This window comes from Homarus americanus, unplaced genomic scaffold (genome assembly GCF_018991925.1).
Source record: "Homarus americanus isolate GMGI-L3 unplaced genomic scaffold, GMGI_Hamer_2.0 scaffold45698, whole genome shotgun sequence".
NCBI classification, from domain to species: domain Eukaryota; kingdom Metazoa; phylum Arthropoda; class Malacostraca; order Decapoda; family Nephropidae; genus Homarus; species Homarus americanus.
This window is the reverse complement of record NW_024735554.1, coordinates 5767234-5828181: the sequence shown is the minus strand read 5'-3', so window position 1 is coordinate 5828181 and position 60948 is coordinate 5767234. Positions and strand designations below refer to the sequence as shown.

The window sequence follows — 60948 nt, the reverse complement described above, 5'->3', positions numbered from 1 at the left end:
ATCAGTGTGAACTTATATGATGGTTTTATTGAACATATTTATATCGTCTACCTATCTGAAAATGAATCCCATTGGTATGACTGCCTGTTAGGGACAGTGTGGATACAGCAGCGCACATATTAAGCCTTAGATACAGTCTTGTTCAAGATTCTTCAAACACTGTTGGAAACAGCTTGCAACTCAAGGCCGTTTGTTTACTATAGTACGTAGTAACAATTATGAATGATTGTAAAAGGTTATCAGACTCGTTATTTAGTTCCCCGTTGCTTAATTAATGGTTGGGCTTTGTTGTTTCGTATTATGGGCCAATTGCAAGAACGGTTATAGGGTGTACGGCGCCATTTACGATGACCTTCTTGCCCTGGTCTTTTTTCAGCAATATCGCCTGTAACACATGGAATTCTGCACTTTTCGAAGCTTTGGAGGAGTCTCGAAACAAGTTTCCTGGTGGGAATTATTAGCTAGTGCTGTACTCAAAATATCGAAACTTCGAGATCTGTCCAGAGCTTCAAGAGGGTGGTATTCCTAAAACAATATCAGGGCAAGAAGGTCATCGTAAATGGCATCGTACACCCCACAGACTATTCTTGCAATTGGCCCTATATTATACTACGTACTATAGTAAACAAACGGCCTTGAGTTGCCAATTGTCTCCAACGGTGTTTGAAGAATCTTGAACGAAACTGGTAAATCAAGGCAGCATGGCCGATACTGCGCTCGACCGCATTCACTTCCCGAAGTTGTAAACTTAGGTACCCATTTACAACTGAGTTAACTGGGAGTCCCCGGGAATAGGACCACCAACCCCTGCAACAGTAGGCGAGTGCTGTATCCACTACAAAAACTTTAACGTATAGGTAGAATTACAGTAGTTTCAACGGGTACTGGACGTTGTTTCAACATAGTACCAACACTGAAATAGTCTTAAGGTCATTTTAGAAAGCGCAACCACGTTTTATGCCGGCTGGGAGTGTGTCTATTTATATATCTAAAGTTTACAGATTATATATTTCCTACTTTTTTGTGTATCAACAATAAATTCTGTTTTCTCTTATTTACACTGCAATTACTATTGACTTTAAGTACCAGTAAGGCAATATAATAGACATGGATATTCTGCTGTATCACAGGAAATATGAGTACAGTATTGAAAAAAAATTGAAAAAAAATATAATTGAGTGTGTTTTTAAACCACTTTTAGCGCCGTCAGTCAATGAAACAAAATTAGGAATCATTGGTAAACATTCGCCACGATGTCCGCAGTGCAGCCGTCCCGAGACTCCCAAGTCCATGCGTCGCTTACCCGTGTTCATGGACACTACATTCACTGCTGTTTTCACGATTCCCCTGTCAATTACACATTCCTTTGCTCTTATGACACTATCCTTCTCTCTCCTCACAAATTCTTCTTTTCCTCCCTCACTCACACACATACACTGCTTCTTACAAAAACTTTTCCTCACACCTCCGTATAAATTTCCTTATTTTACCCCTTTCACAAACTATCTTCCCCCTTTCTTTCATGCACCACACAATCACTTGACAACTCTCTCACACCCTTCTTCGCTCTGACAGTCATCCCCTTCCACTCTCATACTCTCACACCCCTGCCACCTCACACACTCCTCACTCTGCAACTGAGGATTTCCATTTTTCTCAAATATTCATCTAGTGGTATTGAATTTTCTCGCAGTTTCCAACTTTCATCATCATTAAATTTTCGCCTTCTCAAATCTGCACTGTTTATAACACACACACACACACACACACACATGTGCAGACATGCCTTCACATCCAAATACACAATAAATATTCTTGTAAACAAATATAAATTCATGAATAGATTACACCCGAACAATTTATAAAAATATAATTTTGTAACGCAAAGCGATGAAATATACAGTCTGGCCTCTAGTCACGTCCATAGTCCAAGAGTAGCAGGTTTCATGACGTCATTACTAGGGAGTACAGCTGCCAAGTCTCGCTATCAGAAAATCGCCCCTTTATTATAATTTCAATATGAAAATAACACAAAAATTTCCCATTGTGTTAACAAAAATAAACTTATATAGCCGAGACTGGTATAATTTAACCTAGCATTTCTAAATCTGGGCTAAATATATATCTTTTTTATGTTTATACGTAAGCTGACAACTTTCCCATTGCATCAGCTAACGTCACACGGAGGAACCAAAACAAAGAGCAAGTTTCACTCTGTTGTGTTGTAGAAAGTTTCTGTTTTGCTTTCCAAACTTTGTACAATAGTATAACATTTACTACGTAATAAAATCTACCATTGCGAAATAAACTTTAACGCCAGGACAAGATTTTTTTTATTTCATTGCCAAATCCTATTATACGATCTTTCATATTTGTAGATTTAAATCAATAATGCATTGCTGTTTATGTTTGTGAAATTTAGACAAAATCGAACACTAAATAAATTATTTAATGCAGATCCACATCCGCATATATATATATATATATATATATATATATATATATATATATATATATATATATATATATATATATATATATATATATATATATATATATATATATATATATATATATATATATATATTAAAGTAAAAGATAAAGGGAGGAAATGAGGGGTTTCCACTGCCTGACTCGTTGAGAAATAGGAACGCGGATACTACCCTGAATATCACAGATAGTAAAGTGATCTATTTGCTTGATAAATATACACAAGACCAAACCCAATGATTCCAGGACTTCAAGGATACCGCTACACATGAACCAGGCGGTGGTTGTCAAAGTTAAGAAAAAATATTAGAAATTGAAGAGATGGGTAACGACAAATGATGACCAGCAAAGGATATGAGAGAGAGAGAGAGAGAGAGAGAGAGAGAGAGAGAGAGAGAGAGAGAGAGAGGTTTTTGTTAAATATTACATGGATGCGTAAAAAAAAGCACGGAACATAAAGCACATGTTTACATAATTGTTGACAAAGAGGTCGGATAAAAACCACCACAGTAACACAAGTCAAGGAAAAACTCTCCACCAAATAATAATTACATAAAGGGTTACATTGCTGGGTACATGAATTACAATATTTCATGATACAGTTGAAGTTACAAATTTAAAAAAAATAATTTGAGATGTAATATATGAGATACACGATTTCCTGAGTCTGGCACAGCAGCGGAAGGTTTGAAAGATACCCGAGTCTCAGGTTACCCTGACACAGGCCTCCCCCCTGCCGCCGCGACAGCAAGTCGCGATGTCGTGGCTCTGCCGGTAGACCTCGGCCGAACTTCAGACTCAGTCCTCACACCTGCCTAATGTAGTCAGCTCGAACGTGTCAGGGACATTTTGATATCTAGTGATCCAACCCACTACTATTTCCATTACCCGGCGTTGAATCCCTTCAATTTGCTTCGCTTTGCTTCGGCGTGAAAGAGTGGGCAGCAGTATTCCAGGATGGGTTGGATGTAGGTGATGTGCGTTTTGATCATTTCTTGCGGCGGGACATTAAATTTTCTGCCAGGTCCAGAAACCAAGTCAAGTCAGAGCATGGGAGGGCTGAAAAAGATTACCAGAGGCGGACGACAAACGAAACAAGTCAAACCCTAAAGCTTTCTACCGTTACGCAGAATCGAAATTAAAGACGCAAGTGGGCGTATCAGGCCTGGGGCTTGAAGATGGTAGTTTTGAAGACTCAGTTCAGTACAAGGAGGCGTTAAATAAATTATTTTCTTCGTTGTTTACGAGAGGACGCGAACAATCTCCCTGCGTTTGAGGAAAGGCGGTTTGACAGAGATATGACACAAATTAAGTTCTCAAAAGAGTGTATTAGACAAATTGTCAAAGCCAAAGGTACTTGGGAGCCCTGGTCCTAATGAGGTACACCTCAGGGTGTTAAGAGAATTGTGCTCGGCCAACGAGCTTGAGCTCCTTAAAATCTTATTCTGCAGGTGCATGTGCGAACAAAAGGTCTCCAATGACTGGAAAATGACATGTGCGAGTCCTATATTCAAATAGATATCGCCACTGCACGAATAATTATAATAAACTGGTGAGTTTGATCAGCATAGTGTGTAAAGTACAAGATAGCATTATACGAGATGCCTTGATGGAACATCTACACATGAACATATAATACATAAATAGTTGTGCAAAATTGTACGTCGTTGAAAACAATGTTACTGACAATGAGAAGGAATGAAAATAAATAGCGCGGGGATCTTTAAGTCTTATTTACTTATTTTTTGCACATTAACTCTTGAGACAGGTGTTTGATTAGTGTCAAATTATCTGGATGAACAGGATGGTTCTCAAAAACATTCCATGTTAGTGGAAAGCGGAAGAGCACGTGATATCCTTATACAACTTAATCTTATTAATATTATATCTTAATGCACAAGTTACCCATACAAAATATTCCATTTTCTCTTTCTAATATGTCCGAATGTATCACGTCAATATATATGAGAAAACATTAATATGTCATCTGTTCGGTGACATATTATTGCTTCTGCAGATTACTTAAAGTTTGTAAATAGATGTAAATAAAATTTCTTTATGAAGTATAGTTGTCAATTTACAACTGGAAGATAAGAAAAAAGGACCGCGAACACTCCTAAAGGACCAGGAATCGGACAAGGGCGGTATCAATGCGTAAACAAGCAGACGACGCACATGCGCGCTGGATTTGTCAGTCTGTAGTGGAGAGAAGATGACGCACACGGGATTTTCCTGACGGAGAACAGGCATCTACAGGCCTCAGTGGAGCACCAGGCAAGTTACACATTTAGAGGGAATGATAACCTCAACCTCAGATTTGATTAAAGGCAGTGATATTCGGTGAATAATACACAAAAGAGATTTGGCTCAAGCTAGATCTCATCCTTGCTCATCCAGCTTGCTAAGACGATGGGATTACACTCGACTTTTTTCATCACGGGACTGTGTACTTTTTGTTATCATTTCGTTGTATTGCTTCATATATCAAGTAACACTTAACCTGTGTAACCACATGCGAAAGGTGTTGGTAATCAATAATTGAATAAGTGTTTTGGGTCGGCCCGTTCAGACAAGAGTGAACACCAAGCACTGTACTGGCTCGTCATATTTATTGTGAGATTCTCCTTATAATTATATTATGAATATACTGCCACAATTCTCTTATTGTAATTTTAACTGAATAGTTCTTACAAGCTTGATTTATTCACTCCAGGTGCCTGAAAGTATCGGGTAAATAGCAATAGTTTGTTGTTGGTTATCATGGGGATACTGTGCATCATGTAAAGTGTACAAAGACATTTATTACAATAACAGTAGCAGTAGCCTGGTGCTCTCTGGATATTATTTATTGCTGCCTCACACTTTATTAGAGCCTTCCTATTATACTCTGGATTGCTTACAGACGAAACCCAAGAAATGTAATAAAACCTAGACGAGCATTACTTTACTAGGTACCCAAATGCCCTGCTTTTTATGTTCATCATTAAGGCTAATTAGCTAAAATGAACTAAACACAAAGGCTAACTAAGGCAATAAAGGATAAGGTAAATGTGGGGTTACTTTTTTTGTGTGTGTTTATTTTAACTCAGAACACCCAATGTTAGTCTGGTGGAGGATTGAGGAAAATGGAGTGTTTAATTTATGAAACTCATATTTTGAATGTTCATATAAGTACTGTATCATCTTGTAAACAAAGCTTCTATTAGAAATTGCAAGGCTAATTTTTAAAAGTGACATATAGCAGAAACTAAACAGCCCAGATTTTAACCAAACATTAATTTAATTTTTGGGGTGTTGGGTTAGATTCAGTTGGGTTGGTTTGTGTTGTCTGTTGTTATCATCGGTTTGGCTCTGTAGCCCTTCAGAGGGAGCTTTGTTGACAAGACCATGATGCTTCCTATCAAAATTTAAAAATTATTTAAGATTGTAAGTATGATTTTCCATGAATTTCCATTGGATGTGCCTTGTATTCAATAAAACAAGCATTTATTATGTGGAATAAAGTGGAGACCTTCTCTTTAACCTTTACTTTAAAGGTGCCAAAATACAGGTTATATATAGTGACCTATTGAACTGCTGTACTGGTACAGTAATGCTGCAGTACTTAATGAGATTTTTATATGAAGGTTCTTGTGTGTAAAGCCAAGAGTTTTGAGAAAAGTAAATTAAATGCTAAATGAGCTACAGTACCTGGTAAACACAAAGGTCAACCAAACTTAGGTGTATAGTGTACCTGACCATGGTTAATTTATTTGTGCAATGTAACACGACAAAACTCATCATAAAACATGTACTGTACTTCTAAATTTCATGATATGACCAATAATGTTCTAAAAAGAGTCAACATCTATATTTGTATGGGTGAACAGACAAATTTCTCTTACACTTTTGTGTTAGGTTCCAAATTTGAGTTATAAAGGGTATGTAATATCTAGTTACACGTGATATCATAACCTCCATTTACAATATACCTGTACTATACATCCTTGTCACCAACACTTCTTGCAAGATCTTCACAACTCTCTAGAAGTGTTTTTGCTTTTTATATGTAACTTGAAAATAGATATACTGTACTGTACAGTACAGTACTGTACTGGTATACTGTATAGTGTTGTCACCTGGATAGATTAGGTGTCTATGCACCTCCGTATATGGAGCTTAACTACTAAAATGGTAGCTACTTATATTTTAATGATTCCTTACTTGAAATGCATAATTGCATGTATCATCTCTAGAAAAAATATGTAACACCAAATTCAAGTCTTGTCATAGGTCAAGGTCACACCTGAAGGTCAAAGGTGGCATATGATATACTGGTAGTTCATTAACTGCTCTTGTTTAATTTTTTCCCAATTTTGTGTCGTAGATTGTGTTTACTGTATTTAGATTCATAAGTTATGTAAATTTTTAAATTTTTACTTTTATTTTGGGAAGAAAACTCACTTTGGGTAACTGCAGAGAGTCAAAACTCTCCTTAAAGGGTTAATGTTAAAAAAATAATAATGATAATTTCTTTGCACTAATTAAAAGAAATAGTTGTAACTTTAAAAATGTTAATACAGTATCCTTGAGTTGAATGTAAATGCTTTGAACTTTACAGGCATAAGCACAGAGTGCTCAAGCAAGGCCTGTGACCTCTGAGGCATCTGTGTTCGTCATTGTGCTTTGGGAGTTTGTGTTTGATGCCATGTGTGCTGCTTGGAAGATTCATGTCAAAGTGTGAGGCAAACTTTACTAACCTGAAGCTGCCTAGTTTTGTCCAGGGTTCGTGGTCAACAGCAGCGATGTTCCCATTATGACCAGACAAATTGTGGCAGCAAGTTCTTTGGTGAGTGACATGATGGTATTGATAAATTAACATGTACTGTACAATACCAGTAAATTGATGCTTTAGAATATTGTATTGAGAATACAAAGAATATTAGCCTAAGTAATATTAATTGTTCATCTAAGGGGTTTTATTTCCTCAGAAATCCAACATAAAGTTAAAAAAGAAGGATATTTTCAGGTTTTTGCTGTGTTGCCATACCGTCCAGTTCCCAGCCTTAGTCTTGGAGCCCAGTATGCCATGGCGCAGAGGAGTCGTCGTCAAATATATGAAACTGCCTTTGACAGCAAGGTAAGTTGTAGTAATTGTAATGTGTGTGGAGGAAAGTTTTATTATTCAGTACCCCACTAAATTAAGAGGGACATAGGAGTTTGCATTTTAGTGTCTCTCCAAAGTTTATTGGACACATTACCTGCCTTCTGTCCTAATGATTGCAGGTTTGTAGTAGGGCATCCTTGGCCCACCCAGCTGTGCATGGGTGCCTAATTTTACAGTTGGGAAAGAAGCTGAAAATGTACGAGATACTTAGGAAGTTGTCACATGCTGTCTATGTTGTTTTAGAGAGTGTGAAAACATGTAGGCAATTGAAGTGATTCCAAGTAAAAGAAGGTACTGTATACTGTACTTCAAAGATGTGTAAGGTCGCCAAGGTTGTTCAATAATGTTATGGATGTAGTAGTAAGGGTGGTAAAAACCTTGTGTATACCTTGCTGGTCTCACCCCCCCCCCCCTGCAGCTTGTTTATATACCTTAGTTAATTTGTCTACTCTTTGCTTTCCTTAGCTTTTGCCACTTTATTTGTTTGTATCCTATATCCTCACCTCTGCTATCTCGAAAACCCATCTTATTTTCACTTGTAAATTTTGCAAATACCATTTAGTGGTCTGAGCTTGTCATTACTCCTGTTATTAATTTTGTACCATTCACATTTCTGCTAATACTCTTATCAACAATTATATAGTTTGTTAAGGACTTTTGCTCACTATATATTTTTTGATACTTGGCACATTATATTATTTCATGCTCTTTGGTACTATTAAGAGTTATAAGTTTTTGCTTTTCAATCTCCATTAAGGGGGAACCACAGTAGGTGTGTAGAGGAGCACAGCCAATGAAACAAGAGTTCAGGACCAGACTGAGTGTTCTTTGCAGTGCAAGATGTTTTGTGCTGTGTGCTCAGTCATATTAAACTTCCATGGTAAGCAAAAGAAAATATTAGGTCTTAATTAAGTTTGTTATCTAAGGTTATGATCAGGTGATAATCCAGATACAAACATAACTAACACTGCTTCAGCCTTCGCTGTGCTTCCGGCAGGTGGAAAAGAAGAACGAGGACGGAGGGGACCTGATAGACCGCATTGCCAACCATCCTATCCTCCAACTCTTGAACTTACGCCGTCGTTCTCGACAAAATGGGCAAAACAACAATAGTGGAAACGGTTGCCATAGAGCCAGAACTTTTCCTGGCAATACTGTTGTTGCTTCTACCTCTTCTGATCCTAAGTTCCAGGTGATGTTACTCATGAGTTGGCTTTAAAATTAAAAGAACTGTATGCATGTAGTCATACAATTGTGAAGTAATATTTTTGAGCAAAGACAAGTGTGTCCACATTCGTAGTTAACCAACTTTTATTTTTTTTTAAGTTAAAGGACATTGGTGTACTGTACTGAATATAGGACATATCATTGGTCAATACTCTGTTCATCAAGTTTATCTTGATATCATATCAAAGCAGTATTGTTTTTCCTGTGACCTAAAACAGTTCAGGTAATACGTTTACAGTATATTCATGGTGCTGTCTGTCTGTAGCCAAATGATTTCCATAGAGTAACTAAAGTTGTTAGGGGAGGGGTGTACTGCAACCAAACTTTCATTAGTAAACTCTTTAGGCATCCATTTATGACTATACTAGACATTGATAAGCTAAACATTTTCATTTACAGTATAGTCTGCATTTACTCGGCCAATTGAACCTGTGGAGGTCCGCGTAAAACGAGAAACGCGTAAACGAAATAACAGACCATAAGGGATTAATTGAAGTAGAGACTGGGCCGACTCCCAAACTCCATTTTTTCCAACACAATACGTATGTTGTAGTAAAAATAACATCTTAATTTTATGATGGTATGCACATACAATTAATATTTAAGAGAAATATCAATAATATTAGGTTTTTTAACACTTACGTGAGTAGAAAAGATGGCTGGGCACACGGGGATGGGGGGTTGGTTCCGAGGCAGAGGGCAGATTATTGGCCCTCACTTGTATCAATTGTATCACTATCCACCACAGAGGCTTGCAGGGCCTCATTGTCAAACCCCTCAAAGTCCATATCCTCACTATCACTGACTTGGGCCGGCTGTGGTGGGTGGCGGGTGAAGAACTCGGTAATGTTTTGATGACTGGGCGACCTTGTGTGCACCCTGCCCGCGCCGCTTCCCGCGTAATTAAAACATTTCATTCTGGCAAGGCACTGGGTAAATGACCAAACGCGTAAACAAAAACCGTGTAAATCCAGACAATACTGTATATACAGTACAGGTATTCCTTGCTTAACGAACGTTCAAAATACAAAAATTAACTTGTACAAATTTCATAAATTAACACTTATTTTTAATTTAACGAAAGCTTCCTCCACTTTTACGAATTTGAGTCCTACCAGTATACTGTAATGTGTGTGTGTGTGTGTAAATAATAATAATAATAATTAACGGTTTATTGAAAGAGCATGGCAGCCGGAAGGCTGAAAATATACAATTACAAAGTGTGTGTGTGTGTAACACAATAATGTCAGGATAAGTTTCTTCAGATCCCAGGGTTCTTAAAATATAACTAATACAGTACTGTTTTCATTGCATCAAATGCCTTTTCATAAGCAAAGATTTCTAAAGGTATCAGTAAGAACAATTCATACTACAGTAAGTCATCGCTTAACGTTGTGGTTCTGTTCCTGAAAAGCGTGACATTGACGGAAACAACGTTTACTGAATCAATTTTTCCCATAAGAAATAGATAAAGTACGGGAGTTACGTTCCCCAGCCTCCCTTTGCCCCATAAAATACATTACATATACAGAAATTCAATGGCATTTTTATAGAAAATAGTGCAGGTATGCATATATATAAATAAACTAAATCATTTTGTATTGTACTCACTGATGGACGGAGTTGGTGTTACGAGTGTGTGGTAGGTGGTGGAGTGGAGGAGGAGGGTGGCGAGTCACCGAGACCCGGCGGGTGGCTCCTCCTCCCGGTTTAAAACCTCCATTTTCGTAGCAAGGCTAATGGTCTTACATCGATTCTTCACAACACTAGCATCAGTAGCACTCGATGGGCACTTGTAAGCCATTTCGAATGGTTAGAGTACTGTACAGTATTAAGCGCAAAAACACTTAAACACTCACGAACGCTATGGTAGCTCAACAAAGACTGGCGACGCCGTGACGTTCTGCGGGTGAGAGCATTGAGAGGGGGTGATGAGCCGTACAAAGTAGTCCGTGACGACATTATACTGAATCAGCGGGACGTTATTCGAATCATGGGTATCTAAAGAATAGCGACATTATAACGAAACAACGTTATTGGGGGCAACGTTAAACGAGGACTTACTGTATATTATTTGGTGTTTGGAATACTTCCTGGTTAGCTGGCCAATAATCTATGGTACTGGAATTATGGTTTTAATAATGAGGTGAATGGGGGAGGAAACTTTGTATTTGCTTGTGCATAATGACAGTTCTTGATTACAGTACAGTATATTATTACCTTGTATTAAGGATATATTACTGAAAAACAAACAAAACAATATTAACTGTACAAGGAAATCTTGCTTCCTCATCTTTTGTGGGCTCATTAGATGATTTGATAATCTTACCAGTCAAAAACTATAATATGTTTAATTTGCAGGTTGGTGTTTATACTCCAAAGGGGGGTCGTCGTCGTGATCGAGGCCGTGGCGTAGCACCTCGCCCGGCACGCAGTGTATCCACTCACCACATAACTGAGCATCGTGTCCGGCCCATAGGATTGTCTAAGAGTGATGATGAAATTCTCAATCGTGGGTCAGATTCCTTGGATGAAGATGACTACATTGAGGATTACATAGAAGGCCAGAATGCCAAAGAGCTGTCTGCAGACTTGGACACTCTTCATATGCAAAGTGATGATTATTTCAAAGAAACTGAGAAGGGAAAGAAGAGTTCGAGGAAGAAGAAAAACAAGGTTAAAGAGCGAGCAGAGCTCAGTAAATCTCAGGCCATCCCTGCTAGACTGCCTTTACGACCCCTAGAATTGCGAAGTCCTCCTGGTACAGCCCCTTTGCCCATTAAATTCTGCAAAAAAACTCCCATTGCAGATAAAAGTCCCTCCAGTTGGTTTAGTCCTCCAAGACAAAAGGATCTGAACCTCCCTATAAAGAAAAGTTTGAGTAAAGAATCACTGGGGTTGAGTAGAAATACACCGCCCTGTGAGAGTCACACTAGCCTCAATGCCTCCATGGAGGTGCTTCTTGACAGTTCCTCTCGGAGGGATATAAAGTCTTGTTTTATTCCCCCTGGGGTGAATGTGAAATACTCTAGCATTGAGAGTGTTGTGACAGGAAGTACTATGTCGAGCCTTGAGAGTTTACGAAGTTCCATGAGTGATGGTAGCAAAAGCACAGCGAGCAATGAGTCGGCAATGAGTAGCTATAAGAGTTCGTCCTTGGGGAGTGACTCATCCCTCCTATCCCGTCCTGCCCTAAACCTCAGTGCTCCCCACCGATCACTTATCCAGTCAGCAAAGTTTCAAATCCTCTCGCCTATTTCGGATAAGTCCCAGGAGCCATCATCAGAAAATGGTTGCCTCTCTCAGAAAAGTTCCCCACAAGATCTGGCAGAATTTTATTCTGCTATGTCACGTCAGAAGACTCCTCTACAACCCAGAAACATCCAAGAGGACTTTCGTAACTTTCACCACATTCTTCCTGGTCCTCCAAGAGAAGGTGATGTCCAAGGATCAGACAGTGGCATAAGCATTGAGTATGGCCTCCATTTAAGTAGGAAACATGAAGCTCCCTACAGTGACTTACCCTTTGATATGCCTAAACTACGTCGTCGATTGGCTGCAGCAAAGATTGGAAAGACAAGTTTGTCAAGCAGCAACTCCTCAATCTCTTCCAGTGGTGCCACAAGTGAAGGAAACGCACGACTAAGTCTTCCTCCAAACTTCCAACCCACAGTCAACCCCGCTGTCTCCAGATTACAAGTATGTCTGCATGACTCAAATCATTGACTTACTATTTTTACTCCAAGGAATGTGGGGAAATTGCAATTCCGTTTACCTCACTACAATTTTTCTTTGCATGACTCTATCACACAGATTCTAATATTATTGAAATATTTTCTTGTCACTTGTGTTTGAGAAGTTAAGCTTTTGGAAGTTTAATTCTTATATCTGGAATAACACAGGAGCAAAAAAATGTGATAACTCTGGCAATGCGCAACTTTATAATTACCAGCTCACAAATATTGGACAAATTGATTTGTACCCTTATTTTGAACTGATGTTCTATGAGGGTTTTTTTAGGTGGGTAGAATCATCCACCAACCATCTTGGATGTGCAGGCCTACCGCCCAGGAAGCAGGAACACGATCTCTTGCCACACCAGAACTGTCACCAGGCTCTGTGCACCACTTGTCATAGCTCCCATGCTATCTGATCTATTTCTATGTTTATTATATTGGCTCCCAAGCACTCTATGCTACCGTCTGATGATCACACCTAGCAAGAAAATGAGAAAAAGTTTAAATTTGAAACAGAGATAGAAATCCACCTGGCTGCCACATCACAACGGTCAGCTACCATGAACCATGCCCTCTCACTGCCTTGACCTCCAGCACTATCCAGTAGCATCCCCTGAGCATTTTAAGCTTAATCTCTTCATTTCTAGAGTAGGTTATGTTATGTAGTATTGAACATGAATGTTTTATAACTTTCATAGTACTGCACAGTACAGTAGCTATGGTATGTATATTTAAAAACTTGTTTGTGGGTAGGATCATACTGGTATGTGCTTTTGACATACCTGAACCTTACTTTCTATCACCCTTAAGAAGTTAGCAATGATTATACATTACATATGAGTATGCTCTTTTATAATTATAATTCATACTGTAGCTAAACCATTCATGGGGCCACTGACTACACATAATTTGTATGCATATTTTTGTCTTTTACATCTACCAGGTGATATTTAAAAAAAATTCCAAAGCCTCTGTATCTGCTGTGAGAAGTTCACCAGTTACCACTTTGTTCACTATGCCATGGTGCATATGAAACCCTTGTAGCCACCCAACATTGGCTTCAAAGTTTTGATGACCTAAATGCCATGTAAGTCATTGTACAGCACTGAAGTTCTACACCACAAACTTGAACAGCTTCAGCTGGGTGTACCACTAGAATGTTGCCTCGTCCACACCTTCAAATGAAAGCTTATGTTTACAAAAAAATTTCTCAAATTGTACTTGTTTTCATTTCCTTTGAAAAAATTAAAAAAATTTCTTTAGTATGCATTGTGTTTTAAAATGTTGACTTGCTTAAATTACACTACTCTATTAACAAATTAGTGGTGACACCTTTTTAATGCTCTATCAAAAGTTTCAGCTGCAATTTCACTGTTAAATTCTGCCTCTTCTACATAAGGGTTGACTTCCTGCTTTCAACTGAAACCATATTTACAAACACTTTAAACATTACTGTAACCTTAAATGAATAATAACATGAATGTATAGCATAGAGCACAAAGTGGTCTCTTACATGTGGTATGTATGTGAGTGTGAATGTGTACTGAGCTGGTCACTAACCTATTAATATCATGGACTTGGCTCAACTGTTTACTGTGGAAGGATGCCACCATGCAACACTCAACAGATAGCATCATTAACTTAGAAATTTTACTTTTTCAGATTCTAGAGGTTCGCAGTGGCACTTCCTCATCCAACTCAAGTGACTGGGATACTCGGTCGTCGGCAGAGAGCAGTGATGATCAGGGCACACCTAAGTTCAGAAATAATGGTAGGATGGAGGATGTGTTGGGCCTTACTCAAAGTACAGGTTATTGATTATTAGATTTTTTATATATACAGTACCGATATTTTACACGTTTAATAAATCAATTTGCATACCCGGTAGCTAAATGATTTATAAATTTAGTTAAAGTTTCCTGTTTTAAGGTTGAGGAAAAGTGTTCTGTAAATAGTTACCGGGTAGACAGATAAATACATATGCAAGTTAAAACAAATACAGTAACTGTATTTGAGAAAGGAAGGGGGTCTGTGGAATTATTTTGAATGGAAAGAAGACAAAAAGGCTTGAGTGGTATATTCTGTACAGCAGTTACTGGATTGGGTAAAAGAATGAATATGGATAATGTACACAAGCAATACAGGTATTTGGGTATGGAGTGTGAGAATTGCTAGTTTATCATCTGAGAAAATTATGAATACTAGAGTACAAAGATGGTTCAGTGTTTTGGAAGATCCTCTGTCAGTGTGTCATTACTAATTCTAACCATATTTCTTTTAGTAAGTGTTAGTTAATATTACAGATGCTAGTAACAGAGGAAAAAGTGGACTGGCTTTGGACCTGGGGTGTGCAGCAATGGCCATAAAAGGGGAAAAGGTTGATGTCAAACTTCCTCTTATGAAACAAGGGTAAGATCTTTGTTGGGTTTTTGTCAGAAGTATTCCTTGTGATAAAGCAAATTTTTGTGTAAGGTTTAGTGCACCTGTTGGTAGAGTAGTTATTTGTTGTAATGTTTTTATGTTTTATATGTACAGAGGAACCTATTTAGTTATTTTTTCTGAATTTGTGTTTTAAGTCTCAAGGGTTTGTTACCATTCAGTACAACCTTACATGGGTGAACTGCAGTATACTGTATAGGGCAGACATCTGTTTGTTTGAAAAGTTTGCCTTACTGTAAACATGCACCGAGGGCCTCAGGTAATATTACAGTGGTCATCATGTGTTTATATACATTTAATGTTTATGTTTGGACTATACACTAATGTAATGTACTGTACAGTGAAACTTCATTAATTTTATGAGTGAATAGATTTTTGCATGACAGAAGGATCAGTACTCGAGAAATGGCAGAATGTGTGTATAGGTCCCCAGTATAAACGGAAAGTTGATAAGAATTAATGCAAAAATTTTAGAGAGTAAGTTTGTTAATTATACTTTGGAAGTTGAATGGTAGGTTCAAAATGGAGATATAGTAATTAAGGTGTGTATAGAGTGTGTTGGGAGGAAAAACACTATGGTTCAAGAAAGAAAAAAAAAGGTAGATTAAGTGTTTGCATTGAGGAGGATGAGTGAAAAGTGTCCTGGAGAAAGGGAATAATTTGTTGGTGATATTTATGAATCTAGATAAAGTACTTGAGAGAGAAGATAACAAAAGTGGTGTGTGAATTATTGCACACAGCAACTACTGTACAGGGTAGTATGTTTTATACAAAAATTATTAAATTACTGTATTACAATTTTAGTTTATTCACAAAGTTATTTCTTACAGATGGTATCATGGTGCACTGAGCAGAACTGAGGCAGAGGCTACACTGAGGTCTTGTTCTGAGGGCAGCTACCTCGTGCGCTCTTTGGACATCTCACGACATGAGTACTCTTTAGGACTGAAGTAAGTACTGTACTGTATTGTATAGATAACAAGTAGTAATTATTATAGAAAAATTTTAATGTTTGGTCAAACTTCTGCCTGGATCCCCCAACAGTATCATGGAAGATTAAGGCATCATCTTTATGATACTGTCACCACATAGGAATTATTGTCTTATATTTCAGACTTTAATGTGTACAGGTATGGGATCATTTATACAGCATGCTTGGGACCTGGTGGTTGTCAGATAGTGTTTTTCTGGAATTTGGAGCCTCGGGCCTCAAATATACAGTAAACCCTCTGTAACTGGCTGTGAAGCCTTTGTTCAGATTACTAGATTTATTTACCCCTAAAAGTAGCTTAAACTGTACACTGTAACATTGAAACTTAAAATTGTAGACACATAAACGGCAACAACGAAATCATATAAATACCTGTAGTACAGCAATAATGAAAATATAAAAAGAGCAAAAATGATACAAGTTACCGTACACACTGTGTCGCAGTCGCTCCTGATACTCTCGCCTTAGCAACGCAACAACGCCCTTAACAACAGTGTTCAGCCGCAGATCCTCTGACCTCCACACACTAGCCACATGGCTTCATGTAAAACTTTATACCTTATAATAATTATTTCTTTTTGCACTTTCTGAATTAAGGACTGTACTATATGCACATAACTAACTAAAGAAAATGAGGAAAATTACATGTGTCTACCCGAAAATCAGAGTTGAAAAGATCAACATAACATGACATAAGATATAGCTCATAGGTGGAGAATGGTTAGAATCACCTGTACTGTATCCCCGGTCAGCCCAGAAATTACTTATGGCGCTCATTTAAATAATTTGTTCTAGGTCATAGCCAGTTTTGGAAGCGTTCCAGGATGCCAGATAAATAGTCCCCTATTAAGAAAAATTCAGGTCCAAATCCTTAGAAAGATGCATACCTCAATATATGTTACGATTGTATGGACTAAGAAATTCATGATGAATAGTAGTGATAGAAGTCTCACTAAAAATACAACATACCAGGTACTTTGCAAATAGTTAAGCCTTCAAGGAATATGGATAGATTTGCCTTTCAGAATAAATGGATTTGTTTTGATATCTTTTTAGCCTTGGTGTTCCTATATTGGCAATGGAGAAGATATGATAGTTAAGAAATGTTTAGCTTGTACCATGTACTATGCCTGACAGATTTACTTCTTTTTCTTTTTTGACCAACAGAAAGAGATGCTTGATTATTTTTTATTATATTGAACATCTCTTCATGGATAAACAGTATGCACTTTTCTGTGGTTATTCGAACAGTGGAAAAAAGATATTGATTACTTCTCTGCACTTGGCAGGTCTGCTCGTGGATTCATGCACCTTCGGATACAATTTGACTGTAAGACTGGTCAGTACATGCTAGGAAGGGGAACCAAGCAGTTTTCCTCAGTCCCTCTCATGATCCAGCATTACACCATCTTCAGACTACCCATCAAGGGTGCTGAACACATGGTACTGCTTCAACCTGTGATTCATGAGACCCTCTAGTGAAGCTTGTCTAAAAACTGGAATTGTTGTCAGGTTTACCTAAGGTCATGTATAGATTCTTGTTTGGAATCTACAACATAATCAGTGATCGGCCTTGGAATATCTTCCCTGTTATGATCAATGTCTCATTTATGGATGAGAAAGTAATGGATTATGAGCTTACAACTAAGTCTGACTGTTACTGATTGTGTTGTAGTTTCTTAGTGAAACCCAGTTGCCAATCTTTTGCCAAACCTTGTGCATCTTCCATAACTCTTAGTAATCTTTCTAGTGCATATTTTAGTGAATTAATCATGACAATTTCAACCTTTTTCAGTCAATTTTCAGAATCCTTCTAGTAAATCTTCACTCTTCATAGCAAGTTCCTTAGAGGATCCTTAGTAGATGCCATAATTTATCAGTGTACAGGAATGTAGTAGAAGGCTGTGCAGCTGCTGCACCACACTTTGTTTTGCTCCAAGTTCGACCATCTTCTCTTTTTAATAGAACCCAAATTTCTGTAGAAAAAATTCTTTCATCTCTCCAATAGATGAGAACATTCCAATGCCAGTACGTAGGGTGTAATCTAGTACAAATTGCGAGGATAATTATGTCTACCGAACAGTACCTCTGATAAGAACACGTGCTGATGTGCCCGTGAACCGAAGGGCACGGGGAGATGTAGCCGGTGGATTTTATGAGTATTAGGGGTCAAGTAAATTAAAGTTTTGTAGCTCAAAGTTTTGCAGAATGATGTACATATTTTGTTCATAAACATTCCAGGTATTTTAAGCTGCAAAAATGCTGTTGCCTACTGCATTGTTCTTGATAATTTTTGCAGGAGATTTTGAAATGATGTTTTAATTTTTTATTAAGGTGGAAGCATTGAAAGGCTCCCCTTTTATATGATTTTATAGTATGTGATATATGTTCAAAAAGTTTTCTCAGGTTGTCAACAGTATCATGGACTGATGTGCTTCAGTGCCAATGGAGGCAAAAATTCTACTCCACTACCCCTGTAAAATATGAAGTACACTATGAATATTGTGTCAAAGATGCACTTAATTTTAAATTTAGAGATTATCAGAGTAGTGACAGACAGAATTCATAGGCCTAGCCATTAGGTGCACTCTATGCCTCAATTACACTGTACTGTATGTGCCAACCAAAATTGCACAAGTATTATTGAAAAAGTACTAACTGAAATGTGTCAAGTGAAAGTAAATGAGATCATATTGTAAAGTTTTGGATTATGTACAGAATGTTACTGTTTGTTCATGGTCTTGCCTGAAATGAATAATACAGTACAGTACTTGGATACAAAATGTTCAAGATCCTCAAGAGCAGTGATTGTAGATAGTGCCTGGGTGATTGAGGTGTAGATGTTTTACATGAATTGGTATTGTATTTTTGTAAAGATACATTGGCATGCCATTTAAAACTAATTGACTAGCCAGACTGTAATGATAATGTGGGAGGAAATGGATGATGACATTTTTAGGTTTCCAGACAGAGCTCATGGAAAAGGGAACACTTGCTGCTGTGGTTAAGGGTTTACAAGACTCATGATATCAGGTATGTGCTCCAATTAACTGTGGATGATTACTGAATTAGATTGTGTTCCATGAGAAATTTTTGAGATTTAATGAATTTGTATTGTCAAGAATGGGTGTGTACTGTATATGTTTGATGAGAAATTACAGTCTTGATGAATTTGTATTGTGAAATGTGGACATAAATGTTGCTTTGTACTTTTAAGTCTCTTCCACACTCGGTGCCAAAGATATGAGTCCAGGGAGTCATACAGTATTATGTGCATGTTATTCTATAATTAGTATAAATTAAGAGTCAAAATTTCAAGTATACAGTATGTTAAAAGAGATTACTGATGTAATGTAATTTCTTCACACTTCTGATGTGCTGCACTGGGCAAGAATGATTAAAAAAAGAGATATGATCTCGGGAAATGGTTCATGAAATGAAATGATTCCATTGTACCTTAACAGTACAGTACTGTATATTTTTTTGGATGAAGTAATGTCTTGGATCACTGGTGCAGCCTAATATTGTTTTAAAGGGTTAGCCAGAAATTACATTGCACCATTAGGATGATTTATATCATAAAACTCCAGTTTCAGAGATTTGTAGTTCTAGCTTTGCTAGTCGGGTCTTAGGACATCTTTTCTGACTGACAAAGATAAATATTTCACACTGCAGGTTCCTCATTGCATCCCTGTCATGTAAATCAAATACGTACAGTATTGACCTTCATTGAATAATTTGTTCAATGTATCAAGTACAGGGAGATATTTGGGGTATTGACTAAGCATTGCCTACTTCTGGTGTCCTTAGCAATGGTCATAATTCAAAGAAATTGATTGGCTGCTAGTTGTTAAGTGGATCATGCTGTGATATAGGCTGAGTCACTGCCAATTTTTCTTCATCAACATTTAATGTGATTGACTTTAAATCTTGAAAATAAAAGTTGATGGTGAATTCACCGCTCTGGCAATCCAGTTTACTTAGTCATCAGCAACAAATTGACTTTGAATTGTAACTGTTACTTATGATTCCATAAATGGGTGAAGCTTAGTTGATTGGAAAATTTATTAAATACTTCAGGACATGAATAACTTTTTAGATCTTATGCTGATGAAATACTATACACCTGATTTTAAATATAATTTAATAAAATAAGTAGAAGTCGTCTGACTCCCAGCTTAAGATCCCTTAGCTTGGGAGAATTTGCTGAGGGATGTTACTCACAATGATAACTAAAGAGAGTTAGGAGCAAAAAGAACTGGATGAGACTGGAAAATGGGAAGCATTGGTGCTGTAATACTATGTTGATCTTTGGAACTGTCCCAGAATATTGGGATTGCATTTTGGATTTAATGAGAAAATGATAATAAGCAGCAATAGTAGTAGAAGGAGGCGGCCAATTTAAATGTCTATTTATTTATCTGTTATCTTTGCTCTACTCCCAGTTATTGCATGGGATGGATCAAGGAAATAAGGAAACGGTAGAATATTGCAAGAAATGTGTAGAAAGCCACAGAAAAGGATTGGAACTGCAAATAGAAACACCACACACACAAACAGTTCCTCATACCCTCAACCATTTTTGACATGAGTTCAACTGATGTATGAAATCACAAAGCATTCATATAGTCAATTTTCAGTTGATCACCCACTTCACAATGTAATCATTAGTTTTGCTGTAAAGTCTACCTTGTGCAGTGAGCATCAGAAGAGTGAAGTTATGTGGGTTTAGATACAAAGCAAAGTGATTCCTTACCATGTCATTGTGTCTTAAGGGTTTATTATTACAATAATAATATTTCTCATTTGTCAACCTCTTGAACATTATATGTGCCAATAATTGTTTGTCTAATAAGCGTGTTCCTATTCCTCCTGATTATCCCATTTAAACCAATATACAGTATTTGATGTGCATTTGCTTTGGTAATTGCTCTAAGGATGTGTACTGTATGTGTTTTCCTTTCCCAATAATACCTCAGGCCATGCAAATTTCTTTATTTATTTATTGACAAACATGTATGGAAAGGTACAGTAGTAGGGAGGTATTGCTGATATTATATTGAAGGGCAAATGGTATGGTAAGATGAATATATGTACTGTATGTATTTAAGTTAGAATGACAATAAATAATATTGTCATAAGGTACTGATTTGGGCAGTTTATTATTTAAAAGATACAGAGAAAAGTACATGACAGAGCAAATGGATAAGGATTTTAGAAAATATTATGATATCACTGAATGATGATCGCTAACTTAGGAAAAGATGACTGATATAATGGTAGACTTAACTTTGGTCATGTTTTCATGAAAACTTTCATACTCTTTCACCACCATGCACAATGCTTATTGTTAGACTATGCCAACAAACCTGCATAGTTAACTTAAAGTGCCAACTTCTAGAGTCACTTCCTTCCAGAATGCTGTAATGCCACTCCTCTCCTAACAGCTATAACCTCTGACTATTGTAGTTGTAACCTTCACGACTGTAAATGTTACCTCTGACTATTGTAGCCATAACCTCACTTTTAGCAGTAAGGTCTCATTGCTTGAGCTTTAGCCCCTCAGTGTTCTAACTGTAACCTCTCACTATCCCAGTTTTTAAAATGTATGAACAATGTCACTGACTTCACTCAGCCCAATCTGACTCCAATAATTTCCTTAACCTGGTTATTGAGTTTGCTTGTCTGTTTATAAAAGGAGTACTGTATAAGTTCTATGTGCTACAGAATCCCTCCACAGCTGTTTGCAGCTTCTTTTTGCAACACAATAAACGAAAATGTCAAAGGGGTTAAAAGATCTCCATAAGTGTACACTGTCCTATGAGCAATTACTATTCAATTTCATTCACTGTGTAATTAATCCCTAGCTCTTGTTTTCTGCAGGAGAACATACACGGCATTTTGAAATATAGTACATAAGAACCAGGTAAAATAGCATTCATGAGGTATATTTAAATTCTAATGCAATCTCAGTTACAAAGGTTTGCTCCAAGACAGCTTGCCTCATGTACAGGTTGTTCCAGTAAGAACTAAACAACTTTAATTGTTGTTTTAAGTGATCGATCAACTCAAAGTTTTGTTGACATTTGTTTTTGTTTTTACAAGTGTGTTGCATATACTGTACAGTGTGATCACAACAGCAGACCATGACATCACCAGAAGAGATGCAGTGTGTGGTATATGTGATTGTAATGCCCTTCACCAACACTGATATGAGATGGGTGAACTTTTGGTACATTGTGTGGTAGTTGAGTCTGGTTGGTTGTTGGATGTGGTCTTGATAAAAGAGGCCACACACTGCAGCTTTTCTTGTAGATATTTCATATTCCATTGCTGGTGATACAGTGAATAGGTAACACTCCTGAGAATAAACAAATAATTGTCAATAAAACTTTTTGAGCTGGTGTATTACTTAAAACAAAGTGATTTAATGCATGTCTATTTCATGTTTAATTAGCTATTAAAGTTTTAAAGTTCTCCAGATCTTTCTGGAAAACTCTATATTAAGTGCAGACCACATTGCCATAACTATGATGATAAGAAAATAAAGACATGGCCACATGTATGGCTGGTATGAGATTTCAGAGCGCGACCCAATAGATTTTCATCGCTTTGCTAGATGGAACCTATATAATCATCTTACTAAACAGGGGGTATGATGACCTAAGTTAACTGTAGTAATACAGGTTGAATGGGCCAATGTTTTGAACCAATTACATTAACTGTTAACACACACAATTGAGTCGCTGGAAAACTTTGTGAATCCTCCCACATTTTTCAAACCCCGTCATAATTTACGTTACAAATTCAGCAGCCTATTTACATTCAACTAGCTCTCTTTGCTTTGTACATATTTCCAAAGTGGCCTCTCGAGTCAATTGGCAATTTTTTTAATTTCTTCGCTTTAACCTCAAATACTATACATTTCACTTAATGATTTGAATAAAAATGCCAAAATATTACTCTTAAACAAGTCAAGCTAACTGAACTGAAGGTAGGTTCTGGTTTGGTCTTAGAGCTTCTGAGATTGCCAGTTCCCATATCAATTCTGATGACTACAAAATAAAAAAGAATTTATCAGAGACTTTGGGATAATTATTTGAATTAGGGTTGCATTTCTTCCATTAAGAACTACGGTACTTCTGGTTAAGATTTTTGTACCAGGAAATCATTGTCTTTTATATCACAAGCTTTCTGGATTTTTGAGATTGTACTGTGTTAGATTGACCCAACCTAATGTATCTCACATGAAAATGCACTCTTCACTAGCCCTCCAAAATGCATAAGGACTCCGGATATATTGTTTCTCTGACAATCTTTCAGAAGAATCTATTTTGTTAATAAATTACATATGTTTATGTTTAGAGTTTATAAAGTACGATACAGGGCATCTCCTGCTGCCCTTGGAATGGATTTAATTTAATTTTAGTTTTGCAAATTATGTTTGAAATCTTGCACCAGTCATAAAGAAGGATTAACCTTTTTGAAATTTAATTTTATGGCTGGGAACGAACGAGTTTATGACTATCCCCCTTATACCCTTCACTGAGAATGGCGAATGTGAATAATTTATTAAGTTTGTAACATGTTAACTATGGATGAATGGGTTTTGAAGGATGTTCTGGGATTCACAAAATGTTTTTTACCAATAGTCAGATTGTATATTAATATGCTATGTAAATGTTTGAATTAGTATTTTGTTCAGTTTGTTAGAATTTTTACCACAAATATTGAAATAACCATTGTCATACTACAGTAGTGTCAAGCTAACTACTGTCATACTAGTGACAAGGTAACCATTGTCCTATTAGTGTCAAGGTAACCACTGTCATACTCTGTAGTTTGATGGCTGTTAGGTGCCAACTACCTAAGTGGTGACAATTCTTTGGTCAAGTTTTCATCCTTTTCTAATCATAAAATGTGATTTTGTGAGCATCAGTCCACTTTATTCTGCTGGAAACAACTACAGTAGATATTTTTAAGTTAAACATTTTCAGGAGATCATAGATGCAGATTATCCTGTAAAGTTTGGACAAAATAAAAACTGTGTATCAAATCAGGGCATTAAAACTAAATAATTTATTGTATACTAGACTGTTTTAAGCAGTTCCATGCTTCAAAATCTATTAGAATTTGTAGATTTAATATTTTGTTAATTTTATCAGATGAAGCAGTAAAATCCTGCTACAGTCTTACAAGACAAGAGTGTAAGCTTGCACATGGAAATTAATGCGTTGTATACTTATTAGAAAACTTGGTATTTGTAGGACAATCATATACAGTATGAAATTAATGAAAAGACCTAGAAGATTGTTAGAGCTAGTGATCAAGTAGAAGTACTTTTAGTTTTTTAATTAAAAGCAAATAGTTCTGTATTAATGCTTCCAATTACTAAAATCTAGTTGATGAGAATTATTGTACTATAGTTGATGCGATGCAATAATGCGTGTCCATCCATGTCTTCGCCGCTGCTATTATACAGTCGTAAACATTCCCTCCAGACCCACATCCCTCCCGTGTTAGTAGTCTATGGCAGAGAACTTTGCTGACTGCGCTTCCATTTTCTATAAGTATGCTCCTTTTTTTTTCTTTAATAATTAGTTTAAGAGCTAATTTTTGTAAACTTGAGTTCAAGATCATCATACCCATGCACTAAATTTCTACTGAGGCTTAATATTATTAATAAGTGTATTATTATTATAATTATTATTATTGTTATTATTATTATTTTCTTTTACTAATGACCTCTTGTGTGCCAAAACTGAATAATGGTTGAATCGAATGAGGCTACAGTATTTAAATATTATTTTCATAAATATTATGAAATAGATTGAACTGTGATATTCAGTTAACACAGTTTTTGGTAAAAATAATTAATTAATATTGTCCTTTAATACGATGTTGTTATGTACCAGTACTAAAAGAAAAAGAAAATCTTGTATAAATACACCCAGTGCTAAGAATTAATTAGACTGGTTTATTGAGAGCAGCAAAGTTCATTCTGCTGGTAGTTGTAGTTCACCAACCTCTTTGGGTTGTGTTAACCAGAGTATTTAACCTTTACATCATAGTGTGATATTTTTGGTCTTGTTAAAGAATTGATTGGCTGTAGACGGATCAAGAAAATCAAATGGTGATGTGCAAGTCAAAGTTCTGATTACCTCTCCTCGGAGATTTTTGGTACTGTGGTAGTTGAAGTCAGTACTGTACGATGAAACTCAAGGTAGATATTGCCCTCTAGAGTCATACACAATATTACATAGTTCCAATACACGACATTTTCCCTTTCTAGTAAGGTTTAAGAAATATGAATTTATTAGTCAGTTACTAAAGTACTGTACCTATACCAAACAATACTCACTGTGGTGGTGTTGATGAAGCTTGAATTTTTTTTATTGTGTACTGTCCTGATGCTTAACTTATTAAGTTTTGTGTCTCAAAGTTAACCTCTATAATTTTCTATCATTTCTCTGCCTGTTGAAGGAAAAAATGTATCAATTAGGAAATCAAAATCAAAGTTATAGTTTATGAATTTTGTGATCCATGTAATAATTTGTGGATGACTGCTTACCTCCCCTTGGAATCTCTTCACATTAACAGATGCCTTGTGTGTATAGACCCCCAAATTGTTCAGTAACTGTGTTGATGTTGAGATATGTAAATGATAAGTTCTGTTACCCGGGTTTTAGTTATTGGTGGAATAACAACAGGTGTAGATATATAACAACACCAAACAGCATTGGGATTTTTTTTTTGTATCAATGTCAAATCATGATGCACAAAGTTAAACCTGTAATTATTTATTGTCCCAAAGATTAACTTCTTTGTGAAAAGTTGTTTGGTTATGACATCAATATACAGTATGTAGAAGGAAGAGTAAAATGATGTTGGTGACCAGGAATTACTGAACAGAGGAATTAGTAAACAGCACTATTGACTTCCAGCCAGACTTTGAACATCCGGCCAAAATAAAAATGGGTAACTTTTTCATGTGTTTCTCTGTTCAGTGGTGCACTTAATGGAGAAGTGTGTCGGGAACACCCAACATTTTAAGGCTATGCTAGTTTACCTACATTTTCAAATTTGGATTACCTGTACTATTATCCTGTCATAGAAAGTGAAATGGCAAGTTGTGAATTTTATAATACTTCACCACACTGTTGAAATTGTAGGAAATTATGAAATTAAGTATCATCATGACAATTTGAAAATGATGAGAATTGTTTGTGCTTTTTGCATAAAAGGTAAATGTAGCCTCAGAATGTTAACTTTTCCCAAATCTCATGAAACCACTGTATTGGATGTATGGCTGTGCCTGTACAATATGCAAGTGATATTGTTTGATCCATTACAGTGTGGTTATAGTCAGGCTTGCCACCTCAATAAAAATGGGAAAAAAGACACACATGGCTGACCTAAACTGCCATCATGGCTAGTTTAGTGCTATATAGAAATGACGGCTAGTGCAGGTTTTGCTGTATAGATATTTACTATACCGCATTAACCTTAGTGAACGTCCAGTAATAACTCGTAAGCTATAGTAAATCCATAGTGCTAAAGTACTCTTTAAAAGGCTGCCAAACTTGTATTTAAGGTAAGATTTTGAAAACTTTTAAATCTAAGGAATAGTAGAAAAATTAGGAAATAACTGATCCCTAGGGGATTAATGTACAGTGCCCAGCTCAGTTTTTGGTAGGTTGCTTGGCAGAATTCTGACAGTCAGAAGACAGCCATACATGGATCTAGAGAAGATACAGTAGTTGATGAAAATTTCAACACTACGGTAATTTCAATCACACACAAAAAGAGTACTGTACAGTAATTTCAAGTCAAAAGTGTTGCCTTTGGATTTTGAGTGATGGAATTCTACTGTTAACCTATCTGGTTAAATTTTACTGCTATTACAGTACAGTATTAGTAATTTTTTGATACAATATGTAAATTGATTTTTTTTTTCCAAATACATCACTTACTGTATACTACTTACATTTCCAGGGCATAAATGTCTAACTTCGTTTTGAAAAAGTTTTATTTATGTTGAGTCTATTACCGGTAGTATACTTTACAAAGGATCCTATTTTTGAATGGTTTTGTAATGAAGTTTGAGAAGAATGCCAAACTTCAAGTGTTGGGTAATGAGAAGAATACTACTGGCTTATGACAAGAACTCTGCTTAGATACACAACTTAAACTTTTGTGCATATTTTGTAGGAGGTGTATTTTACAGTTTAAAAGGATTTTATCTAACTCATGGCTGTTTATATGTGCAGAGTATTTTCTGGAAATGAGTTATCTTTAATTGCTCATATGTTATACTGACACATTAATGCATGTAGCATATAAAATTTGATGTGTATGATGCAAATGCTTTTATACTAAATGCTGTACTAAACTTAAATTACAGTACTTTCAAAAGTTTAAAAGCCTGTACATATAGTAATTACAGTACTGTACTGTATATCAACTTCCCACAATCAGATCTGGTTGTCACATGTAAAGTCTTCCCCAAACACTGTGACTTCACACATTTTGGCACTTTGAAATGTCACAGACTTAACAAATTCAGTCAAAATACTGTTTGCTAAAGTGGAGATGTGCAAGGCACAAGGAGAGGTAAAAAGTCTGATCAAAGCTTTGCATTTAATTGGGCAGGTCACTGCATGTAGCTCATATCCTTGTATGTGAGAAAAAAGTTCTTTGTGGGAAAATAATCCACATTAAAACCAGACTTAAAAGATTCCATTTGCAGGATTTTTTAGACTAACATTGGACTTGAATGTGAATTTACAAGTATGAGAAAACTTAAGCCCAGTTACTGTACTGCATGTCATCAAGTAGTGGCAATCCATAAATATGTACAGTATTCACATTGGGGACTAAGGATTTAAGACTCGTAAATTTGCATATAAGTAGTTGTTGTTACACTGATTGAGCTTGGGGGGAAAAAAAGGTCAGAAGAGCCCAAGGTATAGCATGGTTTAAGGTGGTCTGATTACTTGCCTTTTTCTGGGTCTAAACATTTTCACTGGTGCACCAGGTCATTGTGGCTTATCCTAAAGTTTGTGGAAGTTTTTGACATGTGTAAGTTCAAGTCACAAAAGGTACGAGTTAACTTTTATCTGTAATAGCCTTGTATTGAATATCTTCTTGATGATATTACATATACAAGTGATATCTCCATTAGCCGGAACAATTGGTGTAGAGCAATTTCAGGAATCAGAGATTTCTGAGTCACAAGACGACTCTCTCAAAGCCGGAAAAAAATCATCCCCGGAATTTTCCTGGTAATGGAAAAAATTTCTCATTAGTTCCAGAAATTGTGCATTACAACTTCTCTCAAAGCCTGAAAAAATCTCACACTGCCGGAATTTTCCAGGTACAAGTACTGGGAAATTTTTCTTGGAATTTCTGGAAAATGTGCCTGATTTTTCTCTCTCAAACCCCCCCAAAAAACCTCCTCCATCCCCAGAATTTCCCGGTTACTGGAAAAATGTGCCCCTCAGAAAATCGTTCCCAAAGCCAGAATTTTCTGGAAAACTCGAGCTTTGGGAATGATTTTCTGAGAAATTTTTTATTCCAACTATTGGAGAGTTCCAGTTAAGAGGGATTTTGGCTAACAGAGGTATTACTGTACTTGGTTTAATGAATAATGACTTCATCTAATACTTAGATTTTTAATATTAAAAGGAAAAAGACATTTTTCATTATGTGTCACTAGAATATGATTTTGATATTAATATGATTACAGTGTACAGTATCTAGAAATGGAGACCCAATACCAACTAAACTAGTAGTGGGGACTACTATTTTAGGATGCTGTGAGAAGCATTATTGTATCAAAAATACTGAAAAACAGAAGAGTGACAACCAGAGGTGTGTGTATTGGAATACAGGGTCTCATAAGGGGTTTAAAGTTAGCAAGACACTGATTGTGGAGCATGTATACTGTATGAAAGAAGATATTCATAGTGTGCCATGCCAACTTGGAACCCCTGTACTTATTGCACAAAAATTTACGTATGTTAGGTAAATGTATATTTTTCCAACATAAAGTACTGTACTGTACAGCACTTAAATTTTTGTAAGTTTAGGGGTTCCAAGTTACCAATAAACCGATTTTTGGGGCGAGACACACTGTAAATTTTTCATTTACACACATGGGTTCCAAAAACAGTATTGTGTCAAATTTGAAACCGATATGACCCTTTAAGAGAATTTTGCAATGTTTGGATATATTACTTGGTTAAGAAGGTTGTAAATATTGGTATTAATAGCTTTATTTAATTATTAAGTTCGTGTTTAATACAACTGTTTATTATTTGTGGATAAAGTTTTAATTTATTTATACGTATATAATTTATAGTACTAAGTGCATTTTCAGTTAAGACACACATTACTGTACATGTATATACAGTATAAAGAAACTCTATCATGTAAATATAGGATAGTACACCATACCTCGATTATCGAAAGCCCTGTTAATCTAAATCTAGATTATCCAGAAACTCAGGTTAAAGCTCTGTGTTGCCTGTAAGACCATGACAATTGTAAAATGTTTCTACAAATAGTCTGATAACCTGGAAAATCAGATGCTTGGTTGACCAGGTTCTGGATATCCTTGGTATATCAATTTTCATAACATATCAGTAGCTTTCTTTAACTTGGGCTGCAGAAAATATTTTGGTGTGAAGTTTTCCTCTAAGCAAGGGATCTCTTTTAATTATTCTGTATTCAGGCACACTGGCAAAAGTGAAGCCATTTAATACAGTTACACAAGGTTGTATATTATTTGATTTTATCTTGTTCATTTAAGTAGCACTGGCTTAGTCATACTGTACTGATTTTTTGTAACATGTATGCTTGTATTCTGATTTAAACTACGTAATGCATTATTGTACAGTATTATTTTCATCTGAATTTATTGGTATTAAATGTATTTTATTAATTCACTTGATAGATCCCAGTCCTTGTTAAGGCTGAAGGGCGGAAGCATCCTGGAGGCCCAGATTCACCAATGCTCACCCTCAGTTTCAGAATGGTGTTAAAAAGGGAAGCAGTTGGTTAATGTGTGATCCACGGCAGCTTGTATGGAGGATTACCAGACCTTGCCTGTAGGAAGGCAGCTGTATAACTTATTTCTGCAGTGCTGTGGCTACTAGAAATAAGGAGTGAAATATTGCCTGTAAATTGTACTCGTGAATGTTACAGAATTAGTAATTAAGTATGAAAAAGATGTTTTGAGACCATATTGATATGATGGTGTTGAAAGATGCTAGTCAGTGGGAGGGATCTTGTGTAGACACAGTACTAAGTGACTGTCAAAGTTACTAAACCAAGGGAGAAATGTTGTACAGGAGCAGTAATGATTGTGTCAGAATTGAAAGTGGGAGGAAAAAGATGATGTTTTCAAGATACCACATTCTGATTGTGCCAATGTTGCTATTAGTGAGTCTTATCAGTTTGAGTGGTAGCATTGCCTTGATGGCTGCCCTGGGAAGTAGCAACGTTTCTACCTTGTTTCTCCTTGTACTTGTTAACTCTTACAATAAATAGTTAAAGATGTATATGAGTTTATTTATGATCCTACCTCTTATATACAATCAGTATTGTCATCTTTATTGATGCTGCTACTGTGACTTATTTATGCTGTTACTGTATTGTTAAACTGCTGTTATGTCTTGGTTACTACTGTGTTACTATTGTTGTATTTGTATGTATTGTCACTACTGTTTTGTTGTGTTTCTACTTTAGTTGTTTCCTCCTGTTGTTGTTGCTCCTTTAGTTGGATTGCTATTGGTGGCATATTGCTGTTGCCCTTTGTAAAGGATTGCCAAACACGGTTTTATGCTGGGGCACTACTGTTTTACACAATACTCAAGGTACTGGATGTTTGGATCCAAATTCTGGAATAGGGTGGCAATATCGACAATATATACCTAGATTTTGCCAAGGCTTTAGAACGTACCCCATTAAAGGCTGAAAATTAAACTGGAAGGGTACAGGATTCAGGGAAGTGTTGTAGCATGGATCAGAGATTTTCTGTATGATCGCAAGCAGTGTGTGGTGATTAGTGGTACGAAATCGTCATGTGTACCTGTGACAAGCGGGGTACCACAGAACAGTATATTGGGCCCGTTGTTGTTTGTTTGTTTCATAAATGACATGCCAGAAGCTATACTGTACACTCCTCCATACAAATGTTTGCGGACGATGCCAAGTTACCTAGGGAAATTAATAACCAACACTGAAGAGCTGCAGAAATCTCTCTGAGCTTCAAGAATGGTCGAAGAAATGGCTGCTAAGATCAATGTCATGAAGTGTAAGAGGATGCACCAATGGGACAAAGAAACTACATTAATAGAGACTGAATGCGAAAATGACCTGGTTGTGTATGTTGACAATGAACTGAAGTTCTCGAGCCATTGTGAGAGGAGGGTGAATCAAGCAACTAAATTATTAGGTCTTATCAGAAGGTCATTCAGATATCTAGACGGTCCATCCCTTGTAATGATCTTCAAGAGTGAGGTGCTTCCCCGCCCGGAGTACTGTCACCCCGTCTGGTCTCCGATATATGCTAGGAACTGTCAGGTGCTTCCTTGCCTGGAGTACTGTCACCCAGTCTGATCTCCGAGATATGCACTTCGGTACCTCAGCTACTCAGAGATTAGAGCACCTGCAATTGCCTAGCTTATACTACAGAGGGGCAAGGGGGCGACCTAACTGAGGTGTATAAACATGTCAAAGGGCACTACTCAGTCAAGTGTCCATACCTGGAGCTGGCAGACGCCCACCCCACAAGGAGTGGCAGCTCAAGGTTGTAGAAGCCGCAAGTCCAGAAAACTGTGAGGGTGTATTTTTTTCAGAGTGAGAGATGTGAACGCTTGGAAAAACCTGCCAGGGAGTGTTGTGATGGCAACAAGTGTGAGCTGTTTCAAGACCAGACTTGACAAGCACTGGAGCAGCCCTGTAAATGTATTCAATGCATATTATATCATTATGTCTAAATCTAATGTAAGTCTGTATATTTTCAGCCACCGACTGCAATTCTATTAATAAACCGTTTATTATTATTATTATTAGATACTGTACATTCAGGAGGCAGTGCATGCCTAATGCCTGCCAACAGTGCATAAGAAAGACATGACCAAGCGGCTAATGAACTGATTAGTGGCGAAGACGATAAAAGTAAAAATTAGAGGTTTACTTCTGTTTTGGGAAAATAGTGTCGTTTATGGAGTAACAGAATGATAGGCCATTCAACTGATTGTACTTGTGGGGTAGTGTAGCGAGTTGCTGGGCCACACTTACTGTTAGGTGTGACATATAGTCTGTAGTTTGATTAAGGGCGCAACCAGATTTACAGTAACATGATAAAGTTGAAAGAGTGATAAAGGAGAAAAGAAGATTATAAAGGTAAATAGTGGGTAGAAACAAGGATGTAGTTGGTGAGCAGTGTGTGTGTGTGTGTGAGAGAGAGAGAAAAATGGCTTAGGAAATATGGTTGTTGATATTAAGACAATTAATGATATTTGTAGAAAATACTATGATCAATTGCTGAATGAGGAGCTTGAATGGGAGAGGGACAGCCTAGAGGCGAGCAAGCACAAGAGCCAGAGCTTCAGCACACTCCCTCAGAACACGAGCGGGTATTCCGGTAATGAAAGAGGAGTGTTTAATAGGAGAAGGAAATAGTTTCATAGTGCGCCTTACTGGATAACACCAGCAACCCTGCGAGTGGAGATTATAGGAAAGTGCATAGGTTCAGTAGGAGGAGCAGGGGTAGAAGGCGTAGAGTTGGAATCGTCTAAGGTGGAACTAGAGGAGAAAAAGGTGCCAAAGAGATTGACTTTGTCAGGGGGAGAGTTGGCTATAGAGTTATCAGGTCGGAAGAGAGGAGGAAAAGATGGAGTGTAAAGTTATTACAGATGTTTCAGGTTAAGGACCAGAAGAATTAGTCAGGACAGCGGTCTTTCTTTTTATAAAATTCCGTTTGGCCCTACGAAGAATAGCCTTACAACGATTCCTAGAAGTAATGAAAGAAGAGTGGGTAATAGGAGGAGATAGTTTCATAGTTTGATATGCCCTATCTCTCTTCCTACACACAAGAGAGCAGGAGCGATCAAACCATGATTTTAAGGTGAAGGTTTTGGTAGAAGATGGGATAAATGCACTCATACCACCCTGTATACCCCCAGCAATGGTACTACAGTATATTCTGGGGGACTACAAAAACAATATTTTATGGCCAGGCAACTACAAGAGAAATATCTAAGGAAAGAGAGCTGTACTTTGTAATTGTAGACTTTTAGAAGGCATTTCACAGGGTACCACATGAGGTAGTGCAGTGGCCAGTGGGTAAAACAAAACAAAATCTAAACTGTTGGAGAAAATCAGTCGCAAAAATCGTTTCCATTACTGTCTTAACCAGGACAATCTTATCAATATTTCCTTCATCAGTGTATTAATTCTTCCACCACTGAACTGATTTAAGCAGTAGAATCATATCAAATATCAGTGAAAATTTGGTTGATATTCAGTGAACCAAGAGTTATAAGTTTTTCGACCTCATCCTGCATGTAAACACATAATATGTTACTATGAGCGGTTGAGTTATATAAGAAACGTAAACACTCAATCCCTCTGTGTGTGAGCACTAGAGAGAGAAGCTCCCATCAACATCAACCGCCCTCGGCAAACTAAACTACGTTCCAGCACCTGGATAATTAACGTGAAGTTCCCATCACTGATAAAAGTACAGTACTGTATATAAAAACTTGTACACACACACAGTTTTATCTCATTTTTATTGTTGTTGGACTAGTGTAATTACTGACCTTGCGTTGTTGAAGCGCAATAATAACATGATCATAAAAACAACAAACAAACAAACAAACAAACACACACACACACACAAACACACACACACATACATGCATTCAGATACCCATTATAATGAGTACATAAAATACATGCAAGGGTCATTCAAAATATGCAAACAACACACATTAACAGGCAAGGCCAACACAGGCACACATATTCCACCTGTCTTAACTCAAGATTTTCCTAAGCTGCGCCTTAGTAGCTTCCTTTAGCTGAACATACCAAAGTTAACTACACCAAATTTTACCTAAATTAGTATCATCAGAAAATATTTATTTTCTTGAATAAGTTAGGTTAAGTTACGTATAGTTAGGTTAAGTTACGTTAAAGCAGGTTAAGTTAGGTTAAGTTACGTTAAAGCAGGTTAAGTTACGTTAAGTTACGTTAAAGCAGGTTAAGTTAGGTTAAGTTACGTTAAAGCAGGTTAAGTTAGGTTAAGTTACGTTAAAGCAGGTTAAGTTAGGTTAAGTTACGTTAAAGCAGGTTAGGTAAGGTTAACTTAGGTCAGTTTTGGTTTAGTTGGTTTGTGAGGGAATGAGATAAAAAAATGACCTAAGGCAGGGTCAGGTTAGGTTAAGTTAGTTTACGTTAGTTTAGGTTAAGGCAGGTTAGGTTAGGTTAGGTTTAGTTGGTTTGTGAAAGAGAAAAACAAATTGGGATCAGGATTCAAGAATGAAAACTGCTCGGATAATCGGATTTTATACATGAGCAACACACAGTAAGGAGTGCCTCAGTCTCAGCTTGGTGTGTGAACGTGTGTGTGTGTGTGTGTGTGTGAACGTGTGTGTGTGTGTGTATTGGCTTAAACCACACCTTAGCAGCCTCATCCTATGATCACGTGGCCCGCTGTGCACCTGGTGATGGTACGTCATTACACGGTCATTACACGGTCACCACAGTTTTCACATGGTCAACACAGTCATCACAAGGTTAAGATCACAGTTGAAGGTCAAAGGTGAAGATCACAGGTGAATGTCAAAGGTGAAGATCACAAAAGTCAAAGGTAAAGATCACAGATGAAGGTCAAAGGTTAAGATCACAGATGAAGGTCAAAGGTTAAGATCACATGAAGGTCAAAGGTTAAGATCACATATAAAGGTCAAAGGTTTAGATCACAGATGGTCAAAGGTTAAGATTACAGATGAAGGTCAAAGGTTAAGATCACAGATGAAGGTCAAAGGTTAATATCACAGATGAAGGTCAAAGGTTAAGATCACAGATGAAGGTCAAAGGTTAATATCACAGATGAAGGTCAAAGAATAAATTTTTGGAAGGTCAGTGTTGCTCCATAATACTAAACTTAAACTATACTGCGTCATTTGTACTGTCGTTAGGCTGGTGTTGGCTCCCTTTTTCTATACTGCTGGTCTTACCTTTCCCACTTGCGTTGTAATTACTGTATTGAGGTTGCTGAAGACAATGTCGATTGATTCTCTAACTACTATCGCTATTACCACCAACAGTGCTGACAGAACACTATTACAGCTGCCACTGCCTTAATGATTATTGCTAACACCACCGTTGGTAATAGCGCCGAGGAAAAAAAAACACTTAAAAGATACGATTTCAATCAGAGAATAAATAAAAGTAAGCATTCTGTACTAGGCAACTGAGGTTCACGGGACTGTATAAAACCCGGCATCACGTTTCATCGTCCTGCACCACCACTCCAGCTGCCAAGAGACTAACACAGCCAGCCCTACAAGACTCTACCGGCAACATGAAGTCCTGCATCATCCTACTCGTGTTCAGTCTGGCTGCGTGTGTTCTCAGGTGAGCATAAATTAAAACATATTAAACATAAATATTGTCTCAAATAATACTTACTCGTCTCACTGATCGAGAAGATGGCGATTTAACATGATATTTTACGTGTGAGCTTAATATTCTTGTGTACAGTGTGTGTGTGTGTGTGTGTGTGTGGTTGCTTAACAAACATACTGAAGTTTAATTAGATATCCAGAACAGGTAAATTTATCATTATGGTTTGGTGTAACATACTTATATTATATTTCTACCTTATATACTCTATAATGTCTGGGTATAGCACACATTATATATGTATTGAGTATGCTTTAGGTATAATATTATAGTATATCGGTGTATAACTATCACCTATAGAGAAAAAAACATATTAATTCCTCTTTTAACATCTGTCTGTATCTATCTATCTATCTGTCTAAATGTTTATTAATATATCTTTATCTATTTGTGTGTGTGTGTGTGTGTGTGTGTGTGTGTGTGTGTGTGTGTGTGTATGCAACGGCAATATTACTTTTTATAATTCTTATATTTAGTAATAAATCTCACTATATTAGCCCAAGTTACTAAGTGGCTGACGGGATACACTAAGGAATATATTTCGCATTAACTTGATATATATAGAATGACTGACTGACTGGATAATATTTTCACTATATTCTTCTCCTCTATGAAATGGTAATCTTGAGAGTAATATTACGCAATATTTATGATAATCCTTACTTAAAAACTGGTCAGGAAAAATACCGCTAGTTTTATATTCCTGTTTTACCGACAGCTTCACTCGGTAATAATTCTTTGTGTTCAGCAACTGGGAGAGACGGAGACAAAGAGCTAAGTAAAGTGAACAGGGCTGAGGGAAGGTCACCTTGATCTGATGAAACAATGGAATATGTGTATCAGATGAACACGTACGATGTATGTGTGTGTGTGAGAGAGGTCTGTTTATGCAAGCGAATGTTCATGAGTGGCTATTTCAATATGTATTTTGATTGTATGTCTGTGGGACTTTAAATACGTGTGTGTGTGTGTGTGTGTGTGGAAGCAGCCAATGTAAGTGTACCTTTAGGCGTGCGTGGTCGTATTTACAGCCTGCAGGAAGACGTTCGGCGGGTCAGTAAAAACAACACAATCACTCCCACAACCATAATCGTCCTCGCTGTGTTCCGGGTTCAGAAGTGACAGGCGCACCAACATCGTTTTTTTTTTTTTTCAAATCTTAAGCGAACAAGCAAAACCCAAAACATTGTACTCAAGTTCAGAATGTTTCGTTAAATTGCATTATTCCTCATAAACTCCCCCCTCACGTTTCTGCCAGGGCTTATGTGAGAATTTCTGGGGCGACACACATATCCAGGGAGAAGAAATACACACACACACAAACCAATGAATTTATGTCTGTCGTAACTTACAGTGAGCCAGTTCGACGTTTTCACATAATCGTCATTGAGTAGAGAGTAAAGGAACGCACAAATTCGTAAGTTTATCTCCCGGTTGTAACTTTTGTGAGCCATTGAGAATCGTTCATTCGTCGTCAGGAGGAGAAAACGAACGAATCTATGTGAGGTCGAGGCAAAAATGTTTGTGGTCTGGCAGGTGGACATAATACTGGGAAAAACTCGGAACCTGTTTGTTATTATCCTTCATTACCTAGCTTCCTGAAGGTCACATTGCCGCGTACATGACATCCAGAAGAGGAAGGGGGGAAGGGAGGGAGGAAGAGACTGCAGTGTTTCAGGCTTATTATGACAACAAACCCTCCCTGGTCACTACAACCTCGCTTCGAGTCAAAAGAACAATGGAGGACACACGAAGAATGAAACCCAAATAATGAAATAAATGAAGTATGTTTATGCGCACGCTACATGTTGATAATTTAACATAATTACATACTGGGCTTTACTGGAGAGAGAGAGAGAGAGAGATTTTATATAAATTAGATTCGGTAACCTCAACAACTAGGTAAGCAGTAATCCAACACTAAGAATGTTTCAGTATAAACAACTTAGTCCTCAAACCAATATGGTTTCACTATCCTTAGTTTTTATGACTTCATTTAAAAATTTATTTGTATATACACAGGCGTATTCAAAACACGTAGTTACATTTTTTACATGGCTCGCTGTGGACAGGTTCTAGTGTAAAAGTGTCTATATTTGGCGCCTGAGTGTAAGTGTGGGATGAAGTCATAATTATATTCACCACATTAAGCTGTCAGTCAGAAAGGCACAGCTAAAAAGACCTCCCCGGTATCAAGGTCACGCACCACTTTTTAAGCTTTATAAGAAAAATGGTATCGTGGCCAGGACTCCCCAGCGTCCCAAAGCATAGTTACTTAATTGACCAAGTAGAGAGATCTTCTCCACCTCCATAAGACACGAGTTATACACGTCGAGCACAAGCTTGAGTCTGGCAGTGCTTAGTGTAGTGAAAACATTGGACCAGCACACGATGGTAACATGACCCTATCTCCACACCCAAACAAGTGTGTGTTAACATGACAAAACTCCCGCAGTTTACCTTAAAAATTTTTAACATTTTGCCTGCTAAAAATGTTAGTTCACTTCAAATGAAAAACCGTACAGGTGGGCACTGACTTCACGTGTAACTAGAATTTTCATTTCTACTTTATTATCTGAGCTACTGCAGATGGCATGTGAAGACCAGATCATGACTTATGGTAACGTTTGGTTGTGTTTAGTCCAAGCAGTTCCAGGTGTCCTTGACCAAACTAATAAATGATCCTTGTTATTGTGTTTTATTAACTATCCTCATCGTCACTAGTTAATGTTACCTCTTACTTGTTATATTTCAGCGAGCCGAGTCCTCACCATATACCAGGCCATAAGTGTAATCCCTGTGTACCAGCAGACTGCAAACCTGTCACACCTTGTGCCTTTGGCATCACTAAGGACACCTGTGATTGCTGTGACATCTGCAGAACGGTAAACACCTCACACCTACAAACTATACTTACAATTCTCAAAGTCTGATACGTTATTGTGACTTATTTTTGTAAATATTGTGATTGTTATTTTTTATGTAAGTCTTTTGTTACGGTTTACAGTTGTACTATAGTGTAAGTTTTCCTATTTTTTTCAATTGTTGTTTACACTATTTTTCTTTATTATTTATTGTTTATACCGTATTTCAGAAATTCAGGGACTCCCATGCTCACTGCCATGACCCACACGCTGAGGACCACGCCGAATTTGATCATCATCACACCGAGCATGAAGAGTATTGCCGTGAACAAGGACACAGACCGTGATCACAGACACCTATACTGATCATGGACACGTACACTGATCACACACATGTACATTAATCACGAAAGCGTACACTCGTCACTCACATGTACACTAATCACGAATACGTACACTGACCACGCACATTTACACTAATCACGAACAAGTACACTAATCACGATGACATCCCCTGCGGCCTTATTTACTAAGCTTCTGTTATTGTTATGTTTTACCAATATAATCGCTTAAAGTGAATATAAATACCAATAATTATGCTTTCACAAGTACAGACATACGATTAATGACTGCAGGGATGGTATGTTAGTTAAGAATTAGATATCGGTATTACTTTAGTTTCCAATTAATTGATACTCGTTTTCTTTCATGCTTCGAGTTGTATTTCATGATCGTGTTCAATATGTACACTATTAAAATTTAAATGCAAAAGTTATGGTGTTTTTTCTCTTTTTTTTTTAAGCCTTTGTTACGATTGAGTGTGGTTGGGAATAAGATTATAAGAAAGGCAAAGGCAATGGTTATCAGATGGCGAGGTTGATTCTTGACACCACTAGAGGGAGTGAACTTTTGTTTACTCGGGCAAAAGAAGCTACAGCATGAGTTTCTATGTTATTAATCACAGAATGGTGTATGAAGTGTTCTGCCCGTCTCAGGTAATCCAAGCACAATGTTATGCTTCTTGAATTTATAAAAAAGACTTTCACTATGACTTATTTAGAACTGGTATTAGAGACCAACCCTAAGTCTAAGCAAAGAACTCTCCTGGAAATAAGCCTCTGGCAGGTTTGTTGGCCTAACATTTTACCATTGTTGTATACCTGCACTGCCTCGGGCTCTCGGCTCATAGGAAGCTGTATATGCGCTGTATTTCCACGGCCTTAGAACACCGTAACCTACAGTGTATATATGCCTGCTGACCTATATACCTGCCTAGTTTATATACAGTATGTGCCTATCCAATTGTAAACCTGTATGATAATTTTACTGAATATATTATCATTATTACTTTTATTATTATTATTATTAATACTAGGAGGTTAACCCGCTTATCCCATTTGAAAATGTGCGTAATATATTAACTTAGTTCTTAGGAAAAATGATGTCTGTTATATTTTGCATAACTGAACTGCAAGGAAAAGCACGTACTGTATATATAGTGCATTACAAGATTTTGATACCGCTAGACTAACGCACAGTAAGGTTTAGGATACAAGTACATCTGGCAGTATGAGCCTTAAGCAGATGTGAACAAAATTAAATGTAAAGTGTGCGGCCAGACACACGGTCACACTCCAGCACTACGTCTTAGACTGAAAAAGATGAACTGTATAACTGTTTCCACATTTCGCACCTGGTAGCTAAGTAAACTCCTATGTATACATCCAACGTCACAACCTGACCACCGGGGTCTGATAAACCCCCTTTTTTACCTCTGTTCTGTAATCCTTTTTTGGGTTACCGCTCACAGGATGAGTATTGGGTGCACAAAAAACTGGTTGCTGTCCGCAGCAAAATTAAAATATATATATATTGCAGTAAGAATATATTTATGAAAATTTACTAAATTATTGGACATCAGCAAAGTGAATTGAGAAACAATAACAAGTCTGAAGCATCACTCTACGACCCACGACTAAGGAATAGTGCTCCAACCTTATCAATTTTATGTGACGAAGAGAAGTAGTGAAAAAGAACAAAAATCAGCAGTTGACACAAACATATACTTGTCACCGCTTGTGAGGAGGACCATCCCTTGATTTGGCTACTTTGTTGAAACATGATCTGATGCCTTTACCAATCTCTCTTGCTGAAATTAGTGGGTCTTTCAACACCGAAAACAGATCTGTACTTTCAGATATACTGATTGAATGTACAGACTGCCAAACATTTATGTCTAAGCGTTGGTGGTAAAGCGGTAACGCGCCTATCCCAAACAATTGTGTCCTAGGTTCAATCCCCGGCCCAGGACCAGATGTGAGAAGGGTTTTATCCAGTCTGAACCTCCCAAACATAACTGGTTTTCACCGGGTTCCTCCTGTACTAACACAGTCAGTACAAAGTAACACAGAACTGATCAATCCCCCTCCGGCTGATGAGTGGTGAGGCGATAGATAACTGAGTTTTTGTGACATTTGATGAATTATTCAATCAAATCGGGTATATGGTCAAGGAGAAGCAAGAATATTGAACCTGTTAGACGTGTTGTGGAAAGCCGCCATGTTCCCTCGCCAGAAAATAAAGCTTCCTTGTGTAGGTTTATGTCTGAGTAAATTCTGTCCAATGCTCTACCACACACTTGCTGCTGGGGCTACACGGAGCAGTTACATGTTCAGTTATCAAATGAAGAGCTGCACACGAGGAAGATGACACAAGAATGATTCTGCAAACAATACATAGTGAGCTTGACACTGTTGTTAAGGTCACTAAATATGTTGTTAAGCTACTGGTGGCTCACTTCTCTCGTTTAAAGTGTAACAGGTTACTAGTGAGGACTGGTCGTCAAAGAAAAGATTAAACAATCCTATTGCTGAAGTGTTTATCAGTCTACCAACAAAGTCAGCCCCTGAACTGTGGTCTTCACATTAATGGATGTGACAAGGACATAATTTTTTAAGCAAATTACTCCAGGCACACAAGGAAAGGTTTTAGAGGTCAGTCATGACTTACTGAAGATAAGAGGGACAGGCATGGTCACAAGGCCTTAGTAGAGAGTTTGTTTGTTGCATATGTAGTGTGCTGCAAACAGACTCCATTGACACAACAAGGTATATTCCCTCTCGCAAAACTAGCAAGCCAGAAGATTAATGCCAGCAACTGTGCGGACATGCGCTCAGCTTCCTTCACTAAACCCTCCCTCATTTACAATAACGGGCCGAAACAAGTGTGAAGCTGTACTGTAGCCAATTATCACGTCTCTGATTCCAACCGTTCGTAATGTTGAGAAATATTATTATGTTGACACCAACAACAATATCAGACCCTAAGTTGTAAGTGTCGCAAATCTGGTCTGTTATGTCTAGCTGTGTGTAAAGGTAATGCTGATGATGAACATGCAGCTATGAACTTGGAATAATAGCAAATCAAATTAATTAACTCATGTGTTTAATTTTTTTCTTCCTGAGGTTAATTATAGTAATTTACATAACTGATTTCTGTTGATATATGTTGATCGTACAATGTTCAATAGGAAACTCACTTAATATTTGAAAATTTTGTCTTATTTATATTTCTCGAACCAGATAAACTATAAATCAGTGTCATTCATTTTTATTCTTGGGCTGCACGAACTTAAACCACAATAAACAAACGCGTAGCACCTGTGTGGAAGATCGTGGTGGCTTTAGTTGTTTATACAGTAGCTAAAACAACTATCTGTGCAGGTGGGGGTCAATATGTTCCAAAATTTTACGTGTGACGAGTGACAGCCCTCATATACAAAAACAAAATTATCGTCCATGGCCTCATATTGTTTCCCACAAAGTATGCACAGACAGTTGTAGATGGTAAGTGCGTTTCATACTATTATTTGTTGAGAAGCTGTTTGGGATTGTTCATACACATTTAAAGTAAAGCTTCACCATTTATCTCATGCCGTCCCACAGTCTTAATGGGTCCTAGTTTTAATGGGGGTCCTAGTTTTAATGGGGGTCCTAGTTTTAATGGTGGTCTTAGTTTTAATGAGGTTCCTAGTTTTAATTGGGGTCTTAGTTTTAATGGGGGTCTTAGTTTTAATGGAGGTCCTAGTTTTAATGGGGTCCTAGTTTTAATAAGGGTCCTAGTTTTAATGGGGGTCCTAGTTTTAATGGAGGTCCTAGTTTTAATGGGGGTCTTAGTTTTAATGGAGGTCCTAGTTTTAATGGGGGTCTTAGTTTTAATGGGGGTATTTAGTTTTAATTGGGGTCCTAATTTTACTGGGGGTCCTAGTTTTAATTGGGGTCTTAGTTTTAATGGGGGTCCTAGTTTTAATTGGGGTCTTAGTTTTAATGGGGGTCCTAGTTTTAATAGGGGTCCTAGTTTTAATGGGGGTCCTAGTTTTAATTGGGGTCTTAGTTTTAATGAGGTTCCTAGTTTTAATTGGGGTCTTAGTTTTAATGGGGGTCTTAGTTTTAATGGGGGTCCTAGTTTTAATGGGGGGTCCTAGTTTTAATGGGGGTCCTAGTTTTAATAGGGGTTCCTAGTTTCAATGAGGGTCCCAGTTTTAATGGGGGTACTAGTTTTAATGGGGTCCTAGTTTTAATGGGGGTCCTAGTTTTAAAGGGCCACAGCCTGAACACATCCCACTTGTGTCTAATATAATATAGGACTAGGAGTGTGTCTGTCTGTCTGTCTGTCTGTCTGTCTGTCTGTCTGTTTGTGTGTGTGTCTGTTCTGGGCAGCCAAAACGGCACAATCGTTTTTCATCAAACTTGGTGGAAAAATCGCAAAAAAAATTCGTAGAGTGGAACAAACCATGTCCCATATCGATGGTTTCTTTAGGAAGCCATTACATAACCATTTTATTTACGCTGCAAAACGATGCAAGTCTACGGACTTGGCGCACCCTCATTCGCTGTACGCTGTCAGCCCACGATTGCAGTTATCGTACGGCTGCCTCCTCCTCCCCCCACTTTTTTTCTTAGCCTACTTTTTTTTAATGTTGTTTGGATTAGTAAAGGAAGGAAGATGAGTAAATAGAAGAATAAAGAAAGGGAAACAGAATATAGTTAGAGATAACAGGTGGGGGGAGCTGAGTTTCATCATGCGTCTCGATGTGCAGTTTCAACGTTACCAGACGACCTTACAGCTACAGTGTATACTTATTCCTGTGGTTGACTGTACATGGAAAAGGAGAAGAGATAAAAAGATAATAACAGGATTGCATGGAGAAGATAACTACAATAGACACAGGGTGAATATAGACAGTGAAACAGACAGGAGGTTGACAAAAATAGACAGATTCATACATGCACAAATAGACAATATGGCAACTAACATGACAGACAGACAGAGCGACTGACTGGTTCACATTAGACAAACAGGCAGACACACGCCAACAACGGATAAGACAGACAGATTTGACGACACAAAGAGTACAGACGGGCTTACATTCTAACACCTCGCAGACGAACACAGTTGGGATGGCAATAGACAGAACGGATAGACTTGAGACAGATTAGAAGGCATTTATAAACAAGAATAACACCAAATTGACCATAGCTGCGTCAGTGAGGGTAGGTCTTACATCCACCAGCGTAAATAATAAGACGCATTGAAAACTAACACCCTCGCGCGGAAAGAACATCGATGGTCGGTCAGTCATGTGAGATGGGCCTAAAACTGACTAACGTAGATGATGACTATGATGACTTAACACAGGTGATGACTTATGCAGATGGTGACTAATAAACCAGAATCAAGGTCACTTCTCTTCATAATATAATTTATCTCGGAATGATAATCGGTGATTCATATTTTTTTTATGATTTTAACATCTCCTTATGGCGAATATTTCTTTAACTAATTATTCTAACCTTTATTCTATTCCTTCCTATAGTGTATTAGATACTGTAAAAATCACGACCACGACCATGATTATAACAACCACAACCATGAATATAATAACCAGGACCATGATTATAACAACCAGTACCATGATTATAATAACCACGACCATGATTATAACAACCAGGACCATGATTATAACAACCAGGACCATGATTATAACAACCACGACCATGATTATAACAACCACGACCATGATTATAACAACCAGGACCATGATTATAACAACCACGACCATGATTATAACAACCACGACTATACTTATAACAACCACGACCATGATTATAACAACCACGACCATGATTATAACAGCCACGACTATGATTATAACAACCACGACCATGATTATGACAACCGCGACCATGATTATAACAACCACGACCATGAAATATAACAACCACGACCATGATTATAACAACCACGGTAAACTGTACCACCGGACTCGCCACCGGGCACGAAGGGCCCACGATCACTTGTTTTAAAAACTAAACTAGGACTGAACCCCATTAGTATTAGGTCCCATTAGTAACAGGGCCCCCATTGGACACGTCACCATACCCCTTGTAAGTTCCCATTGTAAACAACCTTCTACTTAACATCTATTAGGAAGAACCTGAGTAGAACCTTAAAGCAGTAAAATGGAATAAAAGAAAGAAAATTGGAAGATGAAGAAAATTTGAAAAAAAAAAGGAAATTAGAAGAACCAATTGAAAGTAGGAAAAGTGCGACAGCGAAAAAAACAAATGAAGAGCTTGGGTGACGTTATCTTAGTTTTCGGTAAGGGAGGGGTTTCACAGAAGGAATATTTTAACACAAGAAAAACTAGAATAAAATAAATGCACTGAAACAGGTTATGTGAGACGTGATAATCTTTTACGGTTTCTTAGAGCGTTTTCTTAAGAGTTTTATTATACTTGGCCGTCTCCCACACCGGTGTTTTGGTACTGTAACCGAGCGAAGTGTTGTGTAATGATCCACAGCAAAGGAAGAGGGTTAAAATTAAGGTGAGTCGTGGGATACAATAAGCAGGTAACCGGTCGCCTGAGCATGATTTCCTCCATTTAACACACGCACGCACGCACACACACACACACACGCACACACACACACACACACACACACACACACACACACACACACACACACACACACACACACACACAGTTCTATTCCTGAAAATTACGTCAACTCCTGTTTGGGAATTCCCACTCTTGGCGTGATGTGGTGTGGTGAATTTCCAGGTACAGTTCAGAAATAAAACAATCCCAGATAAACCGCACAAAGAAATCGCGATATGATGGCAGCCAAGTCAACCATAACCACCCCCCCACCCAAAAAAAAAAAAAAAAAATCAATATAATTAAGATGCAGTTGTGGTTAATGAAGGCAAGGGATAATATCTGAGTTTTATTGAATTACGATGGTTCTCAATTTCTCTTGTACAGAAACGTAATGGTACGATGTGTGTGTGTGTTGAAGGGTCACATTATACGTACATGTAATATGTACAAATGACCCCCACTGTTATGAATTATGTAATGTTGACGTTAATATAGTTCTGCAGTTGTGTTATTTATGGGCATTTAATCATTTTAAATCACCTTTAATATTAAATTACCGATGTGACCTCTGTGTTGGCTGGTGGAGAGCATCACACATTCTCTTACCATAACTGTACAACACAGCCTTGTTCACACCTTATCTCTGACTATACACCAACCTATGAGTGAAATATACCATCCATGCGGGACATTTATAGGGGAATGTACATGTTAATATGTGTTCCGCCATGTGTGATGATGTATACAACTTGTTTACTGATTTTTATTGAAGCTGCGCGGCGCGTTAGGGACAGTGTGAATACAACATACAGTATACTGTAGTGGTGTAGTGTATGTTAATCCTTCAGTACACGAGGGTGGACGGTACCGCCTTCACTTCCCCAACTAATTTTATAGATTTCGTTTTTGTTTTTTACGGGGTTTAGCCCACCCGGGGACAGGTCTCTGACCCACATCGGGAATGCAATAATAATAATAATAATAATAATAATAATAATAATAATAATAATAATAATAATAATAATAATAATAAATAAAAATAAATAAAAAGTGAGAAACAATATATGTATGTTGTGTTGTCAATGGTAAGAGAACCAATTGAAACCCTGCAATTGTGTGTAAATGAGGCAGAAAGTCAGATCAGCAACCTGGGACTTGGTCAATTTTTGTGATGCCATATGGCAGCAGGGTCTACCATAGACAAAACATTCTGCTTCCAATATCTTCCCAGGCAGTAGTACCTCCCTGTTTGGTAGCTGCCTACTACTGTATACAGATGGGTTGATTGGGAGTATCCAGGATCAAAAAAAATTAAACCTTAAGACAGGATTTCCTAGAGTGGTGTCGACACAGGCCAAGGACGGGTATGCGTTGACGTAGGTTAAGTGACGTAAGTGGGGGAAAACAAGTTATCGATTTGTAAGCTAGCTATAAAAAATAAACCTTTAGGAAACAAATGGTGGTCCTAAAATAAGCCATTTAAAGTGATGCATGGAGAATAATATTAAAGTAGAGACAAAATTAAATTGGTATCGCGTTTGTGAGGAGGTGGCTATCCAGTGTGACTCTTATAAAGCACTACAGGTTTCCTCCAGGTTTTCCCCCCTGTCCCAACACTGGACAACGAAGGTCGTAATACAGAACAGATCGACCGCCCGACCCGTTAGTAAGCTGACAAGTGGTGACAATGATAAATAGGAAAAATAAGTGTAAATTATAAGTCTCCTCCTAAAGAACTTTATTGTTTTCTACAAATCCAATATTTACCGTTTTCTATTATCACCGTACACTGCTGGTTGCTAGGGGCGTTGTTAGGGACGCTCACCCAACAAAACATGGATGACGCCCCGGAAACAAGACGACGGGTGAGTTAATTTTTTGAGGTTATTTCAATGATAAAATTATAACTGCAACTTGTCCTTATACACTTCCATACATATAAACTTTCTCCACAACTCAAAGTGGTCACAACGTACTCCAACGCGTTTAAAATCCCCTGAAGCCTTACCAAGTCACTGGGATATGTTAGTGGTGTACAATAAGAATTTCACCTGAAGATTAGCCTTCCTATCTTATTTCGCCTATCGATTAAAACCACCCTATCGCTACCTGAGGGGGGGCTTAGGTTAGGTTAAGTTAGATTAGGTGAAATTAGATTAGGGTAGTTTAGGTTTGCTTAAGTTAGGTTAGGATAGGTTAGGGTAAGTTAAGTTAGTTTATGATTAGGTTAGGTTAGGTCATATTAGGTTATGATTAAGTTAGGTTACGTTAGGTTATGACTAAGTTAGGTTAGGTTATGATTAAGTTAGGTTAGGTTAGGTTAACATTAGGGTATTTTCATTATCAGGTAAAATAAGCTCAGGGCTAATCTTCAGGTAACTCAAGCTATTTTTCACGTAGATATTGTATCTGTCCATCTTCTAGTTAACATCACAAGTTTCTGTCGGATTACTAGTAGATATACAATATTTATTGCTACAACACACATGAGAAACAACACGAAATACATTGAGTGTTACTATTACTTTGTGTTGCAGTTCTTTGTCGGTCTAACACAATAACATAACTTCAAACTATATACGTCACTATATAAACACAACAAAAGGATATTGTCACACTTTTTGCACGACACCTCACTGATATTTTTTCTTCACAACGACACAATAAACACTTCTCGACGACCCATATACAAAAACAACTATTCACCATATTTTGTGAGAAGATTAACCGGATCGTAAAACTCGGCGACATACAACTTTCCAATTTCCGACGGTAAATATTTTGACGAATAAAAAATAAAAGTAATAACCGCCATGATAAAACTTCCCGCTCGTCTGACGACTAACTGACTTGTATCAATATGTGCCTTAGTATATTCCCAGACAACACTGTTATTTGATACACTTTGTCACACTTTAATGCTAACCTCACATTCACACAAGCATTATATTTAGGTATATTTTTAACTTTAGTCACAGTTGTCATGTATCGCCAGTGATTATAACTATACCTATTATTTCTAACCCCAACCACTAGCAACAAATTCTCCCCTCCCTCTTTCCTTGATAAAATAGTGAACTTATTACGCTATTTATCAGTTTTATATATCTAACCAACACGGGAATAAAAGATTCATTCCCGGCACGACTGACAGGATAGCGCACTATTCACTCAGGTAGTATAAACTTACTGTATAGTGCTCCGAAATAATGTTATTCTCGTTATAAATATTCCCTACGTGTTTGAAATAAAAAAAGGCTTCTTATAGAACTTATCAGAGTAAACTTAAGTATCATCGTAACTCAGGCACACCATAAACGTCACGGGAGGTTTATATTTATTTACCCAGACAAAAAGTGCAATGAAAATCTCGCACACTTTACATGCTAGTACACTTATACACCACTGCACATGTCTATAATCATCCAGGTTTTCACATGTCTTAATTTACTGGCCACAGATTGGGATTATCGTAGCCCAGGCATACCGTGAGCGTCGCAAGAGTGTCCAGTTCTCGTGTGTGACGCCAGAGGACAGCCTTGTCACCTTCCCCGCCTACACTGACCACAGCTTCCAACACCTCAGAAAACTTCACGAGAAGGCCGTACAGGTGAGTCATACCCGTTCATCATCATCAATTCAACATTATTATTATTATTATTATTATTGATCAAGTTAAGATATAGCCTCCAGGTTATTTCACCCAATGAATAAACACCCTATCACTACCTAGGGGTAAATTAGGTTAGGTTAAGTTATAAGACATTGTGGAATAGGTTAGGTTAGTTAAGACACTGTAGGATAAGTTAGCGTTAGGGTGGTTAATTATGATCCATTTGTATCCTCTTCCCCCAACACCCTCTCACCCTCCCTCCCCCTCACGAACACACAGGCAGTGGTGCAGGTGGTGGAGGGGACGTGCCAGACGGAGGTGAGGGTACCATGGAGCCGGTGGGTGGAGACGACCCCTTCAGACCCCCCTGGACCAGACGCCCCCACCTTCCAGATCTCACCTGAGGTATTAAACAGGTGAGAGATAACTAGGGGGGGGGAGATTCTAACAAGGTACTCAACAGAGAAAGGATGATTTTATACAGACCTGATTTTTTGTTCTCTAATATTAACACACACACACACACACACACACACACACACACACACACACACACACACACACACACATACACACACATTCCAAAACAGTCCTTAACCCTCTTTAAAAAAAGCTCTACTAAGCCTCCCGTTCAACACTCTTTAGGAGAGTTTCGCCAGCTAATGTTCGCTCGATGTCAGAGTAGGATTATGATTGTTTTCACCCCTTCGGTAGGTTGGAGGCAGTTGCAGGAGACGGCGACGGTGGACGTGCTGAGTGACGACTGGGGACAACTGGGGCTGGTGGACCGCTCAGCTGCCTTACTGCTCAAGCCGCTTCACCATGCCGGGCAGGTCCACTCTCCCAGGCCTGAGGGTACGTTGGCCTTAACCTGGGTCCACTCTCCCCAGGCTAAGGGTACGTTGGCCCCTTAACACAGGTCCTCTCCCAGGCTAAGTACGTTGGCCCCTTAACACAGGTCCTCTCCCCAGGCTAAAGTACGTTGGCCCTTAGCTTACAGGTCCTCTCCCAGGCTAGGGTACGTTGGCCCCTTAACACAGGTCCTCTCCCCAGGCTAAGGTACGTTGGCCCTTAACACAGGTCCTCTCCCCAGGCTAAAGTGCGTTGGCCCCTTAACACAGGTCCTCTCCCAGGCTAAGGGTGCGTTGGCCCCTTATACAGGTCCTCTCCCAGGCTAAGGGTACGTTGGCCTGCCTGGAGTCCTCTCCCAGGCAAAGGTGTACGTTGGCCCCTTAACACAGGTCCTCTCCCAGGCTAAAGGGGTACGTTGGCCCCTTAACACAAGTCCTCTCCCCAGGCTAAGGGTACGTTGGCCCCTTAACACAGGTCCTCTCCCCAGGCTAAGGGTACGTTGGCCCCCTTAACACAGGTCCTATCCCCAGGCTAAGGGTACGTTGGCCCCCTTAATACACCCTTAACACAGGTCATTTCCCCAAACTAAGGGTACGTTGGCCCCTTAACACTGGTCCTCTCCCCAGGCTAAGGGTAAAGAGAGAGAGAGAGAGAGAGAGAGAGAGAGAGAGAGAGAGAGAGAGAAACACAGGTCCTCTCCCTTATGCAGGCCAAGGGTACATATGAGAGAGAGAGAGAGCCAGTAATTGGGAAGAGATATAACCCCGTTTTCTGTGTACTGCCGTTGATGTAAATTTAAGCATGGTCTCCCGTCACCTTTGTCAACACAACATCAGTCGACGCTTCTCTCTTTGTATACCCTTAATCACTTCACATTCCCTCACACTTTTTGTTCCTACTACCAGGGGGGGCCTCTCACAGACTCTTGTTAGCAGTAATTATAACCTACCTCTGTCTCTTTGCCTGTCTATCTGTCTTTTTTTTTTGGAGGTGGGGAGGTGAAGATTTTTGTGTCAATTTGTCTTTTTTTTAAGTGTGTCTGCCTGTCTGTTCATTCGATCCCATTCTGTCAATTTGTCTGTATGTCTTTTTTTTCAATTATCTGTCTTTGTCTTTTTAACTTTGTGTCTGTCTGTCTGTCTGTCTTTAAAAACTGCGTCTGTCTCATTTTTTTGACCTTTTGTGTTTATTTATCTGTCTTTTAAACTGTATCTGTCTGACTGTCGTATATTGTCTGTCTGTCTCTTTGTTTTATTAACTGTAACACAACACAGTATAATTTGATTGTGATAGTGACGGTGGTAGTGAATGTGATAGTGATAGTGACGGTGGTAGTGATGATAATATTGACAGTGATGGTGTGAGTAATATCATAGTGATGGTGAGTGATGGTGACTGGTGTGGTTAGTGATGGTGGTGGTGATAGTGATGATGATGATGCTGGTGGTGATAGTAGTGATGGTGGTAGTGATAGTGGTGATGATGATGATGATGATGATGGTGGTGGTGATAGTGGTGATGTTGGTGTTGATAGTGGTGATGATGGTGGTGAGAATGACATTAATGATAGTGATAGTAATGGTGATTATTTTGTTTGAATTAAACTTTAAACATACAAGAGAGAGAGAGAGAGAGAGAGAGAGAGAGAGATATTAAACCGTTTATCTTTCATTCTTCTTCATCAGACGAGATGGAAGACGAGGAAGAAGAGGATGAAGAACAGTCGTCCCCAGACATACTAAAGCTGCAGATGTTACAGGTAATGTACACACACACACACACACACACACACACACACACACACACACACACACACACACACACACATCATCAACCCCCCCAAATGTGTGTGTATAAATAATTTCCTCCCGTCTTGAAACATCTCAGACGATGACGCAAACACTTCTTCGTTCTTGCAGCGTAAGATGATGAGACGAATCCACGAACGCCGCGCTGCTGCCGCCGCCGCCGAGTCTCCCCTCCAGCGGTTTCTGCGTCACTACCACGCCCGCCTGCAGGACCTCTATCCCGAGGAGGCCCAGGCCCTTGAGGAGTCCTTAGGGAATACCCGAAGAGTCTTTAAAGCTCCAGAAGAAGAACCTCCTCCTCCTTCTTCCCCCCCTCCTTCACATCCACCCACCGACGTGTCAATTTCCGACGATGAACTAACCACTAGCGAGGAGACCTGAGGTTGTTTGTTTTGCTGGAGGAAGCCGCTGGTTGGTGGAGAGCTGTATATGCGTCCTGATTGGTGAAGAGCAATTTCTTCTAATCATACGAGTGTTCTGATTGGCGGTTAAAATGTGTTATTTAATAAGGGGGATTCTAATTGGTAGAAAACTATGCGAATCTGATTGGTCCTGTATGAGATGAGATGAGATGTGTGTGTGTGTGTGTGTGTGTGTGTGTGTGTGTGTGTGTGTGTGTGTGTGTGTGTGTGTGTGTGTGTGTGTGTGTGTGCATGTGAAGAGGAGAGTTCTTATTGGTGCAAAAGTCGTTAAAAAGTATGGCTTATGGCTTCTATATTGGTCAAAATAATTATGAAGGATTAACAGGGAGATTAATGACACGTAATTTGATCATTTTTGGTGACCTTTGACCTCTGTATATCATCAAAGTTAGAAATAAGATCAAAACATTCCAAATCTGTCTCGATCTGTCTGTAGGGATTATCAAGAGGAGTGTTTACGCAGTGTTCTGTCTAAATTGGGTAGGATAAGTTGGATTAGGTTTAGCTGGATTAGGTTAAGTTGGATTGGGTTGAGTTGGTTTGGTTTGAGTTGGATTGGGTTGGGTTAGATTACGTTAGGTTAGGTTAGGTTGGGTTGCGTTAGATTACGTTAGGTTACGTTAGGTTAGGTTGGGTTAGATTACGTTAGGTTAGGTTAGGTTGGGTTGGGTTAGATTACGTTAGGTTACGTTAGGTTAGGTTGGGTTAGATTACGTTAGGTTAGGTTGGGTTAGGTTGGGTTAGGTTGATTTAGGTTGGGTTGGGTTAGGTTAGGTTGGGTTAGGTTAGATTTTGACCTCCGACCACTGTGAAGAATTACCAGACCAACAAAAGTGTTCATCAAATTACAAGATAATCCGACCTGGTAGTGAGGGATGACATTTACTGGTTTCTGTTGACATGGTGGAAGACAGAGAACCAGACAGACAGACAGACAAAGTGACTGACAGGGGGAAAGAGACAGAGACAGACAAACTGACAGGGGGGAAGAGACAGAAAGACAGACAAACTGACAGGGGAAAGAAACAAACAGACAGACAGGGGAAAAGAGACAGAGACAGACAAACTGACAGGGAAAAAGAGACAGACAGACAGGGTGAGAGACAGAGACAGACAAACTGACAGGGGGGAAGAGACAGAAAGACAGACAAACTGACAGGGGAAAAGAGACAGACAGACAGACAGAGTGACAGACATATAGGAAGGCATACAACAAAAATAATGGCTCTATCTCTATGCTTGAGAGAGAGAGAGAGAGAGAGAGAGAGAGAGAGAGAGAGAGAGAGAGAGACACACACACACACACACACAAACAGATAGACAGACAGACAGACAGGTTCTTACTCCCTGCCTGATCGTCTCGTTTAACTCTGAGTAGAGAAAACTTTTTCTTATTTAACTTGAACAAACTCCTCATGAGGTCATTTCTCAAGTACAGAGAGAGAGAGAGAGAGAGAGAGAGGGTAATTTCTCAAATAAAACACAAAGGATATATTGCCCCATCTCGTTGCTGCTGAGTGAAAGTTGTGAAAAGTTTGGTCCAGTGATTCTGGCGCGTACAGTGTGTGTGTGTGTGTGTGTGTGTGTGTGTGTGTGTGTGTGTGTGTGTGTGTGTGTGTGTGTGTGTTGTGTGTGTGTGTGTGTGTGTGTGTGTGTGTGTGAGTGTGTGTGTGTGTGTGCGTGTGTTTTCTTTGTCTATATTAAGGTAAATAATTTTCATTCTCTCTCACTCACTCTCTCTCTCCCTATACATACACACAAGGTACTGTATATAATAATGTATCTATACTTTACACAACTGGTTACACTATATACATCATACAGTACCTGGTTTTCAGTTGTATTTACGAAGTGATTCTGAACAGCATTTATATAACTAATTCTCCATTAAAATTAACACCCGCTCAGTTATTGTTACTATCTGTTTGTGGCACGACCACGTAACGACCTCAAGTCCCCAGGTTAAAATAAATCGGGTCGTACCTATTATCAACCACATTCGACCTCTTGAGTGGACCAATGTTACTGTGAGTCTCCACCTTCTTCAGCCATTCAAGCGTTCTCCCGTTCCCTGGTGGGTGTCGGACCTAAACGGCGCCATAACATAATATTCCGTGGCGTCGCTCTGAGTTAATGTAATGATTTATATATATATATGTATAATGTCTTCGAAACATAACGATAACAACAGCAACAAAAATCGCTCGGTGAGGCAACAACTGAGAGCTCGTTCGTCCGTAAAGTCTTTTATTTTCTTTATCGCCAACTCTCGTTTTCCCGCGCAAAGAGAAGTTGGCCAGCTGATAAGACGTATTTTCGCGTCCCTCCCATAAATCGCCAGCGCCAGCAAGCCATGGAAAAGCTCTGGCCAGTTGATTTCATTCCATCAATTCACCGTGAAGTTCTCTTTGTTGAATGTAGGCCGGGGATAAATACAACGAAATTAATCGCTGCGGTTATACGTGAGCTGGCAACTGCCTTCATGATGCTGATGTACGATGATGCTACTTTATTGTGTTGCCGGAGGTGACTATTTTTAGTTCTTCTCTTTTTTTTTATTTGCTGGCCTGACTGAGGGATGAGAAAGGGTATCTATCGAACTGTGACGGATCTAGCGAGGGGCGGGGGTAGATTGGCCATCCCCCGAACACAAAAATGGGGAGTTTTGTTACAAAGTACATAAGTAACGTAAACACACACACACACACACACACACACACACACACACACACACACACACACATCAAAAAAACAAAAACAACACATAAACAGTCAGTGTTGAGAAAAGGAACATACAACACCTACATGTGGAAAACACAATTTCCCAAAACAGCGAATGTGAGGGAGATATAATCCTCAAATAATTGTTCGGGAAAATTTCCCTATTACTGTCGTAGTAACCTTCCAGTGTATAGGGACTTCCGTGTTTACATAACAATGACATTACGTGTTTGCATCCGGCAGGGTACACAGTACTGTACCACTGTAATTGTGATACGAGGATATACAACAATACCCCTCCCCCCCACACTGCCCACGTGATTAATAAGGTAATAAAAGCACACGTGGGCATCACAAAAGGATCTGGCTATTGTTAACTGTGACATTTGTTAACGTGTAGAAAGTTGTAACAATAAACTGAGTGTTGGTCGTTTAAATCATTATAAGCGATGAAACAAAACCGTACAGTACTTCATGACGCAGCTGTTGGCCGATAGTACACCACACAACATCCCACCACCTCTTTAGTCAGCCATCACTCAGAGCTAGAATCCTTGCTACTGTAAAACTGTCACCTATACGAAGCACTATATTCTAACCCTGTGCCCATAATTTCCACACACACACAGTCCAGTATAAATGGTATCCACAACTGGCCAGGAATTGTTACAAAAAGTTTAGACAACATTTCAGTGGTAGGGTTCTGTAGAGGAAGTGTGAGTGTGTGTGTGTGGGGAGAGGTAGAGGTGGGGTGGGGTGGGATGGGATGGGAAGGGGTTCATATCGCTTTATGGTTCAGTGACACGGAGTTAAGTACTATAGGATTATATTCCATCAGATAGGAACTCTAAATCCTCTAGTGTTATTCCCAGGGCACCAAGGCAGCGGTAAGAGTGGGAACAAACTTTAAACTATTTATTTAATTTTTTCTTCTCGATTTCTCTTCGTATAGCTCTGGTTCGTGATACCCGGGACCAAACACCTTCCTCTCTTCTGTACGACTGTGTTACACGTGTATTTACATCCTTGGGTTGACGATTCACACCTGATATACCAACTTTTACATGAGGACGAACTAAAAATCTGAAGGCCGTCACAACAAAATTTATCATTAATTTATTAAGAGATTTGTTCGGGTAAAGTGAGCAATGTGTGGAGGTAGTTTGATTAATTTTTAGATTCATTGATTCCTCAGAGGTTAAGCTGCTGTCTATTTTTGAGTTGATGGCTTTTTCATTGTACTCCAGGATGTGTGTGTGTCTGTTTGTCCCTGTTACCCCGAGTGAGAGTTTATCCTTGCTGTCTTATATCCTTCGAGGGTGACTCTTCAACAGCCTCACATTTAACAACCTTAATATAGCGTCTGTCGTAAATGGTCTGTGACAAATACAAAACTTACGTCACGGTTGTTGGTGGCGTCCATGAATCATCAAGTGTCCAAGAGTGGCGTCCTGAGGCACACTGCTTATTTCGCCCTCCCACGCATCCACAGGCCCGCTGACAGCCATACAATGTTTCTGAGCGGAGAACAAGTTGAGAATCACGCCTATCAGTTCTCCCTTAATGCTGTAGCTCTGGTCTTAGGAAGGTAACGGTGACATTATTCGTTATTTCCAACTGTATATTATGTAAATACGCATCTGTAGTTAGTCGTATGTAAAAACCTTCAAATTATACACCATTCATTATCCTATTGGGTGAAAAACAAATCTATAGACGTAATTATTTTTGTGATAATACTGTGTGTAGTGCGTGGAACATGTACAGTTCTTCATGTGTACAGACTTCTACAATCAGACAATTCATCACTATCTTCTGTGAAAATATACATTCGTCATCTCTGAGTGGTGCGAATGTATGCAGTTATTCATTGTGTGAGCCAGAATAGACCAGATCAACACCACCACCAGTGTAACAACTTGCAGCTTTTCCATCTCTATGGAAATGCGACCAGAGAGTGAGGACACAGGTCGTTGAGCAGTTACCTTCCTAAGATACGTTTTCTTTGACGCCAGTTTTCTGTGATTCCCTTGAGAGTTTGTCTGTAATCTCTGTCTCGAACTCCGGGCTATACTTTACTTTGCTTTAGTCTCTGATGTTAAGTTTCCAAGGATGTTCATGATATATTAAGTCATTTTTTGAAGGATATAGTCGAAAGAGGTTGATGTTGACGTTATAATGTATTAATGTGTTTCAACAATTAAGTCTTTACTCTTGTTTCAGCCGTACACGACCCACCGCGACAAAAATAATAGTTACTCCTCTACACCTACCATCCGGGGGAAATCAATAACATCTTTTATTTATTTTTCACATTAGAGATTTTGTTTGTTTTCTATGACAGTAAATTTCCTGTCCACTTTTTCTTAAATCAAGTTTGTGAAACACTCAAGAATGTGATGATATCCGATTTCGTTGCAATTTTCTTACACTCTGGAGTCGTTTGGCTTCATCGAGACTGTAACCCAATTTGCAGGACATATTCCGAACTTCCTCTTCCAATGGTAAATCCTATGACAGTTTATCGAGGACTTCTTCCAGTAAAATGAATGGTCATTGTTTTAACGTGATGCTAAGATGATTATATTATGTCACACCGGAAATATGAACCTTCGCTAACTTGTACTTTTGTGTGTGTGTGTGTTCTAGTGCTCTACAAATCTACAGGATGAACGATGCATACTATATAAAGATTAGCCCCATGCTTATCTCACCTGACGATTAAACATTGTAGGGTTGGGTTGGGTTACGTTAGGTTACGTTAGGTTAATTGATATCAAGGTTAAACAAGCTGAGGGGTTCTTCATAGGACTGAGATGTTCTCGGTTGAATGTCATCTTCCGGGGATCAAGGTCATGTTCGACTTTGGAGGTCACTGTATGTGTGTGTGTGAGAGAGAGAAACACTAGGTATAATACTCATCTGAATTTCATGACTTCGCTGTGGAAAAATATAAATAAAGGCCAGTTAGCTTTTTCCAATTCTATTTTTGTTTGAAATTGTATAAACAAAAGCCACCTTTTTTCCCCCAACGTTGTGGTGGGAGGAGGGGAAAGGGGGGGGGGTGATCTGGCTACGAAAAAAAAAAGATCTCCTGACCTAAATTGTATTCAAAAAGTTAATTAAAATAATACCCCATGCATCTGGGTTGATATTTCTGCATATAAACTGAAATCATTGACCTTGACTATTCGTTGAGTTCCTTTAAGTGTACAGTACATTATTTAAGCTATTTAACTAACTATCGGTCATTTCTTATCACGTAGGATCCTCTCTGGGATTTCCTTGGCCTCGCTATTGCCGAGTTCACCAATCTTAAATGGTTTGTTCTTTGCTGTTCTTTTGTTCTCGTGATAATAATGTCCGCTATAACATTGTACTCAAAGGATCGTCATTGTACTCAGTGGGGGTTAATATCTCTTTCTGTCCATGTGTTTGTCTGTCATCTAGTGGGGAAGAATATGATTTTATTTTTACAATTTTCTTCAATAAAAAGTTTCATGATTTTTTATTTTGTTTTTATATTCACTAAGTTAATCTAAGGTGTGTGTGTGTGTGTGTGTGTGTAAAGTGTAAACAAACAAACTATGGAATGACAACATGTGTAAATTCCGACGAGCAGTTCCCCCACCCTATTGACCTCCAGTGACTGTGCTTGGGGGTCCAGATACACCAAGTACTGACACACCACCTAGTACCGACACACCACCTAGTACTGACACACCACCTAGTACTGACACACCTAGTACTGACACACCACCTAGTACCGACACACCACCTAGTACTGACACACCACCTAGTACTGACACACCACCTAGTACTGACACACCTAGTACTTATACACCCAGTGACTTGATAAAATACGGTATATACGGTATATTAAAAGAGACAACATCAATAATGAAGAAAAAATAATAATAATGCTGTTATTATTTGTATTAATTACGTTCTTTATTACCACACCCTGCCCCGTAGTACAGGAGAGAGAGAGAGCGAAAACCAGAACGAAAATAAAACAAACTGCTAACACCATATCAAATAACTGAACCCAAAAATTTACGAATAACCCCAAAGCAAAAACACAGAATTAAAGAAAAAAAAAGACGTAGGATAAAGAGAAAAAAAATTCAGACACACACATACACACAGCAACACTATTCAAGAGCACCTGGGTCCAATAAATCCCAGAATCAACATAAACGAAACAATACTGGATCCTATAAACGCTCCGATAAACAGAGTTAAAGGAGATCAAACGGCCCGACGGTACGCGATCCCGATCCTGTAAAATATCACAGCAGACAAAAGAGGGAGGACCTGTTTTTTTTTTTTTTCCCGCGCACTTATACTTTGGTTTTCCCGCCTTGGGATTGGTGGAGAGAGAGAGTTTTGCCTTGCTAATTCAATATTATTCTAAATTTCCTCAAATCTTTCTCTCACGCTCCCCTCTCCCTCTCTTTATTTTCACTCTTTCGCATTTTTTCTTCTCTCTCTCTCTCTCTCACACACACACACAAATTGGCACACTCTTGCTTTCGCCCTCTCGAATACATTTTCTCCTCTCATCCACATTTTCTTTAAATATTCGCACACACGCACGCACGCACACACACACACACACACACACACACACACACACACACACACACTCAATCGCAATCTCTTTCGCTCAGATCCCATTTTCTATCACACTCTATTCCTCTTTTCCTTCACTCTCACACACTCTTTCCCTCTCACTTTTTCTCTTTCTCACTCCATTTCTTACTTGCTATTCTCATTTTCTCTCACACTCACTCACTCACTCTTTCTCTCACACTCACTCACTCACTCACTCACTCTTTCTCTCACACTCACTCATTTACCCTAATTCACATTCTCTCACATTCGATCTCTTAATTACACTCACTTTCACTCTCTTATTGTCGTGTCTCAGGAGAAATGTGTGTGTGTGTGTGTGTGTGTGTGTGTGTGTGTTATTTTTCTTCCCCTAATAATGGCTACTACTACTACTACTCTCTCGTCACGCCATTCTTATATAAAAAAAAGCCCCCAACCCACCACACAGGTACACCGCGGTTCAACACATAAGCGACAGAAGCATCACGGGAGCTCGAACAAGTGAGCATCGGGTTGCTGGTCACGATCCCATTACCGGAGGATCAGCAACTCCATCCTCCCGTCCCGACACCCTCACCACACCGGGGGATTCCCTTCATGACCCGCCTTATGACGCCTCTTTATCTGTAGGGTAGAAAAACGCGCGAGAGTTGTGTCTTAGACTAAATCTAGATTCAGCTCGTGAGGAAGAACGTCTGGGGGTAATGGTGGCCGTCTTGTCACCGTCGCTGTCGTATGATGATGGTTTAGATATCGTGTAACTGCTTATGGTTAAATTTCCAGCACCGTTTATTTGATTTTAGGTCTGTGATGGACATTTTTCAAAGAAGTAGATTAATGGCTGAACTATTTGCCATCCACATATGAGGGTTGGCCACCACAGCCCTCCACCACTCCCAATGTTTTCGTGTCTTTACCCATTTCTTTCATCTTCTTCACTTTACGTATCTCTCCGGGACCACAGCTTTTAAATTCACTCATTCAACACAAGTCTCTACCTTCCCCTGGTCCTCTTACCCTCATCTTCACCCATCACCACCATTAGCCCCCTCACTGAAGATCCCATTTTTCAGTCGGTAAATGTTCAGGATTTCTCTCGTTGCTCTTGACAGTTTTAGTACTTCAACGTTTATTTATCTCTCAGTATAAGTTATGTTTAGTGTCCCCCTGCAGCACCACCACACCTGAAGGCCCCTATCCATCTCCTTGTATCCAGACAGTGTCAACGCTAATGACATATACAACATTACTGATCGGCACTCCATATTGTTCTTTTTCGCATCTATCATCACAACTTACGTTACTTTTATACTGTCTAATATTACCCGAAAAAAAACTCTATTGGATGACTCGCTAAGCTAAACTATAATGCACTC

At 38.5% G+C, this 60948-nt stretch overlaps 2 protein-coding genes and 1 long non-coding RNA gene across 5 annotated transcripts; all 3 read left to right on the top strand.

Moving 5' to 3' along the window:
* Positions 1–7093: 7093 nt before the first annotated feature.
* LOC121871460 lies at positions 7094–30592 on the top strand. 3 transcript variants are annotated; one of them, XM_042373797.1, is made up of 8 exons: positions 7094–7318; positions 7499–7609; positions 8634–8828; positions 11225–12562; positions 14263–14371; positions 14904–15009; positions 15870–15989; positions 17320–30592. In XM_042373797.1, exons 1-8 carry the CDS (start codon positions 7286–7288, stop codon positions 17507–17509), a joined length of 2202 nt encoding a protein of 733 aa, XP_042229731.1. In that variant the 5' UTR covers positions 7094–7285; the 3' UTR covers positions 17510–30592. The 3 variants fall into 3 exon arrangements, with proteins under 3 accessions (XP_042229731.1, XP_042229730.1, XP_042229732.1); XM_042373796.1 differs by having other exon boundaries at positions 8613–8828; XM_042373798.1 differs by lacking the exon at positions 7094–7318 and adding an exon at positions 8394–8516.
* Positions 30593–35548: 4956 nt separating this feature from the next.
* Positions 35549–39368, top strand: LOC121871459 (insulin-like growth factor-binding protein 7). The gene is made up of 3 exons (XM_042373795.1): positions 35549–35683; positions 38487–38616; positions 38826–39368. Exons 1-3 carry the CDS (start codon positions 35631–35633, stop codon positions 38940–38942), a joined length of 300 nt encoding a protein of 99 aa, XP_042229729.1. The 5' UTR covers positions 35549–35630; the 3' UTR covers positions 38943–39368.
* Positions 39369–49875: 10507 nt separating this feature from the next.
* On the top strand, positions 49876–51763 carry LOC121871337. The gene is made up of 3 exons (XR_006089861.1): positions 49876–49985; positions 50479–50498; positions 51690–51763. It is a non-coding gene; the product is annotated as an uncharacterized LOC121871337 (long non-coding RNA).
* The last annotated feature ends 9185 nt before the right edge of the window (positions 51764–60948 follow it).

What these genes read in the sequence shown, in the direction of transcription:
- LOC121871460 (XM_042373796.1), top strand. Translation starts at nt 7,286, where the DNA reads ATGACCAGACAAATTGTGGCAGCAAGTTCTTTG. An exon ending in AAACTGCCTTTGACAGCAAG is followed by an intron (nt 7,610 to 8,612) that starts GTAAGTTGTAGT and finishes ACACTGCTTCAG; the next exon opens with CCTTCGCTGTGCTTCCGGCA. An exon ending in CCGCTGTCTCCAGATTACAA is followed by an intron (nt 12,563 to 14,262) that starts GTATGTCTGCAT and finishes TTACTTTTTCAG; the next exon opens with ATTCTAGAGGTTCGCAGTGG.
- LOC121871459 (XM_042373795.1), top strand. Translation starts at nt 35,631, where the DNA reads ATGAAGTCCTGCATCATCCTACTCGTGTTCAGTCTGGCTGCGTGTGTT. An exon ending in CTGGCTGCGTGTGTTCTCAG is followed by an intron (nt 35,684 to 38,486) that starts GTGAGCATAAAT and finishes GTTATATTTCAG; the next exon opens with CGAGCCGAGTCCTCACCATA. An exon ending in GCTGTGACATCTGCAGAACG is followed by an intron (nt 38,617 to 38,825) that starts GTAAACACCTCA and finishes ACCGTATTTCAG; the next exon opens with AAATTCAGGGACTCCCATGC.